Source organism: Lotus japonicus, chromosome 4, assembly GCF_012489685.1.
Source record: "Lotus japonicus ecotype B-129 chromosome 4, LjGifu_v1.2".
NCBI classification, from domain to species: domain Eukaryota; kingdom Viridiplantae; phylum Streptophyta; class Magnoliopsida; order Fabales; family Fabaceae; genus Lotus; species Lotus japonicus.
Window position 1 is genome coordinate 41419548 of NC_080044.1, and position 72089 is coordinate 41491636.

A 72089-nucleotide genomic window follows, 5' to 3' on the forward strand; every position below is an offset into this window, starting at 1 on the left:
TCTAGCGCGAAAGACAAGTTTTCGGAAAAAGGAAATTTCTTCCTCCCCCTAAATAGGGCTCGGCCACTTTGGCTAATTATGGGGCTCGATTTTTCTTCGATCAAACTTGGTTCCTATGCTTTCATAAGCCGTAACTAAGGGTATTCTGAACTCGGAAAAATTATCGGGTCGAAAACTGTCGCAGGGGTATTTTGGTCATGATTTTTAACTTAGGATTTTCAAAACTGAAATCCCAAAAATAAAATTTTGCAGGGACGTCACCAACGACGTTTATAACAACTAATCCTACTAGCACTAAGCTAAGGCGATAGTTTACAGCCTAAAGATTGGAACTTTACTCAAAAACTACATAAAATGGGTATTTTAGGTTCAAATTGATTCCGGCGGAATTCCGGCGACATAACGGAAAATCTAATCCGGCAGAAGTGATCTTGGGCATACATAGAAGAGGTTTAGAATCAGAAATGAAAGATTCAGGATAGTTTTGCAAAAACCCATAAACTATCCACTCAGAAAACTCTACAGAAAAGCTATGGAAAAAGCGATCGAAGGTAAGGATTAGCGACTATACCTCGAAGCCTTGAAGTAGCAACTGATTGATCGACGATCAAGCAAACGATGAAGAAAAACTCTTCTTCCTTCTTCCTTGTTCTTGGCCGCGGTTTAGAGGAGAGAAAATGGAGGAAAATTGTGTTTTTTCTTCCTTTGTTTGCTATATATAGAAGGTGGAAATTCGCGGGAAAATGAAAGTTTCGCGAATCCGATTTTTCCGGCGTCATTCACCATGAATTCTAAGATAGGTTTTGGCAAAGGAATTCCTAAGCTAAGAAGATGTCTCCTTGTATTTTTGGCAACTAATGCAAAGTCGGTGTAAAACTATTTTACCCGATAAGTTGCTTTTTGCCTCGAATGTCGGAATAGAAAACTTCCTTCGGAAGAAAGATTGAAATCATCAAGAGAAATGGGTGTACGCGTGTGGAATATTCATTTGAAGCTCTGAATAGATAAAGTCCTCAAAGTCGGGAAATTCTAGGGTTTTGAAATACCAGGGTTTCGGTTTCGGCAAACTTCCGATGATTGGAATCGGACGTTCGTAGATCCTAGAGTTTCGCCTCGAAACGATTGTGATATATGGAAAAAGAGAAGTTCTAACATTTCTCTGAAGATTTTTGGAATTAACTGCCAACGTGCCTAAAAGTGAAAATTAGCTATATACTAGGGTTTCCGACCTAGGTTTAAGCGTACAACGTTCGTGTTATAACTTTTATCGATCATAATGCAATCCTTGAACTTTTCCTGAACTTCCTCCTTCATAAATATATTTCATTTAATAAACTTTCGTTCAGGTTTCCCTTCACATTACATCGACCCTAATTGTGAATAAAAGTTTATTCACTTAACATAAGCCTAAAAACTCGGGCCTTACATTGCCTAGGGTTGTTCATCCAACCCGAAATGTCAAAGATCACCAGATCAATGAATCTCCACTCCGAAGTCGCGTCAAAACGCTCAATCCAACAGAACATCAACATCATAAGTTATGAAAACATTCATAACAATAAACCATCATCATAATCAATATCATAGCAAAGCATAAGTCGAATTTATCGACGCCTATTATGAAATCATAGCTAATATATATGTAAGTTGCCCTAACCTCGAGCTGTTCCAGCTTCGCAAACAAAGTTCTCCTCAAACAATTGCTCTGAGTCTTCCAAAGTTCCCTCAACTGAACCTCGGAGAAAAACAAAGCAGAATCCAAACAAAATCGATTAGTTCGATCGCAAAACAATACATAAACGATAGACAAAGCATTAAAGCTTCAGAATAGGACAATCAGGTACGAAAAGACAAGTTTTCGAAACCGAAAAACTCCCCCCTAAAGGAAATAGTCCACGGCCTCAAAGGAAAAAGGGCTTCGGCTCTTTTTCTTTGATCAAATCAATTCACAAGGTAGTTTTAGGGTAAAACTAAGGCAAAGAAACTGTCAGAACAATTTTCGGACAATCGGGCCGAAATACGACTACGCAGGGGCATTTTGGTCCAAAATAAAGGCTCAAAACTTCAAAGTTATCCGTTCTGAAAACAGATTTGACAGCAACGATCCTCATGACATTCGTGACAACAAATCCTAAAGGCACGAAGTCAGATTATAGCTTTACGACAATAAAGTTTCGAAATGTGAGACAAAAAGAGTTTTGAGTCAATTTTTCAGATCCTGGACAACTGAATCGTAATCAGAGTTTACTGACAGAGGTTTTAGACTCAGGGGAACATAAGGAACATAACCCAAGCGAGAAATCAGAGAAATCGGACAATTTTAGAAAAAGCTCAAAACTTAGAGCACAGAAACGACTTCAGAAACGCAACAGAAACAACAATCAGAGGTAGGAATCGTGTTAGTTACCTTGATACCTAGAAGTAGGGACGAACTGCACGAAGATTGGTCAAGTTCTCGCGAAAATCTCCTCCCCCCTTGCTCTCCACGAATTTGGGCCTCCAATGGTGAAAATGAGAGGATTTTTGCTTTTTCGCGCTATTTATAGGCGGGTGAAATCGCGGGAAAATGAAAATTTCGCGATTCCGATTTTTGCAGCACGATCACCGAGAAATTCTAAGAGAGATTCTGGCGTCAGAAATCCAGAACTCAAAACAAATATCTATGATATGGGAAAAACGATATCGAAAATCTCAAAAGCGGTGTAAGTTAAATCTGTCCCGAAAAACTACTTTTTGCTGTGATCGCCGGACGACAAAACTTCCTTCTGAAGAAAGATTGGAAACGTCGAAACAAATCTGGCATCGCGGACGGAATCTTCGTTAGAAGTCCCGAATAGAAAAAGTCTTCATCCATTGCTCGAAAATAGGGTTTCGAAGCAAAGAAATTAGCGTCGGCGGACATCCGAAAAGTGAAACCTATCGTGCGTACAGTCCAGAGTTCCGAAATGAAACGCTGGTCGATGGAAAAATAAAGAGAAACTTTAAATTTTCCGAGAGTTCGAAATCTCACTCAAAACGTTGCTTTAAGAGCGAAATAGCCTATTCTGGACACGCTCGCCATAAGGCAGGTGTGCAGACGACTCGCACTAGCTCCGAAAGAAACAACGCCACATTCCTCGAGCAATTCCTGAACTTTCTTTTTCATTAATCTTTCTCAAATATCAAACTCCTGTCACACTTACACTGATTCCACGCGTGAGTCGGAAATTAACTTGTTCCGAAAATCCGGGTCTTACAATACTCCCCTCCAAAAAGGAAGTTTCGTCCTCGAAACTCGGAGTTCTGAGAAAATTCCGGAATACAGTTCCTTGATCTGGTCTTCCAATTCCCATGTAGCATTGCCCGTGTCATTGTTCCTCATAACCTTTACTTAAGCAAGCTGTTTTTCCCTTAACTGTTTCACTCTTCTATCCCCACTGCTAACTGTCGGTGTCTCAAAAGACAAACCATCATTCAACTTCATGTCGTCTGGCTCGATCACTTTGCGTCGGATCTCTGCTTGAAATGATACCGGTTGGCACTCCGTGCAGTCGCACAACCTTAGCCACTTACTTCTTTACTTTCGGTCGTACGAAATCCTTCTTAAACTCGGTGCCTCTCTGTCATCTCAAAGTAGATACTCAACTTGTCCTCGTGATCTTCATCTACAGTCCAAAACTCCACTTGTTCGTTCGATAACTCCTAGACGAAATATTGCGTTGGAATCTAATAGTCCATTAAAACACCTCCAACTTCGTAACTATCTTTACACACACCAAGTAATCAAACTTCTACTTAGTCACTATTCGAATTAAAACTCGACTTATGTCCTTATTTCTTGTCCTTCACTAATCTTATCCCCTTCAACATCAAGTTATCAACAACTTATAAGATAATCCTCTTCTTAATATCTAACAATCCATTATTATCGTCTTCTTCCTCAAAACTTCCCTCACTCAAACCTATTTACACTTACTGAAATTCCTAACACTTCGCACAAATCGAGACTTATCCTCTAGAAGATTAAATCATAACTATACCTCAAGGGACTTAACTAGCCATCTTATCATCCGATCCTTCAACATTCTGAGATTTAACTCTTACCGTAACCGCTAACACCACCAAATCTCTTATGTGTACAGGAATCTCAGCTCTCTAGGACAACCTTAGCCCTAGGATTCTTATTCAACTTTAGCAAAATTCACTTGTTACCCGTAATGTGCACCATCAAAATCCATAACAAAGTTTCATTCCCTCTTAGACTCTGAGGAACTTGTCCAAACATAACAACTTCAAGTATTCATCTTAATACTAACACTTTCCTTTTTGTCACTCCATCACCATCTCGTCACTCAACTTCTTAATCCCTCAATCAAATTCTGACAACCTTCGAGTCTTACACACCTTAGATAGACATTCATAGATTTAAAACCTAAACCTACACCAAGTTTGGTCCTCTAACGACCTTTAATCCTTCAATACTTCTTAAATGAATATCCGTTCCTTAAAACTATAACTCCTTCACTTACCCAAACGACCTGATAAATGTCGTCATGCTTCCACACTCACCACTTGATCCTGCTATCCATAATCATAACTTATTATGCTAACATCATTCAAATTTTATCACATGGTCATTATGTCCGCAACCTCATAATCAACATCAATCGATCACCAACCTTAACACTCCACACAACCCAGAATTCCCTTACTTCAAGATCTCTCTTATACTACACCTCAATGGTCTTAACCCGAAACTCAGCTTCAGGTCTTCAATCTTCTAAGATTCAACTCCTATTGTCACACCTACAACCATAAGATCTCCTACTCGTACGTGATTCTCGGCTCTCAAGATTCAATCTTAACCCTAAGATTTCAATCCAACTTAGTATATCTCACTTAGTAATCTCAGCATATTTCTTTGGAATCCATATCAACAACCTCAAGTATTCAACTTATGCTAAAACTTTCTTTCTCCAACTTAATCATTAATTCAACACTTTTCAAGCGAAAATTCATCTCTTAAGACTATAATGTCTCCACATATTAATCAAACGCTTAGCAAAACTTATTCCTCGAACTCGACTATAACAATCTAGTTCAGAGCTAATTCTTCTCAATCTCGCTACCATCAAGGTATCATCTAAAACATGATTAAATCCAACTTATTTAGTCTCTAACAACTCCCCTCAGCAATCACATAACCTATGACTTCATAACTTCCGAGAAACTACTTAATACTTTTCCGGCATTAAACCTCTTGACTTAGTCTACCTCTACTTGGAGTAATCACACGAACTAACCAATCAATGTCTATACGACACTCATCGACTTCCACAGATTCAAATCTTAATCTTTTACAATCAAATGCTTAACACGAACTTTCCTCCCAAATCCGACTAATCCTCAATCAATTCAAATTCATCTTACCCGTCTATCTATCAAAGTCCATAACCAGCTGTGATTCCGAATATCACCCCCTCAATATTAGGTTGATCAGGCCTAATACATCGAAGGTGGAAATTTAGAAAAACCCACTGGAACAGTCAATGAGTTCCTATCCTCCAGTAGTCACAAATATCCTGATACTAAATCCTTTAATGATCCCGCTACGGAACTACACACCCTCAACATGACACGTATACTACCCATACGGAATCTCCCTAAGATTCGTTCTTCAGCTACTAGCTTCCTCATAATCGCATCGGTGGAAGGCTACTTTCTAGACTTAGTGTGCTATTCCCAACCTCGTGTAACTCCTATAGTTAAAACACGAGCAACTTCGAATAAGGTCCTACTAGGGATAATAATCATAGGATCATAGTCTAAGTAGTAAATACAAGTTAGGCGCGTCACACTCGCTTCGAAGAGAAAAGAGTAAGTTATTCTAGAATAAAAGAACAGTTAAAATATTACCATCGTTCCCACGTTCTTCCTCGTTCAACTCCTCAGCTCTTGCCCCCTCCTTGGTATGAATCCTTTCCTCTGTAGCAAATTGTTTTCCTTTCCCAACATTCCCTGATGATTCGCCCTTGAGTGCCTTACAATCTCTGGAGAAATGTCCCGGTTGGTTGCAATTAAAGCATAGTTTTCCCTTGATCTTGCACTTACTAGCATAGTGCCCTACTTCCCTGCACCTGTAACACGTCACTGCTCTTCCCGAAGTCTTGTTTCATGTCCCTTCGGTAGCATCATTCCCTTTCATCTTACTATCAGACGTTTCCTCCTGGGGTGTCTTGCAGTTCACAGCTAGATGCCCCTCTCGGTTACACTTGAAGCGTCTCCATCCAGTCACTGAGCACTTGTTAGCAAAATGCCCAAACTTTCCACAACGAGTACATGTCACACCTTTGTCACCAACTGGCTCCCCTCCAGTATCAGCAGTCGTTGGTTTGTAGACTCTTGAGATAAGATCTCTTCCCTTGAAACGCTGATACGGTCCCCACTGATGGTAGCTCTCCCTTCTGTTGTAGCCTTGAGATCCTGACCTTATTGGTCCCCCAGCTCCTGTTCGGTTCATTCCTCTTTGTTGATACATTGCTGTCGCCATCAGTCGTTGATGATGCTCACGTGTAGCCTCCGCCATCCGGTTAAGATCCACCATCCTATATCCCATCGAACGTCCGATTAGTACTAACCATACGGTAGAGCTAGACAAACCACTCAATCCGATTGAGTAGTAACGCAAGCAATTAGAGCGAAAATCGCTCTGCAGACAATCAATTTTCACTCTTTGCAGAGTCACACAACCTAGCACAGAAGACCTATTCCCCAAAGACTCCCAAAAGACTCGACTAAGCTCTGATACCACAATGTAACACCCCGATTTCCAGGTGTCACTTTAGTAACCAAAAATAATCTTTACGCGGAAAACAGGTAATTTTTTTCGATTGATTCCTTCTTAAATAAAGCGAAAAGGAAATAAAGACAAAACCCAACTACTAAACTAACCGATATACAACATATATACATGTACAGCCTCAGCTGCACTCCATGTCACGCGCACTCGCAGTGACTCCAAAGCAGTGTGCCCGTAGGCAAATATATACAGACCCAGAAGTGTAAGTGAGAAAATGATAATTACAAACCACTAGGAGAAAGTCGGCCTCAAAATGGCCTAAGCAAAGACCCCTATGGTCCGACTGACTCACTGTGATCCCTCCGTAAGAGAACCACACAAAAAGCCATGCATCGGGAACCTACCCTGTCCCAAAAGCAAAACGAATCAGAGCTATTACAGTAACAACCAACTCCAAAAGACTCTAACCACCCATACCCCACACTACTATCATCGACCCTCCCTCGATCAGGCATGAAGTCCGGGTCCTCGTCGAAAGCTTCAGTAATAGTTGTTCCGCTCCGGGTCTTTCCCGCACAACGAATCATCACGAACCGGCTGACAGACGCCTGGCAGCAGGCCGACCGCCCAAACACAAACATACAAACAAAGCCAAGGCGCTAGGGTCAACTTACAGAATACAATAGATATACAATCAACTTGTGATAAAGGGGATATATACATATGTTGTATATATATACATATAAGTTATGTATTGCCTACTCTAAGGTATATACATAGCATGTTCTCGAATCTCCTACACAGTTCAATCATTAATACCTAACGATGTTCGTCAACATCAAATCATCATAATCTCAACATATGAAGTTAGGTGATAAGGTTAGTCAAACAATGTATCGTCCTCCCAACACACACGTATCCAACTAAACCAATGTTCCCTGTCGTTGCCCTAGGGTAAACGACGATGAAATCTCACGCTTCCATGAAGTCTCACGCTTCAATGGGGTCTTACGCTTTCACGAAGTCTCACGCTTCAGTGAAATCTCACACATTCACGAAGTCTCACGCTTCAGTGAAGTTTCACGCCTTCATGAAGTCTCACGCTTCAGTGAAGTTGCACGCCTCCGCAAAGTCTCCCGCTTCAGCAAAGGTGTACGCCTCCGCAAAGTCTCCCGTTTCAGCGAAGGTTCCCGTCTCCACGAGGTCTCCCGCCTCAGTGAAGTTTCTGCTTTCACGAAGTCTCACGCCTCAGTGAAGCTTACTCACTTTCACGAAGTCTCACGCTTCAGTGAAGTTCCATGCTTTCACGAAGTCTCACGCCTCAGTGAAGCTTCCCGGCTCATCCTTTGGATGGCTAAATAAACTGCTCAACGAGCGAAGGAGTACCAATGTACTTGGAAACTTATAGTTCCCCCGGCTTATCCTTTAGATAGCCAAACAACAAACTGCTCCGACCCAAACTCAAAACAACCCAAGAGTTAGTGTCGGTCAATACAACACAACTCCACCAACAAGATTACACGAGGGTCTAGTGTCGGTCAATACAACACAGCCCAAACAACAAGAGCACTAGGTGTCGGTCAATACAACACGGCTCCATAACACTTCCCCAAGAGTACTAACGTACTCGGTGACTTTCAATCATCACCATAGCTCACCTTAGTGGCTTTCCCAATTCCGATAACTCTCCAAACCCACAACAAAGGTCGACTTTTCCCCCGCCTTTCGTAAATATTTTTCCCCTTCAGTTCTCCTATGCTTATTCGTTTAGTAAAAACGTTTCGAATTGAATTAGTCAAGTTATGAGTTTACTTCTCAAAGTCTAAGTCTCCCAGAGTCTCTAGTTTTCGAAATTCTAATCATTCTAAGTTTTCCAAAAACCCTCCAAAAGAAGTTCCCGGGGAAAGTCTAAGTATTCAAACGAATCCCAACAAATGGCTAAGCCTCAAACCCCTCGTTTGGACTTGCCTAGGGTTGTTCATCCAACCCGAAATGTCAAAGATCACCAGATCAATGAATCTCCACTCCGAAGTCGCGTCAAAACGCTCAATCCAACACAACATCAACATCATAAGTTATGAAAACATTCATAACAATAAACCATCATCATAATCAATATCATAGCAAAGCATAAGTCGAATTTATCGACGCCTATTATGAAATCATAGCTAATATATATGTAAGTTGCCCTAACCTCGAGCTGTTCCAGCTTCGCAAACAAAGTTCTCCTCAAACAATTGCTCTGAGTCTTCCAAAGTTCCCTCAACTGAACCTCGGAGAAAAACAAAGCAGAATCCAAACAAAATCGATTAGTTCGATCGCAAAACAATACATAAACGATAGACAAAGCATTAAAGCTTCAGAATAGGACAATCAGGTACGAAAAGACAAGTTTTCGAAACCGAAAAACTCCCCCCTAAAGGAAATAGTCCACGGCCTCAAAGGAAAAAGGGCTTCGGCTCTTTTTCTTTGATCAAATCAATTCACAAGGTAGTTTTAGGGTAAAACTAAGGCAAAGAAACTGTCAGAACAATTTTCGGACAATCGGGCCGAAATACGACTACGCAGGGGCATTTTGGTCCAAAATAAAGGCTCAAAACTTCAAAGTTATCCGTTCTGAAAACAGATTTGACAGCAACGATCCTCATGACATCCGTGACAACAAATCCTAAAGGCACGAAGTCAGATTATAGCTTTACGACAATAAAGTTTCGAAATGTGAGACAAAAAGAGTTTTGAGTCAATTTTTCAGATCCTGGACAACTGAATCGTAATCAGAGTTTACTGACAGAGGTTTTAGACTCAGGGGAACATAAGGAACATAACCCAAGCGAGAAATCAGAGAAATCGGACAATTTTAGAAAAAGCTCAAAACTTAGAGCACAGAAACGACTTCAGAAACGCAACAGAAACAACAATCAGAGGTAGGAATCGTGTTAGTTACCTTGATACCTAGAAGTAGGGACGAACTGCACGAAGATTGGTCAAGTTTTCGCGAAAATCTCCTCCCCCCTTGCTCTCCACGAATTTGGGCCTCCAATGGTGAAAATGAGAGGATTTTTGCTTTTTCGCGCTATTTATAGGCGGGTGAAATCGCGGGAAAATGAAAATTTCGCGATTCCGATTTTTGCAGCACGATCACCGAGAAATTCTAAGAGAGATTCTGGCGTCAGAAATCCAGAACTCAAAACAAATATCTATGATATGGGAAAAACGATATCGAAAATCTCAAAAGCGGTGTAAGTTAAATCTGTCCCGAAAAACTACTTTTTGCTGTGATCGCCGGACGACAAAACTTCCTTCTGAAGAAAGATTGGAAACGTCGAAACAAATCTGGCAACGCGGACGGAATCTTCGTTAGAAGTCCCGAATAGAAAAAGTCTTCATCCATTGCTCGAAAATAGGGTTTCGAAGCAAAGAAATTAGCGTCGGCGGACATCCGAAAAGTGAAACCTATCGTGCGTACAGTCCAGAGTTCCGAAATGAAACGCTGGTCGATGGAAAAATAAAGAGAAACTTTAAATTTTCCGAGAGTGCGAAATCTCACTCAAAACGTTGCTTTAAGAGCGAAATAGCCTATTCTGGACACGCTCGCCATAAGGCAGGTGTGCAGACGACTCGCACTAGCTCCGAAAGAAACAACGCCACATTCCTCGAGCAATTCCTGAACTTTCTTTTTCATTAATCTTTCTCAAATATCAAACTCCTGTCACACTTACACTGATTCCACGCGTGAGTCGGAAATTAACTTGTTCCGAAAATCCGGGTCTTACACCTACACAGGGATCTTGACCTCCATTGGAGGGGAGGTAGCACATCAGACCTCAGGTACAATGGGCCCTTGGATTTTAATACCTTGGAGCAGGGGATGATAGACTTGAGCTTGATGCATGATGCCGGTGTTCATCCGGATTATGGCGATGGAAGGGGTGACCATGACCCCATGGAGTGACTATGTTGAGGTATCTCTACTCTTAGTTTAGGTCATGCATTTTTAGCATATTTTCAATTTGTAGATTTTGTTTTCTTTTGATCATGCATTGTTTTAGCTGGTTTTGTTTTTATTTTGTGGTCTTTACTTCCCTATACTCACGCGCTTTTAGCTAAAGATTTGCTTCCCTACTTGTGCTGTTTTTGAAAATGCTTTTGTGAATACTTGTTGTTGTTTTTGGGGATGAGTGATTGCATGTTGGGGAAGAGAGGAGGAGACTTCGGTCTTCCGAGTGTCTCTTGAGAAAGGAGTCGGTGTGAGTCCATTAAGGGTCTATCTTTGACCCTTCACCATAAAAATTCTCTGGAGGATCCTGACTCACTTGCAATTCTTGGTTCTGCGTTGATTTCACTCAAAGCATGCTTAGTGATTCTTGCTTTATTCTTGAGACTTGTAGGATTTCTTGAGATTCTGAATTTGTTGTTTGAACATTGTCCTTAGTTGTCCCATTTGAGCCTTATTGGAGAATTTGTTGTAGCCAAGTTTTTGGGACGGATGTTTGGTTGGAATAGTGGGGAGTGATGGTCCTTGTTGTGTTGTATGGAGCTGGAAAAATGAGAAATAGTCTCTTGCCCCAAAAAGAAAAATCAGTGAAAAAAAAAGGGAAAGGAAAAGAACTCCTAACCAAAAGTTGGAGTTGGAAAAAAGAAAAAAAGTTTGTAAAGATGGGTACAAGAGATTTGTAAAAAAAAGTGTGTTGTAAGCTCCGGGGTTATTAGAAGAGGACCACACTCAATGTGCTTGAAAGCCTAGAATTCCCTTAGGGACCAACCACCATCATGTTTCGCCAAGCCAATGTTTCAACCCTTTTAAAAGTCTCTTTGAATATTTGCATGCTTAATCTTTGTTGCTATTGAGTGAATGACATTCAGGACCTATGAACTTGCTTGTGTGCTCAGTGCACTAAATGAACATCTCATCCTAGGATTTGTAGATCTAAATGCTTCTCATGAACGGACTCTACACTCTTCTCTTTTCAAAAGATGCATGAAGTAGGTTGTTGGGTCTTTCTCTTGGAACTAGTTGTGATTACTTTGTCCCCCTGTTTTTGTGAAGTATTCCTTGTTGAGAGAACTCGTGTGGGAGCATTTCTTGCGCTTGATGGCAAGCAAGTGTTATTTACGCTCGAGGGCGAGCTGTCGTTGAGTATAGTGGTGTGATGACCCTGTTTTAGTAGTGTTTTTAGGGTCATTTCTTTGTTTGTTTTGAGTCTTTTTGTTGAGTTTCATGTAGTGTTTCATGCATTCTCATTCATTTTTATTCTTTTCCTTAGTCTTTATTTTGTTTTGGTAATTTAGTAGTTTTATAGGTAGTTTTCTTGCATTTTAAGTAAAGTTTAGGACTTGCATGGTTTTGTTGTGTTTTATGAAGGACCTCTTGTGCTAATGAGCTCTTGGAGCTTCTAGAATCTTCCTTGTCTTGTTGGTTAGGTTTGGAGTGCAGAAACTGAAGGAGAAAGAAGGCCAAGAAGCATGGAATTGATGAAGAACTTAAAGAGGATTGAAAAGAGGAGTTTCAGAAGCCAAAAAGTCCTTTTCAGGCGAGCTTAAGCGCCTAGGCGCTGGGAGTGGGCGCCTAGGCGCCAATAGGGTCCAGAGGCATGTTTTTCAACATGCAATTGGCGCTCAGGCGCTCTGAATTGGCGCCTGAGCGCCCAGCTTCGTGTAATTTGCCTATAAATAAGGCTTAGGCCAATTTCTTTGATACATTTTGACATTTTACTCATTTTTGATCAAGTTTGACAGCTGAGGAGAACTTTGGGGCCAAGGGAGGCTTCCAACTTGTACTTTTTCTCAGGTTTTATTTACATTTTCTTCATGAATTCACTAGCCATGAGTGGCTAGTTCTCTTTTTGCTGTGGGTTAAGAGATTCTATGAAATTTTAGTTTGTTAAATCCTATCTCTATGCATGAGTCTTGATTCAATCTTGTATTTCAATTCCTTATTGCATGTTTAGCTTTGGTGCACCTTTGCTATAGGCTAGATTATAATCAAATGTAAATTTGTTATGATTTAGGGACATGAATTGGAATAGGTCCTTCTATACTTGTGATAAGCGCATAATTGATGCACTTTTCGTGTGTCTTTCTAAGCTTCATTATATACATTTTTGTGCTTAATTGTTATGACTTAGCCATGTTTCGACCATTAGTGTTTATTTGGATTATTTATCGAAAAGAGCTTAATTCTACACTTTTAGTTTCTATGACTGTTTTGCTAGAACAGATTGAATATGGAGCTAGAAATATTTAAATAAGGCCCATAATATGTAGTTGGAAAGCTAACTCGAAGCCCTACAACATTCATGTTCAGCACAATTGAAGAACAAGCCTCTAACATGGTCAAAATGGCCTTGCAAAGTTGCTGTCGCTAATCCTGCGAGTCTGGAATAGTCTGCACTAAAATGATCATATCTTGGGCTACATAATTCCGAATTAGGATCCGATTGAAGGCCCGCGAAGCTGACTTAAAGAGCTACAACTCTCATGTTTACCTCAATTGAAGATTCAGACTTCTTGTGGGACCCGCGAATGCCTGATTGTTCAGCAGCTTACTCCTTTATGTGGGCCCGATTTTGTGAAGATTTAGAAAAGATTTAGATAGCAAAGATTGTTACTTGATGAACAAGTTTATTTATTAGTATAAATAAGTGAGTTTAGGCTTTTGTTAGACCACCACCACCAAACCACCTCACCACATCTCACCATCACCTCCTCCACCTTCTCCTAATATCTCTCTCCATCTTTTCTACTATGAGTTGCTAAACTCCATAGTTAGTCTTAGGATTTTTAATATTCTTGTGTTTGCAAACTTGAGGTTCTATTCTTAATGCAAATTTCTTCTTTATTAATTCTCTTCATCTCTATTTCTGATCTAGGGTTTGCTTAATTCCGTAGTTTTAGAAATAAGAGTTGATGCATGTTCGCTTAGTTCATGTTAGTTCGTAACTGTTTCTTAATCGCTTTGTTTAGGAAACTGTGAATTGATTTTCGCTTAGTTAATCAACTCTCACGAATTAGGGAAACAATGAGGAAGAATTAATCTTTTGTAACCGATGAAGGTTTGTTGCACTTGAATGTTATAATCCGATGACTAACGCTTTCTCTCTTCTGTCTAGTCTATTTAGTTATTGCTTTGTTACTTTTCAATCCAATCAATCAACCCCCTTTTAGGTTTTTTGTTTTACTCTAATATCAATTAATAATTTATCAAGTCCTTGTGAGAACGATCCTGGTGTTAACACCTTGTACTGCATTCAAAGCAAAAATACTTTGACACGCACCCGCGACAGTGCGTTCGTCAAATTGGCGTCGTTGCCGGGGACTTCGGAGATTAGTAATTGTTTTTAGATTTTTTTTCTATTTATTTTTCGTTTCTATTGTAAACAAAAAAAAAATCAAAAAAATCAAAAAAAAAAAGACCAACGTATACACTATTAGAATAGATTTGATTTGATTTATTTATTAGATTGTAGTTTTATTTTTATTTTGTATCTATATCTTACATATCTATTTTATATCTTCTATCTCAATCTCTTATCTTTTAATTCTCTTTCATATCTTCTATTTTTATATCACTATCATATCTCTTATTTCTCTATCTTTCCTCTCTTTTATTTTAGTTTGCTATCTTTTCTATCTACTTTCCCTTCATTATTATTCTTATTATTATTATTATTACTAGATTTTTTTTGTTACTAACATTTTTTTCCCTGTCAAATCTCGTTTAATTGTTTTTTTTACTAACATTTTTTTTTTCTTCGTTACTTCGTTAATTTTTTTATTTTCATTTTTTTTCCTTCTTTGGTATTATTAGGTTCCTTTTATTCACGTTTTTGTTTTCTTTGTTAAGTTTTTGTTTTTTTTTTCTATCCTTTTGTTTTTTTAGTAACTGAACACAAGTGTTAGTTGTGGAGTTTTTACAGGGATGGAAGCTAAACTTGATAAGCTAGAAGCCAGACTCGACGAGCTAATATTTTCTCTTACACAAATGTTGCTCAAGAACCATCAACAACAGTTTGAGTCACCTCAATGTTATCCACAAGAGAATTTTGAAATTTTTTGGTGTCACCCACCTTGCTATTATCCACAAGGGCAATTCCACCAGTCTATTTATACACCACCATGCTACTATCCGCAAAAGGAATTTCAATATCCTTTTTATGATCCACAATGCTACTATACACAAGAGGAATTCCATCAACAAGCAAACCCTGCACCACCATTTAAAGAGTCATCGTTTGAAGAATTGGTGAAGCAGTTCGCGATCCAGAACATGCAATTCCAGCAAGAAACTAGATCGTCCATTCAAGAAACTAGGTCTTTCATTGAAAGGGAAGAGGTCTCCATTCATAATTTAACCAACCAATTAGGACAGATGGCTACCTCCTTGAACACGCTGCTCGTCGCACGCGCTCACAAATTGCAACATGAAGTTGATGTGGAGATTGATGATGAAGTTAATCCTTGTGTTGATACTCATCTTGATGCTAGCACTGAGGGTTCTGGTGATGTTAACGAGTTTGAAGTCGATGTTGCTTCTGATGCTGATTCTAATGATGAAGCCAACCAACAAGAAATACATCTCCCTCTTCCACAGAGAACTTATGAGAGTGAGAAGATGTATCATGGCGAAGAAGAAAATAAGTTGTTGGATGATTTCAAGAAGTGTTTTGCAGTGGATGAAGTTAAGAAGATGGATGTAGAACGTGGATCTAAATTAACAATTTTTCCACATGAGCCGCTTTTAATTAATCTAGATATTTTTGAAAAAGTCGTGCTTATTGGAGACTCTGTTGATTGCAAGGAGTCAATTTCCATGGAGGAATATGTTTTGAAACCTCTACCAAAGCCTCCAGACAAAGAGTTGATTGTTGAATGTACTGATTTTTCATTTACTCTTATTTCAGGTGGTACACATGCTCGAAAAAAGTTTTCACTCAAATTGAACATTGTCATGAGTCAAGCTGAAGGTGCTAGGAAACAGTTTGGGTTTGTTAAGATTGTTGCAGATGAGATCCCTCCAAAGCCACCTGACTTGTGGATTGTTGCTGTTGTACCTCAAGACTATGAGCTTCCTCTTAATGCAAGGCCACCACCAAACCACTTCACCACATATCACCATCACCTTCTCCACCTTCTCCTAATATCTCTCTCCATCTTTTCTAGTATGAGTTGCTAAACTCCATAGTTAGTCTTAGGATTTTTAATATTCTTGTGTTTGCAAACTTGAGGTTCTGTTCTTAATGCAAATTTATTCTTTATTAATTCTCTTCATCTCTATTTCTAATCTAGGGTTTGCTTAATTCTGTAGTTTTAGAAATAAGAGTTGATGCATGTTCGCTTAGTTCATGTTAGTTCGTAACTGTTTCTTAATCGCTTAGTTTAGGAAACTGTGAATTGATTTTCGCTTAGTTAATCAACTCTCACGAATTAGGGAAACAATAAGGAAGAATTAATCTTTTGTAACCAATGAAGGTTTGTTGCACTTGAATTTTATAATCTGATGACTAACACTTTCTTTTATCTCAATTAAATCTCTTTTAATTTCTGTTTGTTACCTTCTATCAAATCAATCAAAAATCCCCTTTTTAATTGCTTTGTTTTACTCTAATATCAATTAATACTTCACCGAGTACATGTGAGATCGATCCTGGTGTTCAACACCTTGTACTGCATTCAAAGCAGAATACTTTGGCACGCACCCGCGACAGTGCGTTCGTCAAATTCCACCAGATCCAGGTGATAGCATTTTTCAGAGCATTACCAGGTTTCATGTCTCGCCAGCTCCCTTGATCCCTGGTTTTTCCTAACCTTTCTCTTTTATTACACTTGCCTAATTTATTTGATGATTTGTGCCTCACATTGTGGACAATGTGTGATTTAAGTGTGGGGGTGGGAATCTTATTTAGGAGTAGTAGAACCTCAGTTAGGAAATTTCAATTTATTTGCTTTGTTTTTATTGTTTTCAATAAAAGAGTTCACACTTTTTCAATGAGTTTTAGAGATGCTGAGTTTGTGAGCAATGTAACCACTTTTCTGTTAAGTTTCATGTCTCTTTTGGATGAAGTTTCTTGCATTTTGAGTTCATCATGATTTGCATTGAGAACTGATTTGTTGGATTCATTGTGTTATATGCTTGCCATGTGAGACTACCTTGTGATAATTTGGACCTGTAAGGCCCAAGTTTTAACGCTTTGGATAAGTGAATAAAATAAAAGAGTTTATTTGATTAAGATAAATTTGTGAAGGAAAAAGGTTCAGGAAAAGTCCAAGAATTTATCGAAAAACCGATAAGAGTTATAGCACGACTAACATACGCTTAATCCTAGGTCAAAGGTATTAGTGAATAGTTAATTTACGCTTTAGGACACGATGGAAACTAATTCCAAAAAATCCTCAGAGAAATGTTAGAACTTCTCTTTTCCGTCCTTAAACAATTATTTCGATGCGAAATCCTGGAAAGTACGAACGTCAAATTCCAATTCTCGGAAGTTTGCCGAAACGGAATCCCTGATAGTTCGAGAAAACCTAAGATCGACAGACGATGAAGACTTTTTCTATTCGGAGCTGCAAAAGAAGATTCCACCCGCGTTCTCCTATTTCTCTCATCATTCCTAATCTTTCTTCAGAAGGAAGTTTTCTCATCCGACGATCACTGCAAAAAGTAGTTTTTCGGGATAATCCGACTTACACCGACTTATGCCGATTTTGGATCTTTTGGTTTAACTCCAAGAATCCTGTTTTGAGTTCTGGAATTCTGTCGCCATAACCTATCTTAGAATGCGCAGAGGAACGCGCAGAAAAAATCGGAATCGCAAAAAAAATCATTTTTCCGCATTTTCCAAAATCTATAAATAGCTCAAAAATTAGATTTTTGCCAAAAAATCACCCATTCCCTCCCCCAAAAACCGTGAGCAGCTAGAGAGAAAGAGAGGATCCGGATTTTCGCGAATCTTTGCCCGTTTTCTTCACCGATCGTTGCTAATCGAAGACCTTGAGGTAGGTAAACTATATCTCACTTCTGATCGTCAGATCTGTCGACTTTTTCTATGTTTTTCTGAGCTCAAAGTTTGGAGCTTTTTGTAAAATTGTCCAAATAGCTTGATTTCAGTGTCTAAACTTCTTCCCTGCATGCTCCTGAGCGTGTTCTGCGGATTAGATTTTGTCAAATGTCGACGAAATGCCGCCGGGATCAATTTCTACCTTAAATACCCATTTTTCGGTAAAGTTGCAACCTTTAAGCTCTAATCTATCGACATGGCTTAGTGCTAGTAGGATTTGTCGTCATAAACGTCGTTGTGAACGTCTCCATCCAATCTGTTTTTCAAAAATCCAATTTTGAAATTTTGAGCTAAAAATAATGACCAAACTACCCCTATATCAGTTTTCGATCCGAAAATTTTTCCGAGCTTAGAACCGTCTTAGTTACGGCGTATGTTAACCTAGGAACCAAGTTTGATCGAAGAAAAATCGACCCTCCCAATTAAGGAAAGTGGCCGAGATCTATACCAAGGGGGGAGGAAATCCGACTTTTTCGAAAACTTGTCTTAACGCGTTAGATTGTCGTACCACAGAGTTTGTAATGTACCGTGTAACCCTAGGACTTATTGCTTGCTGAGTTTCTGACTCAATGTGTTGATTTCTGTGATTTTGGCTTAAGGTTCTTTTGAGGAGTTTCCTGGAGATCAAGGCGAGGAACGTGAAGGAGGTTGTGAGGAAAACGCTGGAGGAGTTACAAGTGAGGGCTACTCTCTGAATTACTAGATAATGCTTTAGGTGTCGATGAAATTCGACTTGATTTATGTGTTATGCACCTAATTGCTAAATGTCTGAAATGATTTCTGAGGCTTCGGCCGAACTTGTTGAGTACTTGATGCCATGATATTGTGTGCTAAATGATTCACATGCTATGTGCTACATGGTTAACTTAGGATGTGTTGGAATATGCTGTTTATGCCTATTGGTTGAGCTGTTTCATTGATGCTATTCCACTCGTGCCTATGTTTCTGGAAAGTGAGGATTACGGGCAAGTCATGCCGAATTTTTATGAGATTTTGAGAGAGTTTGAAAGGACGAACGAAGTTCGGACCTTGTTATATTTTAATGGATCGAGACCTTCTCAGAAATTAATTGGGATTATGGGATCCCTGAAACTCATAGGAAGTATCATAAGACTAAACGAAATCTATTTTCTCAAAGAAAATTCATAAGACATTAATCAATCTCTAAACCCCTTGAACAATGATAACAACTTTAGATAAGAGCTTAGAGCCTGAATATTAGTCTTGGAGATATGATAAGTGTCGTCGAGTCCAAGTTTTGAGGAACTTACAAGTTTTCGAGTATGTTGATACTCTTTTCGCTCGATGAGTAGTTTATTGTTTGGCTATCTAAAGTTTAGCCGGAGACTATAAGTTTCCAAGTACTTCGGTACCTTTTCGCTCGATGAGCAGTTTATTGATTGGCTATCTAAAGTTTAGCCGGGAACCATGAGTTCCAAAGTATCTTCTTCTTCTTTTGATTAATTCATTTTGTCGCAGAATCGACGTTTGCCTTAGGGTAGGCTTTTTAGAGACAATAAGTTAGCTAGAACATGTGACGACGTGTCGAGTGAGGTCGGAGACGTTGTTTGGCTAATCACTTGCATTCATGCACTCATTTTGAGGTTAATACACGGCGTGATACCGGACCTCGGTGGATTCCAAAATGGTCATAAGACCCGGATTTCCATATTTAGGACACTACGGTGGTCCTTAGTAGCAGACGGAATGGCAGACCTACGGGTTCACTGCTGATCTGACTACTTTTGTGTGGTGTAAGAGGCGCCCGAGCGGAATGGTCCCACTTTGGCCGGTGTTAGGGCTGACTCGATGGTGTCCATCCTTCTTCCGGAATGCATTTTGTTACCCAGCATTGCATTTCATGCAACATACATGCTGACTTAGTTGCTGAGTGTGATTGGTACCTGTTTATCCTATTTGAGGCATGCTAATTGTTATTATGATCTTTATATTCATTGTGATATATGCAACCCTAGGATGTTATCCCTAGACGTATAAGCCTGAGAGGCTAAATAATTATTACCCTATATATCTGGTTTTATTATTTATATTATTCTTTGGAGTTGACCCTCGCGTCTTCTGTGTGTGTTTGGGCGGACTACGCCATTGTCAGTTGAGTACGGCGGATTGGTACGAGACGGTCGTCCCTTCGGGGGGGACCAGGTTTGAGATGTTGGACCAAGACACCCCGGGCTCATGGGTGGTCGACCCCGCTGGCCACCGAGCTATCTATTCGGGGCGAATAATGGAGGATCGCATTGACCGGATACCAAGCCTGACGCACGGAGTTTGGAGGCACTACACTATCAGCTTCAACTTGCCACCGGGTGTACACTGCGGACCTGGACTGGGAGTGCCACCACCACCGTCGCCTTCGGACGACGAGTACCCCTCGGAGGGGGTGCCTGTGGGAGAGACTTCTTCAGGCACTAGTTCACCCACTTTCGCGGCTGCTATAGACTTGGGATCGGGAGCAGAACCCGCTCGACCAGCTGTGGAGACCGATGCAGTCATCGACATAGTCGTCTTGGATTTAGATTCAGACGACGATCTTGGGGATGCATAGTTGGGATTAGGGTAGAAGTAGCGTCTTGGCTCTGATGTTCAATCTTTCGTTTTGGGCAGGGTAGGTCTCCGACCTTTAGCTTTTCTTGTGGTTCTCTTTACGGAAATCACGGAGAGTTGGTTGGACTAAGAGGTCTTGTTTTAGGCCATCTGGGCTAACTCATTCTCATTTTGAGGGATAGTGTTGCGGACACTTGACTTTTCCTTTGGGTTGTACTTTTGCCTACGGGCGTTACTCTCTTTTACTTTCCGTCACTGGAGGTTTACTCGTGACGTGGTTTACAACTTACAGTGGGGGCTGTAATCATATTGTATATTAGTTCTGTTATCTTCGTTTTAGAGTTTCATCTCTTTCTGTCTTTACTTACATTATCGAAAAAAAATAATTCACGTTTTTCCTAAGGTTTTAACTCTGAATATCTTTCATAAATCCTTCCTTGACCTTAGCCTCATTACAACCTTCAAAAGTCCTTTGATCTTTGTATGCATTTGTTCAATTTAATTGGTGTGTTAGAATCTTGTCAAGCCTATGATAGATGCATGTTTTCATGAGATGATGAGAGTTGCTTAAGCATGATTAAACACAAGCCTAAACACTTGAGAGTAGAGAGTATAACACTTGCATCCAACTTCGATGTTCAAATTGCAATTTCTTGTTGGCTTGGAATGTAGGTGATGAAGTTCTTATTTGTCTAATCTTTGTGGAAAATAAAGTGGTTGTTTTCTTGCTCATAAATCTGAATTTCTACCTCTCAAAGATAAGTTTGAGCTGAGTTTTTATGTTTTAGGAAGTACTTGTTATCATAATTGATTTTCTGAATCTTCTTTGAAGTTAAGTTTTGCCAAAGAGTGCAAAAGGTTAAGTGTGGGGGTATTTGATAAGCGCATAATTGATGCACTTTACGTGTGTCTTTCTAAGCTTCATTATATACATTTTTGTGCTTAATTGTTATGACTTAGCCATGTTTCGACCATTAGTGTTTATTTGGATTATTCATGGAAAAGAGCTTAATTCTACACTTTTAGTTTCTATGACTGTTTTGCTAGAACAGATTGAATATGGAGCTAAAAATATTTAAATAAGGCCCATAATATGTAGTTGGAAAGCTAACTCGAAGCCCTACAACTTTCATGTTCAGCACAATTGAAGAACAAGCCTCTAACATGGTCAAAATGGCCTTGCAAAGTTGCTGTCGCTAATCCTGCGAGTCTGGAATAGTCTGCACTAAAATGATCATATCTTGGGCTACATAATTCCGAATCTTCTCCATCTTCTCCTAATATCTCTCTCCATCTTTTCTACTATGAGTTGCTAAACTCCATAGTTAGTCTTAGGATTTTTAATATTCTTGTGTTTGCAAACTTGAGGTTCTATTCTTAATGCAAATTTCTTCTTTATTAATTCTCTTCATCTCTATTTCTGATCTAGGGTTTGCTTAATTCCGTAGTTTTAGAAATAAGAGTTGATGCATGTTCGCTTAGTTCATGTTAGTTCGTAACTGTTTCTTAATCGCTTTGTTTAGGAAACTGTGAATTGATTTTCGCTTAGTTAATCAACTCTCACGAATTAGGGAAACAATGAGGAAGAATTAATCTTTTGTAACCGATGAAGGTTTGTTGCACTTGAATGTTATAATCCGATGACTAACGCTTTCTCTCTTCTGTCTAGTCTATTTAGTTATTGCTTTGTTACTTTTCAATCCAATCAATCAACCCCCTTTTAGGTTTTTTGTTTTACTCTAATATCAATTAATAATTTATCAAGTCCTTGTGAGAACGATCCTGGTGTTAACACCTTGTACTGCATTCAAAGCAAAAATACGTTGACACGCACCCGCGACAGTGCGTTCGTCAACTTGCTTCTAGGCATAGAGTGAGGGTAGGGTTTTGTTGGCCTGATTATACATGATATTATACCTCTTATGAATGTTTAAGTACACAAGGAATTGGGCTTAACTTTCAATTTGAGAGAATTACTTTTGTGAGGAATCAACTAGTAAGTACATAGGCTTTTACAACAAGAGTTGAATCAAGGTTTCACATGCATCGGATAGGTGGACTAAAATGGATTAGATGATCAAAAACCCAAGGCAATTTCCCATCATTTGTTTTTCACAACTTATTCATCATTGCTCTTTTGCAAAACTTTTGTCACAATCAACCAAAACCAATCTTTGAAATTTACTGCTTTAAGAACTTGCAAACTTTAGGCTTAAATCAACAATTCTCACTCACAATCCCTGTGGTTCGATATTTTAAAACCCGGAGGTATTCGTACACTTGCGAATCGACCAACACGCTACAACAAGAAGGTTGTCCCTCGATCTTTCAGTAAGGGCGATCTTGTCCTCAGAAAAACCAGCATTGGGGCAAGGGACACAGAAAGGGGCAAGCTAGCCGCCAACTTGGAGGGACTGTACCGGGTCGTAGAAGCCACCGGCACCAGAGCTTACAAATTAGAAACACTAAGGGGCACGGAGATCCCTCGCACTTGGAACGCAGCCAATTTGGCACGTTACTTTAGTTAATTTCCAAACTACTCCACCCCATCAAACGAGAAGAAGTCGCCCCAACTAGTATCTCCTACTCCTTACTTCATTTTTCCAGTTATTGTTTTCTATGTTTTAGCAAGTTGTGCACTGCCTTTGTAAAGTTCGTCGGCCCTAAAATGCCTGGGCAATCTCTTTTAATGAATGATGACCAGGATTTAGTCTTTTTTTTAGGGTCATTTCTTTATTTCTTTTGAGTCTTTTTGTTGAGTCTCATGTAGTGTTTCATGCATTCTCATGCATTTTTATCTTTATTTGTGTTTTTGCTTCATTTAGGTAATTTCATAGTTTTATGAGGACTTTAGTTGCATTTTAGGTTTGTTTAAGATGTTATTGAAAGTTCCACTTGTTTTGAAGGCCTTTGTGCAAAACTGACCTTTAAGTTTCTAGATATTTTCCAAGCTTGTTCATCAAGGTTTCAGGTTGAATCAGCTGAAGAAAGAAGGTCAAGAAGCTTGGAGAATTGAAAGGAGGCTTAAAGAGGAGTAAAGAGGAAGTTTTAAAGGTTTTCCAGCGTGCATAGAGCACCTAGGCGTGCTCCATTGGCGCCTAGCCGCCTAGGCGCCAATTGTTCTGTTCCAGAGAATTGGAATTGGCGCCCAAGCATGCTTAATTGGCGCGCCTAGGCGCCAATTACCCTCGAGAAGCCACTTTTTCACTTTGAATTGGCGCTCAGGCATGCTTTATTGGCGCCTGAGCGCCCAGACTCGAGTCTTTTGCCTATAAATTGGTTTTTAGTGGTTTTCTTTGGTAATCTTTGATATTCATTCCATTTTTACATAATATAAGTTTAGAAGGAGAGGAACATCTAGGAGAGTGAGAGAAGGCTTCCAAGCTTGTAAATCAGGTTCTTAGCCAAGCATGGCTCTGCCATGCTTTGGTTTTCATGTAAGACTTTTCATGTTTAAGTTATAATCTTAAGTTCTTTCCCACATGATCTTCTTTTTTCCTTGAATCCCATTTTCCGAATATCAATCTTAGCTTGTATGCATGCTTGCTTTATGCTTTTCTATAATCAGAATAGAACTTTGTTATAGATTAGGGAACCGATTTGGGATTGCCCCTTTTATGCTTGCTACTAGGAGTAGAGGAAGGGTTGGGGTTTGTTGGCCTGAACTTTATAATATTTATGCTTCAAAAAAATGTTTAAGTACACAAGGAATTGGGCTTATCTTTTGGTTTTAAAGAATTATCTATGCGAGGCATCGATAGGTAGTTGCTTAGGCTATAGCATCAAGGAAAGATTCATGAGTTCATGTGCTTAGAATGATGTGCTTAAATTGGCTAGTTGAGCAAGGATCTAAAGCATGTTCTTTTCTAAACTTATGTTTATTTTCCCTTTTTACTACTTCGACGTTTCATCATCTCAATAAAAGAAACCTTCATACTCAAGGCTTGGACCAAATTTATTCACTCACAATCCTTGTGGTTCGATATTTAAAACCGGGTGGATTCGTACACTTGCGGATTTACCAACACTGAATCCAAGATTAAAAGCCCGAGGGCACCACAAGACCTCGAAATAGTTGGTAACACCAACAGAGGCACCCAAAATAAGACCCAAAACTGGGCAACAACGAGCTCCAAACAAAGCAAGCCAAAAGCGATAAAATAGTGTAACGACTAAAGAGCAAGCAGTAAAAAATGAAGCGAGTTCAAGCATTAACGTATAAAAAGACGACTACGGAGTAATAACCGTGCCGCGTTAAGTATGAACAATTACAATAATCCGAAAGCAAAAATAAAACACGGAAAAAGTCCCACACTTAGACAAAATTGGGAAAAATAAAAACGACTAGGACATAGCCTAAGAGTACTTCTCAGGAGGGTGCGAAGGAACAAAATCCTTGTCCTTAATGTTAAGTTCAAACGCATCATAACATTTTTAAAATCTTATTTTGACCATAAAAATTTTATAGTAGAAGTTTCATTGAAAATTTATCTACTAATAACGTTCTCAATTTCAGGAGAAACTTGGCTATATGTTGAAGGTATGAAAAACGGTAGAAAGGGGGGGTTTGAATAACGTTTTCAGTATAAAACTTCCACCTTAAAGATTTTTACAAATCTTTCGAGAACTTAAGTGCTAAAGATAAGAGATAGAAAAGCACACAAGGATTTTATCCTGGTTCACTTGATAAATCACTCAAGCTACTCCAGTCCACCCGTTAAGGTGATTTCTTCCTTCTTAGAATGAAGGCAATCCACTAATCAGGTAAGAGTTACAACTGCACTTGAAACCTACAAGTGACTAACAATTACACTGACTTAGCTCACACTAAGATTCACTCTCTTAGTCTTCTCTAGGATCCGATCAACCTTGATCTCCTAAAGGAACTAAACAAACTGTTTATCAAAGAATTGTTTACAAGAGATTTGCTTCTAAAAAGCTAATAGTAAACTCAATGAATTTCAGATGAAAGAAAACTTAGAAGATTTTGAATATGTCTTGCGTATGTGAATGCTTCTTCTTCTAGCCGTTTCTTTCAGTCTTCAGCCTCTTTATATACTCCAAGGATTAGGGTTGAGCGATGCATGGGAAATGCTACCGTTGGAGGGCAGTTCTGGAAAATCCAGCTTCTGCTGTGGCTGAGAACGTTAGGTAGGTCGTCAGGAAGGTACAGTAGCTTTTGTACTTGGATAGCGACGCGACCTTTAAACCTAGGAGACTTCTGATCAGGGGAATGCTTCATATTGGAACTTGTGAAGCCGGTTGATCAGAGTCAGAGGGAAAGCACAGATCCTCTGACCATTGTATCTTCTGATTCTGAACTCAGAGGGAAGAACATGGCCTTCAGAGTTTCTTGCTTCTGGACTTCAGAGTTTCCACTATTCAGCTTCTGGATCTTCAGAGTCTTCTACACCATCAGAACATCTGAGCCTTCAGTGTTTCTTGGTTATCATACTTTCTGGATCTTCAGAACTTCTAGTGACTGAGTCCACATCAGAGTTTGTATAACTTCAGAACTTCTGAAGCTTTTCCACTGTTCTACTGAACATGGTGAATGCGAAAGCGTTGCTTGGGTAGCTCTTTATACACAGTGCTTCTGATTTGTGTGAGATTGAGTTGAGGTCAGAACCTGCAAATAGCACACTCAGAAAAACACGTTAGAGTACCACAATTGTTCATATCAAAAGGTTAACTTGTAATCATCAAAACATAGAGTTGTACTACTAGATCAAAACTTGATCTTACAATCTCCCCCTTTTTGATGATGACAAAACTAAGATCTTTGATGAACAATTCTTAAACATTAAACTGAATTCACTCAGAGTTTAGAGATATAGAATAAGACTTATCCTGATGTGAATAGTTTATCTTGCTCATTCTGAATTCAAGTCACTGCTTGATTCTGAGCTTAGCTCCCCCTGAATCTAATACTTGATGAAAACGCTAGTAAAGTCTAGATTCTGAGCTAAATGATATAAGAGTTCAGAGTGAAAAACTTATGACATAGATGAAAAACGAATAATCAGAGCGCATAAGTAATCAGAGTCACGGACAAGGTATCAGAGTCTTGGGTATCAGAGTCAACTTAGAATCACTTCAGAAGAAGTGAAATGTATTCCTTGTATTTGCCTAGTGACACATCTATGGTCATGAAGGTGGAACTCTTAAAATCTCCAAAAGAAAAATAAATCACACTAACACATCTTACACATCAAAAACTGGGTTTACTCCCCCTTTTTGTCATAAGCAAAAAGCTTCGGTGTGAAAAACTTAGCTTGAAGTACAAGGTACTCCCCCTTAGAGAAGGTCTAAGTTTAAAGGAAATGAAAACGATGCAAGAATCAGAGTTAGGCGAAATAAATAGAAGAGTTAATGCAAGAGAAGAACGTTTACCACCGGTCAAGTGAGTAAAGAGAAGGGTCAGTTACCAAGAACTTAACCTCGAGAAACCGTAGGAGCATTAACTTTCAGAGAGAAAGTGAAGCCTATATAAAGCGTTGGAGAGAAGGTAAGCTTCACACCTTGAACAATTTTCAGTAAGGAAAAAAAATGGCATCATACATCGTAGCACTAGAAGAGCTGAGGAAGAAGGCCTTTGAGGAGGACTTGTTCCTGAACATCAGGCATCCAGAGGGTACAACGACCATCGCAGAGCTGACACGGACACTGCTGGAAAAGGACCTGCGTCCAGAGTTGGAGAGAGACCTGAAGGAATTTCTTGCCTTCGTTGAGGAGGTGCAAGAACTCAGCCGGCTTGAACTCAAGCTGCTGGAAGAAAAAGAAAGTTTGGAAGAGAAGCTCAAGACTGCAGAAGAGATTCTGGAGAGGGATGAGCTAAAGGACAGGCTCAGCAACATCCAGCATGTACTGGAGCGTCTGGAGAAGAATAGGTCAGAGCAGCGCCAGGAGTGCAGAAGAATGAGGAGAGATCCTCCATTCTAGACTTTTAGTGAAGGAATGTATGATGTAAACATAAAAATATTATGAATAAAAGGATTTTTGCAAACATATGTGACATAAATATATATAGATATGCATATATAATCACAAACGAACAAAGTAGAATAAATAAATAAGAAGAAACAGAGTTTTAAAAAAATAAAACAAAGTTAAAGAAAAGGAAAAACGAAGAGATCCTAAAAACTAAGGTTTATCAGTGCGTCGCAGAAGTTCCATCATCATGTGCTTCATCTCAATCAGCATGGATTCATGAGTGTCAAGACGCTGTTCCATGATGTCGAGTCTGGATGAGCTTGACTGAGCAGAACCGGAAGGAACATTCTGAGCAGCTTGAGAATCTGGAATGGAAGCAAAAGCAGCAGGAGTAAACACTACTGGTGCAAGTGCTTGGCATCTAAGAGTCTCAGCCTCAGCCTCAAGTCGTTCAGCCTCAGCCTCAGCTTGAGCTGCTGCTTGACGTGCAGCTTCTTCTGCTTGAGCTTTCTTTCTCTTGGCTTCTTCAATAGCTTCAAGAAGCTTGTGTCTCTGTTCTTGTTCATGAAGAGCCACCCTTCGAGCAAACCTTTGCTTGGCAGCCTCAATCCTCTGACTTCCCTCTGTATGCAGGAGCTGCATCATAATTGGAACTTGAGCCACCAGCCAAGTGCCCAGATTGTTCCACTCATCAGCCACACGTTCAGCATTCTCACTGAGGTCAGTCTGACCGTGCATATTGCGGAGCCTCAAAGAGGCTTCATGATAGAAGATATTGATGCACTCAGAGAGAGATGTGGGTTGGAGGTGAGTATAGGGAATTATGGAGAGGTTGGTTTCAGGAGAGGCTGGGTGATTGCTGCTATGAGCTTCAGAGGCACCTTGTGGAGAACCAATGTTAGTCATTTGAGCATTGGGTTCAGAGGTTCCAAGGTGAGGGTCTGAAGTTTCAACCAGAGGATGGGGTGATCTAACCGAGGATTGGTTAGACACTGAATGTTCGGGTTCAGGTTCTGGTTGAATAGGCTCTTGTTGGTCAGGGACAGGGTGAGCTTGTTGAGCCAAAGGGTCTGCCTCTTGTAAAGGATTGGCCAAGATAGGTTCATCTGGGTCAACTAGACGTTCAGGTCTAGGGCCAGGATATCTCCTAGGGCTTGGACAAGTGAGGTAATATTCCTCTAAGGTAGACACCTTTTCTTTTCTGACCTCCATGAATTTTCTAATGGATTCAGAGTTATTGGAGGGAGAAGAATCAGCAACATGGGTTGGGAAGGATACAGGTGTATAGGCTGTGGAAGAGTCTGTATCCGTGGTTCTGGCAGCAGGACGTGCTGATGCTCTGGGAACAGAGTGATCAGACGTTCTGGGTTGTGGTTCTGTTTGGTTGGGCTCTGGTTGTTCATGGAGGATGGGATGGTAATGGGTCGTACGGGATGGTAATGAGAGAGGTTGGTTCTTCTGACCTAGAGGGTTGGTTCTGAAGCAAATTCCAGAGAGGTGCTTCAGTAGGGGAAGGTTGAAAGAATGAAGATCTTGGGGAATGTGATGGAGAGGTGGTTTGTGCAGCCGGTTGGGATTCAGGAATAGGAGTGAGGGGATTTGAGGAGTGTTTGAGCATGGCAGAAATAGGGAGTGCATCAAATAAATTCAAATCATCATCAGAAGCAAGTGCAGGCTTACTTGAATGTGCTGATGATCTAGTCACTCTGGCAGGAGGTTCAGTCCTTCTGACCACTTCAGCAGCTGGTTCCACCCGAGTAGGCTTCACCACGATTCTGACCTGCTTCTTCTTCTTCTTCTTCTTAGGAGGACCATCCTCATTGTCACTATCATCACCATCATCAGGCTTTCTCTTCCAGAACCATCTTCCTCTGAGCTTTCTTCTTGGGAGGAGAAGGAAACTCTGGAGCTGGCGGTAGTCTGCTGACGAAATCATCAAGATCAATTTCGAATCCTTGAGCCCTGAGGTCTTCAACATAGCACCTGATGGCGTCAGGATTGTCTGCCTGTGTCTACAGAGGGTAGTCAGTGAGAGGCATCCTTCTGCTTCTGATCTCAGAAGATGTGTCTTCATGAGCAGGAGCAATCTTCTTCTGGACCAAACCCATCTTCTTCAGAGAATTTGCAGTGAAGACATCACTGACAATGGTGCTCAGATCCTCTACACATCCAGCATTGACCAGATCTTGCACCAGGTTGCTTTCAATGAGAAAGTCTGAGAGCAGTCTCCCAAAGGGGATATATTTGATTGCTGACTTGATGGAGGCAGTGGTGCGAGACTTCCGGATGCATTCCTTCAAGTAGGAGAACAGGAAGTAGGGAAGGCAGATCTTCTTCTGGTCTTGGATGAAGAACAACATCACCTTCTGGTTGAAGTTGATGTAGTCTGGAGAACTGCCCTTCGGTCTCTGGTTTATGCAGTGGAGCAGGATCTTGTGCCAGATCCTGAGTTTGGGGTGAAGGTCCATCACCTTGTAACTCGTCTTGCCCGGTTTGAAAGTGGTGTACAGGGCCTGGTTGATTGTATCCTTGGTGCTGGGTTTCAGCTTCGATTCCGTGAGTTGGAAACGATACCCAAAAGCAGTATCTGCACCCAGCAGATTCACGAATGACTTCTCAGTGATGATGATCTTTCTTCCAAGAATGTGAGATACCACCTGAGTATCATCGCAGTCGGCGTGCTTCCAGAATTCCTTTACCAGTTTCTCATACACCGGTCCTCGAAGTCTGTTGAAGTAATTTCCCCAACCTTGAGCTTGGACTTCAGGACGAAGATCATACCCATTTGTAGCCAGGTTGTCGAGGTTGAATCTCCATTCTGCCAGGACTTGGAGTTCCTCAGGAGGATATACGCAGTGAACGGCACAGCCCCGTTCTGCAATTGGAACAATCTGCTCTTGAGCCTGACCTTGATCTTGTGTCGGATTCTCAGGGTCCCTTTGACCCGTTGCTAGACCAACTACCATGTGAGGGAACTGGGGTGCATCTGCAGTAGCTCTTCTGGTTTGTCTCACCATTTTTGAGGTGGTTGAAGGTTTGAGGTAGAATATGAAGGTTGGAAGATGAAGAGAGATCGAGAGAGAAATCGAGAATAAGCGGTTTTGAAAAAGCAGAGAGAGCGAGAGTGAAAACCGGAAGTGAAAGAGATCGTGTGTGTATAGTGGGTTTTGGCAAATAACCGTTGTTGATTCAAAAAGCACTTTAAGATCAACGGTTGAAAATTAAAGATAGATAGTAACAGTAAAATACACAAATCACACACAGGAGAGAAGCATATCTACACGCAATCATAACAGACTGTCACACGGGCACAAGGAACTATGCATCAGAAATACTGACACACGTGATGTTGTCTCAGCTTCAGAGTCAGTACCAGTGGGTACACACACTCTGATTGAGTTACCTTCTGGACTAGACATCTTCTGATCAAGAAGTATCGTAGTCAGAGGTTCTGATCCATCTTCACTCTGGACAAGAGTCCATGTTTAGATTTTTCAGAATAAAATTAAATCTATCCTCTGCTAAGGGCTTTGTAAAGATATCTGCCCATTGATGGTCAGTATCAACAAACTTCAGAAGAAGTACGCCCTTCTGTACATAATCTCTAATAAAGTGATACTTTACCTCAATGTGCTTTGCCCTTGAATGCAGGATAGGATTCTTACTCAATGAGATTGCAGCAGTGTTATCACAATAGATTGGGATATTGCTCTCAAGGATCTGATAATCCTCCAGCTGATGTTTCATCCAGAGCATTTGAGTGCTGCATATTGCTGCTGAGATATATTCTGCCTCTGCAGTTGATAGTGCAATGGTTGATTGCCTCTTGCTTGCCCATGAGACTAGATTGCTTCCCATAAATTGACAATTTCCAGAAGTACTTTTTCTCTCTGTTCTATCTCCAGCATAATCAGCATCACAGTAACCTGAAAGCTTATACTCTGATGTTTTCTTATACATCAAGCCAAGGTTAGTGGTGCCTTTCAGATACCTTAGGATCCTCTTAACAGCAGTTAAGTGGGTTTCCCTTGGATCTGATTGGAATCGAGCACATAAATGAACACTAAATAGTATGTCTGGCCTAGATGCAGTTAAGTATAGAAGTGAACCTATCATGCCACGATAGAGCTTCTGACATACTTTACCACTTTTATCTTCTTTCTCCAGAATGCATGTAGGATGCATTGGAGTCTTGGCCACTGTAGATTCCAGCATATTGAACTTCTTCAGAAGTTCTTTAGTGTACTTGCTCTGATGGATATATGTTCCTTCTGGTGTTTGATCAACTTGTATTCCCAGAAAGTACTTTAATTCACCCATCATACTCATCTCAAATTCAGCCTGCATCATCTCAGAAAATTCTTTGCATAGAGATTGATTAGCAGAACCAAATATAATATCATCAACATAAATTTGCACAATTAAGATATCATCTTTATAAGTCTTGCAAAAAAGAGTTGTATCTACTTTACCCCTTACAAACTCATTCTCCAGAAGGAATGAGCTAAGTCTCTCATACCATGCTCTGGGAGCTTGCTTCAGACCGTAGAGTGATTTCTTCAATTTGAACACATGGTCTGGTTTCTTCTCATCTTTAAAACCTGGGGGTTGATGAACATAGACTTCCTCTGAGATATAACCATTTAGGAAGGCACTCTTTACGTCCATCTGATGTAGAACTATGCTGTGATTTACTGAGAAAGAGATCAACAGTCTGATTGCCTCCAGTCTTGCTACTGGAGCAAATGTTTCAGTGTAGTCTATTCCTTCCTGCTGGCTGTAGCCTTGAGCAACTAGCCTTGCCTTGTTTCTGACTACATCTCCTTTCTCATTCAGCTTGTTTCTGAATACCCACTTCGTTCCAATAACATGGACACTCTCAGGCTTCTTCACTAAGCTCCAAACATCGTTCTTGGAAAATTGATTCAGTTCTTCTTCCATGGCCAGAATCCAATCCTTGTCCTGAAGAGCTTCATCTATGGACTTGGGTTCAATTAAGGACACCAATCCTTTCAGACTGAGCAAGGTCTCTTCAGAGGGTCTGAAGGCAGATCTGGTTCTGACTGGTTCGTCTTTGTTGCCCAGAATCAATTCCTTAGGGTGAGCTGCAGTGATTCTGCTCTTCTTCAGAGTTTGTGAGTTAGAGGGACCAGCTTCTTCCTCTGGTTCATCTTCCTCTGGCTCATCTTCCTCTGGAGCTTTGCCTTTGTCAGAAACATTAATGCTTAAATCTGCAAACTTTTCAACTAGCTTTGACTGGTCAGAGTCAAGCTTATCGTCAAATCTAACATGAATAGATTCTTCAATAGTCTTAGCATCAGTATTATAAAATCTAAAACCTTTATATCTCTCAGAGTAACCGAGTAATAGACACTTAGAAGACTTAGCATCAAATTTATGCAATCTATCCTTAGTATTGAGAACATAACAAACACAGCCAAAAGGATGAAAATAAGAAATGTTGGGTTTTATGTTCTTCCACAATTCATAAGGAGTCTTATTCAGAATTGGTCTCACAGAGATTCTGTTCTGAATGTAACATGCTGTATTTACTGTCTCTGCCCAAAAGTGCTTAGCCATGCCAGTTTCTTGGAGCATGGTTCTCGCCATCTCCTGAAGAGTTCTGTTCTTCCTCTCAACAACACCATTTTGTTGAGGAGTTCTGGGACAAGAGAAATCATGTGCAATTCCATAGGAATCAAACAGACTCTCAAACTTGTCATTCTCAAACTCTCCACCATGGTCACTTCTGACACGCACAGTCCTACAAGCCTTCTCGTTTTGCACTTGAGCAATGAAGGTAGAGAACACAGCATGAGACTCATCCTTGCGGGTTAGAAACTTTACCCATGTCCAGCGGCTATAGTCATCAACGATAACCATCCCATATCTCTTGCCACCTATAGACTCAGTTTTCACTGGTCCAAAAAGGTCGATATGCAGAAGTTCCAACGGCCTTGAGGTTGAGACAATATTCTTTGCCTTGAAAGGGACTTTTGTGAATTTGCCTTTCTGACATGCTTCACAAAGAGCGTCTGAAGCGAACTTCAGATTGGGTAAGCCCCTGACAAGGTTTAGCTTGCTCAACTGAGAAATCTTTCTCATACTGGCATGCCCTAACCGTCTATGCCATACCCACTGCTCTTCATTAACAGACAGAAGGCACTTCACATTCTGAGCCTCCAACTCAGATAATCTGATCTTATAAATGTTGTTCTTCCTCTTGCTGTTAAACAGAACAGAGCCATCGATCTGACTTACAGCCCGGCAGGACTTTTGATTGAATATAACATCATAACCCTTGTCAGCTAATTGACTTATAGACAATAAGTTATGTGTTAAGCCGTCTACTAATAACACATTATCAATGCATGGACTACTATCTACACAAATAGTACCAGTACCAACAATTTTACCCTTTTCATTTCCTCCAAAGCCAACTTCGCCTCCAGGCTTAAGTTTCAGCTCTCGGAACATACGCCTTTCTCCCGTCATGTGACGCGAGCATCCATTGTCCAGATACCATGATTGGTGTTTCAGTGGAGCTATCAAGGATATCTGCAACATAGATAATCTTGTCCTTAGGTACCCACTTTCTGGGTCCTCTCTTGTTAGTTACCCCAGAGGTTCTGATCACCTTGGGTGTCTCAACATGATATTTTAAAGGAATATTTGCATGATATTTAGTCATAGAGAAAGATCCCTTTTTAAGAGGGTTTTTAGCAACTTTAGCAGGTACAGGATCAGGCAATATGGTACCAGAGGGAACAAAGCATTCATACAAGGATTTAGCTTTAGACACAGAGGGCTCATTTCTAATTGGTTTAGAATAGCCAATGCCATGCATTCCATTTCTGCTTACGCCATAGATCATTGAAGCCATTAAGCTTCTATCCACGCTTTTAGCTAGGAATCTTTGAAAAGACTTTTCATACTTAGATTCATTTCTACAATCAGAGGCATCACAGGCAACAATTTCTTCTAACTTAGCAATTTGGTTCTTAAGCACAGAGTTAGAATTGATCAAGGCATGATTATCATTTTTCAAATCAGAAATAATTTTCTCATGTTCAGAAGGAGTCTTAGAGACAGCAGATAAGTTCTTTTTCAGCTTCTTATGCTTAGACAATAAGGAGTTATACTTATCCATAATATCAGACAATGCATGTTTCAGTTCAGAGGTAGAGAAAGAAGCGAATACCTCATTTTCATCGTCTGAGTTAGGATCTCCTTCTGATTCTGAGTCAGAGTCAACAGCTTCCTTTGACTCTGCTTCCTTGTCTTTGACAATAGCCATGAGTCCTTGGACTTCACCATCAGAGTCAACATCCTCTGACTCTGATTCATCAAATGTCACCATCAGACTCTTCTTCGTCTTGAAGTGCTTCTTTGGCTTCTTGTCCTTCTTCAATCTTGGACAGTCACTTTTGTAGTGCCCTGATTCTTTGCACTCAAAGCATGTGACTTCCTTAAGCGAGGACTTCTTCTGACCTGAGGATTCAGACTTTCCTCTTGCCTTTCCAGAGCCTTTGTATTTGCTCTGCCTGTGCTTCCAGATGCGATTGAGTCTCTTGGAGATCAGAGTCAGCTCATCTTCATCAGAATCTTCTGACGCTTCTTCAGATTCCTCTTCTTCAGCTTGAAGAGCTTTTGACTTCTCAACCTTAGCCTTTTCAGATTTGGATTTCAAGGCTATGGACTTTTTCCTCAGATCTTGCATCTCTGAGCGCTTCAGCTCATGGCATTTCAAAATGCTGATGAGTTCTTCTAAACTCATATTCTCAACGTCTCTCATGAGCTCTATTGAAGTCACTAGAGGCATCCAACTTTCAGGAAGACACCTGATGACCCTTATGACATGATCTTTTGTTGTGTAGCTCTTGTTGAGAGGTCGTATGCCAGCTACAAGCAACTGAAATCTGGAGAACATTTCTTCAATGGACTCATTTGGCTCCATGATGAAGGATTCATACTTTTGGATCAAGGACAATGCCTTTGATTCTTTGACTTTCTTGTTTCCTTCATGAGACATCTTCAGAGATTCGAAAATGCCTTTTGCAAACTCACGATCTGTAATCTTCTGGTACTCTTCATAGGAAATAGCACTTAGAAGAATTGCTCTTGCTTTGTGATGTTGTGAGTACAGCTTCTTTTGATCTGCAGTCATCTCTGACCTTGGGATCTTCTTGCCATCTGCATCAACTGGACGCTCGTAGCCATCCACGATAATATCCCAGAGATCTGCATCGAAACCCAGAAAGAAACTTTCCAGTCTATCTTTCCAATATTCGAACCTTTGACCGTCGAACATAGGAGGCTTTGCATTGTAACCATCTCTTTGAGTTTCACTGGTGGTGGCAGCCATTGTTTTTCACACCGGCCCGGATCACTGAACACTGTTAGGTGTGGTAATCAGAACTTGCGCTCTGATACCAATTGAAGGTATGAAAAACGGTAGAAAGGGGGGGTTTGAATAACGTTTTCAGTATAAAACTTCCACCTTAAAGATTTTTACAAATCTTTCGAGAACTTAAGTGCTAAAGATAAGAGATAGAAAAGCACACAAGGATTTTATCCTGGTTCACTTGATAAATCACTCAAGCTACTCCAGTCCACCCGTTAAGGTGATTTCTTCCTTCTTAGAATGAAGGCAATCCACTAATCAGGTAAGAGTTACAACTGCACTTGAAACCTACAACTGACTAACAATTACACTGACTTAGCTCACACTAAGATTCACTCTCTTAGTCTTCTCTAGGATCCGATCAACCTTGATCTCCTAAAGGAACTAAACAAACTGTTTATCAAAGAATTGTTTACAAGAGATTTGCTTATAAAAAGCTAATAGTAAACTCAATGAATTTCAGATGAAAGAAAACTTAGAAGATTTTGAATATGTCTTGCGTATGTGAATGCTTCTTCTTCTAGCCGTTTCTTTCAGTCTTCAGCCTCTTTATATACTCCAAGGATTAGGGTTGAGCGATGCATGGGAAATGCTACCTTTGGAGGGCAGTTCTGGAAAATCCAGCTTCTGCTGTGGCTGAGAACGTTAGGTAGGTCGTCAGGAAGGTACAGTAGCTTTTGTACTTGGATAGCGACGCGACCTTTAAACCTAGGAGACTTCTGATCAGGGGAATGCTTCATATTGGAACTTGTGAAGCCGGTTGATCAGAGTCAGAGGGAAAGCACAGATCCTCTGACCATTGTATCTTCTGATTCTGAACTCAGAGGGAAGAACATGGCCTTCAGAGTTTCTTGCTTCTGGACTTCAGAGTTTCCACTATTCAGCTTCTGGATCTTCAGAGTCTTCTACACCATCAGAACATCTGAGCCTTCAGTGTTTCTTGGTTATCAGACTTTCTGGATCTTCAGAACTTCTAGTGACTGAGTCCACATCAGAGTTTGTATAACTTCAGAACTTCTGAAGCTTTTCCACTGTTCATACTGAACATAGTGAATGCGAAAGCGTTGCTTGGGTAGCTCTTTATACACAGTGCTTCTGATTTGTGTGAGATTGAGTTGAGGTCAGAACCTGCAAATAGCACACTCAGAAAAACACGTTAGAGTACCACAATTGTTCATATCAAAAGGTTAACTTGTAATCATCAAAACATAGAGTTGTACTACTAGATCAAAACTTGATCTTACATATGTCACACGCTTCAACGTTCTATCAATTATTAAAAGGATATTTTCCTCGGAAAATAGAAGTAACTCTGCCTCTACTGTACCCCAGTGAAGACTCTGACCGTTCAATGCCACGCCATTAGTCAGATATATCAAGAAGTATTTTGAGCGCCAAAGTCATAGTTTGATTACAACCGGTTGTCCCACATTCAAATCCAATGACAACTATTTGAATCTCATTCAAACTAAAACACATGAAGACAGATTTACTTCAGCAAAAGGCACGCTGACCAACAAGGGAAAGTACAAGCCGTCAACATCAAATTGCCAAATTGTCTCATGTCTGAAAAGTGGCCCAAAGTCTATCACCACCTACCAGCGGACAAACATCACCTTTTGAGCTAAAGGATAGACTTTCTTCAGAAGTAACATTTAATGAAGCTACCAACCAAGCCTTTTGAATCAACGGTCCGATATCAACCTTCAACGGCTATCTCAACGGTTGGATTTTATCTCACAACGGCTACAACACTAGCAAGCAAGTATTTAAGACACACTTGAAGATCTGAAGGAATAAGAATTAACTCTGAGAATTCAAGCATTCAAGCATTCATTTCAAACTTCTTAACAACATTCAAAGCTCAAGCAGATATTCCCAAGTGTCAAACACAAGCCATAAATTCTGCCAAGTGAAAGAGAAAACCTCGTACCTTAAAAGAGTCATATCTCCTTATTCTCTTTACACTTTTTGTTGTAACTCTTAAGTGATTATATATTCAGATCTGATCCCAAACACTTGGAGTTCCTGTGCTTTAAAGTCTCTACCCTTACTCTTGAAAGAAGAGAATCTTCTTAGAGTGATTTAAATCTTTGTAAGATTTTGGAGAAGTCCGGTACAATACTTATAGGAGGAGTCCTGCAGAATACTTGGAGAAGTCTGTGATAATACTTGGAGAAGTCCTGTCTAATACTTGGAGAAGTCCTGTCTAATACTTGTATTGGAGAAGTCCTTGATACTTGCTAGTGAAAATCTTGGTGGTGGCCAAGTACTGGATGTAGCCCAATCGTTTAGGGTGAACCAGTATAAATCTCTGTGTGTTGATCGTTCTGTTCTATTTTTTGTTTTACTTCCGCTGCACTAAACAGTTTGTGAAAAGTCACACTTAAACGTTTTTACTAAAGAACTAATATTCTTTTCATAAAACTAAGTTTTAAAAAGCAATTCTCAAGAACACAATTCAAACCCCCCCCCCCCCTCTTTCTTGTGTTACTTATTTGCAACTCAATTGGCATCAGTGCTTAGTCTCTAGAAACTAACATCTTAAACAGGTGTAGAGTAAAGATTCATGGCAAAAGATCTAGCAATAGCTACGGGCTCATCCACCAACAAGCCTCCGTTCTTTGATGGAACTGAGTATCCTTATTGGAAAACTCACATGCAACTATTCATTGAATCCACAAACTACAGGCTCTGGGACATCATTGAAAATGGCAACATCGTTCACAAAGATGATACTGGAGAACCAATAAAGAAGGATAAACTGACAAAAGCCCAATGCAAGGATTATCAACTTAATGCTAGAGCTAAGTTATTCCTATTGTGTGCTTTAAGAAAATCTCAGTTGGATAAGGTTGATGGCTTAGCAACGGCCAAAGAAGTCTGGGAAGCTCTAGGGTTGGCATATGAAGGTACGGCAAATGTCAGACAAGCCAAAGTAAGTCTACTCGTGGCTGAATATGAAACCTTCAAGATGAAAGAAAATGAAAGCATTGATGACATGTTTAGAAGATTCCAAACCGTTGTTAATGGGCTGAGAAATCTTGATCTCAAATACGAAAATGTTGATCAAATCACAAAGATTCTAAGATGCCTTCCCAGAAAATGGAGACCCAAGGTCACAACCATTCAAGAAGCTAAAGATTTAGCACCTTGAGATTGGAAGACCTCCTTGGATCTCTGAAGGTTCATGAAATAGAGCTGGCTCATGACGAAGGATTAAAGAAGCAGAAAAGCTGATCCTCAAGAGGGAAAATTTTGAGCGTCGCAGACCGTGGCATCAAGTTGATCCTCGCCGGCGAGAGGAGTCAGGTAAGAGTCTTAATGCACACCTGACGGAGTTGCTTCGGGAGGTCAAAGCAACTCATGCGATTGAGGAAGGCGAGAAAGAGGCCGATCCGCCCCGAGTGACGTTGGATAAAACAAAGTGGTGAGAGTACCACCGCTCGGCAGGCCACGACACGGGAGATTTCTTTACCTTGAAGAACGAGATTGAGAGGCTCATTCAAGCGGGACGATCGCAGATGAAAGACCGTGGCGATCGGTGGAATGGAGAGCGGCAGCAAGGGAACCGGTATAAAGGGGGCCGTCAGCAGGATGACCGCAGGCGGGACGACCGCCGACGCACGCCAACTGCTGACAAGAAGGAAACACTGGCAACAAGAAAGAAGGGGGCGGAGGAAACCTTTAATAAAGACCTTGAGTTGCCAGTTGGGACAATAAACACAATCGCGGGTGGCTTTGGCGGGGGCGGGGACACAGCGTCGGCGAGGCGAAGGCACGTGAGAGCAGTGACATCAGTGTAACAGTACGAAACTCCATTCGGTTTCCAGCATCCAGATATTGTGATATCGTCGGCAGATTTCGAAGGAATCAGGACACACAAAGACGATCTTGTGGTTGTGATGATAAGGATCAACAGTTTTAACGTGCGGCGGGTTCTTTTGAACCAAGGGAGCTCCGCTGACATCATCTATGGGGATGCTTTTGATCAATTAGGATTGACGGACAAAGATCTGATGCCCTATACAGGAACGTTAGTAGGCTTCTCAGGTGAGCAATTCTGGGTGCGCGGATATGTAGATCTGGACACAGTCTTTGGTATCGACGATAACACCAAGCTACTCCGTGTAAGGTATCTTGTATTGCAGGTGGTGGCATCCTACAACGTCATCATTGGAAGGAACACACTCAATCGCCTCTGCGCAGTAATTTTGACGGCAGACCTGGTGGTGAAATATCCGCTGATAAGCGGAAAAGTGGGAAATATTGTAGTTGATCAAAGGAGGGCGAGAAAATGTTACAACACTGCCTCAGCCTATATGGAAAGAAAGGAGGTCATCCAAGGTAACCAGGGCAGGCCGGGGGAATCGAAGCAGGAGGTTGACAGGAAGTTAGAAGGATCAAGGAGCAATGCAGGACGGGTCGGGGTAGATGGCAGAACGAGTAAGGATGGACAGTTCACGGACGCTCATGCAGAGGAGCGTTGGGCAAATGTGATCGCAGACTTAGAAGCATATAAATTTAGTAGGGGGGTGTTGGCGATTGAGCCCAAGCTTACGGTTAATTAGGAGAGACGCTTGGGGAAGCTGGTAGAGGACAACTTTGACCTCTTCAGCTGGAGCTCAAAAGACCGAGAATTCTGGGAACTGCCGATGTTCAGAAAACCAAATCTCTTGAGTTCAAGGCGAGAGGAGGAGAAGGGAAAGGGAATTGCAATTCAAGAAATGGGCTAGCGGATCGTCCAACAGGGCAGGGGTGAGAAAAGAGATGATAAGGCGCGCGAGTGGTCAAAGGACAGAAAGAAGGCGAGGAGAGGGAAACCAGTGAGTCGTCGCCCGGGTAAAGAAAAAAGAGAGTCAAAATATTTGAAGCATGTGGGTTCGGTAGATTTTAAGCCAGGGACGTCCAAGTACGACATGCAGAAGGGCAAAATGGGAGAAGTTTCTCACCACCACGGGGCGGGCATGGAAGGAAGCCAGCCCAGAAGTAATGATGAATGGCTAGCGAGCACGTTTAGCTCGAAAGAGGTGGTGATGGGAATGATACTTTGACCCGAGGGGCGGGGAGCGGAAGCATGTGGAAAGCGGAGCCAAGGACGCGGCAAAGGAAGCACTCTTTTTCTTCGCCAAGGGAGTTTTTTAATGAGGCATCCCTCCCATGTAAAATTTTTACAAAGCAACGAAACCAAAAATTAGGACCAAAAATAAAGATGCACTCTTTTTCTTCGCCAAGGGAGTTTTTTAATGAGGCATCCCTCCCATGTAAAATTTTTACAAAGCAACGAAACCAAAAATTAGGACCAAAAATAAAGATGCACTCTTTTTCTTCGCCAAGGGAGTTTTTTAATGAGGCATCCCTCCCATGTAAAATTTTTACAAAGCAAATACAAAAGGATATTCCCAAGTAATACTCCTAGCTGGACTACAAAAGGATATTCTCAAGTAGTACCCCGCATCGCCCATGGGGTCTGGCTTTTCCCGCCCGTCAGATCTTGGCGAGGGGCAGATGTTTCGCCAGCCCTCGGTCTCTTGGTTCTCCTCTTTTTCTTCTTTGACTTTTGGGGCGAGGGGGTCGCGACCCTCGTTTCTTCATTTGTGCTAAGGGCGATCCTTTTGGATTTTCGGGGTTTTCTAGTTGGGGAAGGTTGGACCGCATCGCTGGTGGACGCCGGAGCCGGATCGTCAATCTCCGGCGGAAGGATGGGGTCAGGAATTGGATCGCCAGGCCCCAGGGCAGTGACGTTTGGGGCTACCACGGCCGTTTCAGAAGGGGCAACACCAGATTTCCTGGTCCGTTTCTTTTGAGCGGAGGCGGCGACCTCGACATCAGCATCCGCGACAGCACGTTTCCTCTTGACCCTGTTGGTATTGAAAACGGGAGGTAACTCAAGTGAGTCAGCAGCTAGGGCGCGCTTGAGCGCGACCTCGGTGAAGTTCATTCCTCCTAGAAATGAGCGGAGGGTGTTCTTGCGAGCGGCTTCAAGCAACTGAGAACACTCAAGGATGGGGAGCCGAGCAAAAAAACCAAGGATGGCTTTATCTTCACCACTCAGCGATGTATCAGATGGTTGCGGGACATCGCGAGGACTCTCGGTCCAGTAGAAAGGAAACAAAGCGGTCCCGTCCCGGCGGGTGAAAGCTTCAGGGTAGGTAGGATGTATATGCGGAAGTACCGGCGCCCGGGCCCCTTCTTGATGTTGCTCTTGTAAGGGTAAAGGCGCTGCCGGCCCATACGAGATTTCAGAGAGATCCACCCAGGAGTCGGGGTCTTCAAGGATTTTGGCTCCACGTCGTAGAAGTAGAAAAAATGAGAGACTTTGGCTTCAAGACCAACGGCGTCGCAGAGAATCTCAAAGCACCGGATGAAGGCCCAAGCGTTCAAATGAAGTTGGCGTGGGGTTACATTGATTTTCCTCATAACCTGGCAGGCGAAAGGGGAGAAGGGTAGTTTGATCCCCAGGTCGAGGAAGAGGTACTCGTGAACATAAAAGAAATGGGGTTGCTTCACGCCTTGTTCGATCGTGCAGTGCTGCCAGGGGCGGCGGATTTCCAAACGCCGACCGGTGATGAGGACATCTTCAAGGGATTTCTCGTGGCAGAGTCCGCCGGCCTGGCGGACCGTCTCGGAGATAGACTTGTCAGTGGACTGCTCAGAGGGTTGGCAGATGGCCTCCTGAGTGGGGTCTTGAGTTATAGACTTGGGTAGGTTGGAGAAAATTTTGTGCCAGAAAGCGTTCTTTTCATCTTCAGTAAGAGGTAAGCCCCCGGAGGGAGGAGGGTTAACGGGAGAAGGAGATGCGGGAGCGGCGCTGCGAGATCGAGAAGATCCTTTGGTTCGGCGTTGGGGAGTCATTTTTGCTAAAAGGAAAAGAGTGTTAGTTTCTCTATTTCAGCAGATTGCAGGAATTCTAGAGGTGGTGAATTAGTAAGGGAAGGAGATTTTAAGAGTTGGGGTAAGTAGCGGTTGGGGAATCGTGCCTCATCATGGCAAAAGTGGAATGATCACTCAAGGGAGTGCGACACGATTATCGGGACACGAAGGCAGCGCATTAAATGAAAAGTTACGACAGTTGGAGCTTATTGGTTTAAATTCAAATTGTCAGGATTTACCACGATTCGAAGGGATGTTTCAAAGGTAGTGGTTGAGACTCCCTGGATTTGCTGACCTTTATGTCACTTCAGGACACAACGCGTGGCGCAGGCTCGGCACATGTCAAAAGTTACGGTTCAGGGCACGTGCGCGACTATAGCGAGGTGAGCAAATCCAGCATCACCGCCGCACGCTAGCTTGGGGACTCAAGCCGCCAAGGGAACGTGACGAGGCGTTCAAAATTTTATATTTTTAGGCTTTAGGTTACCAAGCCATGTTGGCAATTGCTCTTTACTTCTGTACCTTATGTTTAGCATTAGTTAGCTTCTTACGTCCATCGCCTTGTCTTTTTTGTTTAAAGACACACTTACCTCTCATGCTTCGAGCTCGGTGTCTTGTGGACTTGTGGACTGGGCGAGACCCTAGGGTCCCTCGCCCAGGGGCGCTGGCCTAGGGCGAGGAGCACATCAGGGACTTGGGCCTTCGTCCCGGAGGCCCAACCGGGCATTAGGATGGTTTAAAGGCGTTAGGCCCAACTCCCCCAACTATAAATAGGGGATGGTGACCAATTGTAAAGGACTCTTAGCTCATTTGAGAAATAACAAGCTCGAAATTCAGTTATTTTCTCTCTCTAAGCGGTTACGCTCTTATTCTCTCTAGGAATCTCACATCACATTCCTTGCACCTTAGGTTCTATACCTCATGTCAATGTTCATGATGGAACATATTAGTATAACTAAAGAGCTTAATAAAACTCCAAATCCCACAATCACTCACTAAACTTCTAAACGAAAAAAAAGGGTACCTTGGCCTTTCTAATGCATCAAATTTCTATTGGAATTTTTATCTCTCTCCAAATAACCCAAAAAAAGGACTTAAGATCATGGGTTTCTTCTTCATGCTTAACAGTTACACAGCTTTCATGAAATATCTCAATGATAAAGCCATTAAAGCATGTGTTACTCAATCACGCAAAACCAATTCCAATTATTATAGAAATGCACTTCAAGCGAAAAAGTTCAATTTGGATGAAAGCATGAATTAGGGGAATCAGTAAGAAATAAAGAGTGATGCCCAGAAACAATGAGAACGAGAGGGAAGAGAGGGAAAGGAGAGAACAGATCGAGAGGGTTAAAATATGTGAAATAGAGAAGGGAAACCTAGGATAACAAATAGGAATTTTTAGATTTATGCAAGATTATTTTTGTCCAAAATTTATTTCCCCTCCTAATTCCCCCACTTTTGGGAGGAACAAAAAATTGAGGTTGGGGGATTTTGCTCCCCTCCATTTCCCTCCCCTCCCCTCCTAAAGTTTGAACCAAACAAAATTAGATTTTAAAAATCCCTCCCCTCCCCTCCTTTCTCCTCCAACCAAACAATGCGTTAAGAATAACTAAAGCAATATTGTTAAGAATAATTTTGAAAATTAATTAAAAAATAAAGAATGGATGATCCCAGTGACGGACCGACGTGTTGAGTGGGTGGGGCATTTGACCCCACGTCTTTGAGAAAAATTCTTCTCAATACCCGTTTATTTTAATATAAAATATTCAATTTCCCCCACCAAAAACTAAATGCCCCCATAGCTACACTCTTTTACTTCCAATGCCACTAAAAGTTAAATATCTTCAACTTTTTTCTCTACTTCTTTATACTTCTTGCATTTGACCCCACGTCCTTGAACAAAGTTTTCTCTAACTTCTTTGTACTTCTTTACTTTTTCAACAAGTCAAATATCTAAAAGATAATCGATTGGAACACATTTATCCAACTTTACTATTTCATTTCTCCAAAACCTCCATACCCACACAGTCACACAAGAAGAAGACGAAGTTGCAGGGCATATTTCCTCTGTTGAAGTCAAAACGGTGTTGCTTCTGAAATCCATTTCTGCATCTTCTAACTCTTGCTGGTAACCATTATACATATTGAATCATGTGTTATTTATTCATTAAAAAAATAAAAATCCACTTGCAATTTAGCCACTTTAGCTTTGTCTTTTGGAATTTCGCTATTAAATTCAATATTGAATCATGCCACTGGTCCCTTAGCTTCTAATTTATTGCTTTAGAATATAGATTTTGTCCTTTTGCTATTGAATCATGCATTTTGTTAAACTTAAATGTGTGTATTTCTTAGTTGGGTTTTGAAGATAGTGAATTGTAAATTTATAACCATGTATGTTTCACTTTTTGTTATTAAGTATTATCAATAACTCACAATCTCACAGTCTAATTTTTTTATTTAAACTTTATAGACACTGTGTGTGATGCCTTTGAAATAATTTTCAGTGTGGTCACATTTAATTATGGTTGTTTGATTTTAATTCTAGACTTTATCAATGGAAAAGTTTTACAAAAGGAAGTCAACTTCAGAGTCAGAGCCTTCAACTTCTCAACCTCAAGCACTTGATAAAACCTTGGGTCCATCCACAAAAAAAAAAAGATTTTTGGATTTTGATTCAGTAAATCTTCCTAATGATCCTGGTTTAAGGCCAAGAATTTCATGTTATCACCCTAATGATAGAGATGAAATTAGAAGATGTTATCTACAAAATGGTCCTTGTCAACCAAAAGAGATTAGTTTTCCACAAGGAGAATTTGGAAATATTCTTCGTAGGTTCAACCCCGATTGGTATTTGAAATATGGCCATTGGTTAGAATATAGTAAAAAAGAAGATGCGGTATTTTGTTTATGTTGTTATCTCATGAGGTCTAACGTTGGAGAACATAGAGGTAGTGGAGATACATTTATAACAAAAGGCTTTACAAATTGGAAGAAAAGTGACAGGTTGCAAACTCATGTTGGTGGTGCAAATAGTCCTCATAATCAAGCTTGGAGAAATTGTGAAGCTCTAATGAAACAATCACAACACATTGAAGTTGCTTTGGGCAAACAATCTCATCAAATTAAATAAGATTACCGAGTTCATTTGACTGCTATAATTGATTGCATTTTGTTTTTATTGCGCCAAGGGTTAGCTTTTCGTGGTAATGATGAGTCAATGTGTTCAAGTAATAAGGGGAATTTCCTGGAGCTTCTAGATTTTCTTTCCAACCACAATGATACTATTCATCAAGTTTTAAAGAATGCTCGTGGAAATCTAAAACTCATAGCTCCTAAAATACAAAAAGATATTATTAGAGTTGCTGCTTGTGAGACTACTAGAGTTATTCTTGATGATTTGGGTGATAATTTATTTGCTATTTTGGTTGATGAATCTCGAGATATCTCAATTAAGGAACAAATGGGTGTGGATTTATGTTATGTGAATGAGAAAGGACAAGTTATAGAGCGTCTTCTTGGTCTTATTCATGTTCCCAATACTAATGTTTTATCACTAAAGTTTGCTTTGGACTCATTGTTTGCAAAACATGGGATAAGCTTGTCAAGATTACGTGGACAAGAATACGATGGAGCAAGTAATATGCAAGGTGAGTTTAATAGGCTCAAAAGCTTGATATTGAAAGAGAATAGTTGTGCATTCTATATTCATTGTTTTGCTCATCAACTTCAATTAGCTCTTGTTACAGTAGCAAAAAGGCATGTTGAAATGGCATTGTTTTTTAATACAGTTGCTAATTTGTGTAATAGTGCTGGAGCTCCATGTAAGCGTCGAGATATTGTTCACGAAAGTCAAATTGCTAGGGTGAAAGAAGCATTGCAAAATGGAGAAATTTCTAGTGGGCGTGGTTTGAATCAAGAAATTGCCATCAAGAAGGCCAGGGATACTTGATGGGGCTCGCATTATGGTTCATTAGTTAATATTGTTTCTTTGTTCTCTTCAATGATTGATGTTCTTGAAATTGTTGAGGAAGATGGCAAAAGTTTGGACCAAAGAGCTGAAGCAGGTGCTTTGTTGGATTCTGTTCAATCTTTCGAATTTGTTTTTATCTTACCCTTGATGAAAAATATTTTGGGGATTACAAGTGAATTATCTCAAGCATTACAAAGAAAAGATCAAGATATTGTGAATGCTATGAAATTGGTGTCAGTATCAAAGCAAAGGTTGCAAGCCATGAGAGATGATGGTTGGCATTCTTTACTCAATGTGGTTTCATTATTCTGTGAAAAACACAATGTTGTCATTCCAAATATGATTGATATCTTTCAAAAACATGGAAGATCAAGGCGCAAAATGGAGAAAGTCTCTAATTTGCATCATTTTCAAGTTGAATTATTCTATCAAGCGATTGACCAACATATTCAAGAGTTGAATAATCGTTTTACAGAAGCTAATACTGAATTACTTCTTTGTGTAGCTTGCTTGAGTCCAAGAGATTCATTTGTTGCATTTGATAAGGAAAAGTTGATTCGTTTGGCTCAATTCTATCCTTCGGAATTTTCTCATGTGGAACTTTTGGTACTAGATAGTCAGCTTTAAACTTATTTTATAGACATTTGCTCTGATAGTGAATTTTCAGAATTGGGTGGAATTAGTGATCTTGCTACAAAGCTTGTGGAGACCAAAAAGCATATTGTATATCCATTAGTGTATTTCCTTTTGAAGTTGGCTTTGATACTCCAGTGGCAACTGCAACAGTTGAAAGAGCTTTCTCTTCAATGAATATTATCAAGAATCGGATGCGAAATCGCATGGGGGATGAGTGGTAGAATGATTGCTTAGTAACTTATATAGAGAGAGAAATATTTGATAGTATTGAGAATGAAATTATTGTGCAATGTTTTCAAAATATGAAAACTCGTAGAGAACAATTATGATGTGTATTGAGAAGTTTAATAGTAATATGTTATGTTTTTAATGTTGTAAATTTTTATGTGTATTTTGCCCTCACAACCTATTAATCCTGGATCCGTCATTGGATGATCCTAGTTTTTTTCTTGGGCAATGCTGTAAGACCCAAGATTTTAAGCTTAGGATCAGTGGAAGAGATTTCCATTTACGATTAGGGTTGATGTATTGTGAAAGGAAACCTGAACAAGAGTTTGTCAAATGAAAAAGATTTATGAAGGAGAAAGTTCAGGAAAAGTCAAAGGATTTTATCGAAGTCGATTTAAGTTATAGCACGATCGTTATACGCTTAAACCTAGGTCAGAAACCCTAGTATATAGCTAATTTTCACTTTTAGGCACGACGGAAGTTAATTCCAAAAATCTTCAGAGAAATGTTAGAACTTCTCTTTTTCCATATATCACAATCGTTTCGAGGCGAAACTCTAGGATCTACGAACGTCCGATTCCAATCATCGGAAGTTTGCCGAAACCGAATCCCTGGTATTTCAAAACCCTAGAATTTCTCGACAATGAAGACTTTATCTATTCAGAGCTTCAAATGAATATTCTACACGCGTACACCCATTTCTCTTGATGATTTCAATCTTTCTTCCGAAGGAAGTTTTCTATTCCGACTTTTGATGCAAAAAGCAACTTATCGGGTAAAATAGTTTTATACCGACTATGCTTTAGTTGCCAAAAATACAAAGAGACCTCATCTTAGTTTTGGAATTCTTTCGCCAAAACATATCTATTAATTCACGGAGAATGACGCCAAAAAAATCAGATTCGCGAAACTTTCATTTTCCCGCGAATTTCCACCTTCTATATATAGCAAAGAAAGGAAGAAAAAAACCAAAAAAACTACCCATTTCCCCACCCAAACCCGCGGCCACAAAGAGGAAGAAGGAGGAGAAGATTTTCTTCATCGTTTGCTTGATCGTCGATCAATCAGTTGCTACTTCAAGGCTTCGAGGTATAGTCGCTAATCCTTACCTCTGATCGCTTTTTCCATAGCTTTTCTGTAGAGTTTTCTGAGTGGATAGTTTATGGGTTTTTGCAAAACTATCCTGAATCTTTCATTTCTGATTCTAAACCTCTTCTATATGTGCCCAAGATCACTTCTGCCGGATTAGATTTTCCGTTATGTCGCCGGAATTCCGCCGGAATCAATTTGAACCTAAAATACCCATTTTTGGAGTTTTTGAGGTAAAGCTTCAACCTTTAGGCTAAAACCTATCGCCTTAGCTTAGTGCTAGTAGGATTAGTTGTCATAAACGTCGTTGGTGACGTCCCTGCAAAATTTTATTTTTGGGATTTCAGTTTTGAAAATCCTAAGTTAAAAATCATGACCAAAATACCCCTGCGACAGTTTTTGATCCGATAATTTTTCCGAGTTCAGAATACCCTTAGTTACGGCTAATGATAGCATAGGAACCAAGTTTGATCGAAGAAAAATCGAGCCCCATAATTACCTAAAGTGGCCGAGCCCTATTAAGGGGGAGGAGGAAAATTTCCTTTTCCGAAAACTTGTCTTTCGCGCTAGATTATCGTACCTTAGAGTATAGATTACTTCGTGTAACCTTAGTAAGTATCGATAGCTTAGTTCTCGATAGATTCTGATAGTATTTCTGTGACTTTGCTTTAAAGGAACTTTTGAGGAATTTCCTGAGGAGCAACGCTTTGCTTGTGAGGAAGAGTTAGAAGATAATCCTGGAGAATCTGCAAGTGAGGGCTTCTCACTGAATCTCTAGTTAATGCTTAGGGTCGATGTTTCGACATTGTTTACTGTTTATGCACTGGAATTGTGTGTGATTGGAAAATGTTTTCTGAGGCTTCGGCTGACAATGTAGATGATTCATCTACTGAATGTTTTTGAGATTGACTTACATGCTATGTGCTATGTGGGTAATCTAGGATGTGTGGTGCATGCTTTATATGCTAAGTGCTAAGTGTTTATGATGCGATTTATTGATATATGACATGTTGTTGATTGTGATGATTTAAATATGCTCTGTACTGGAATCTGAGATTCTGAATGGTGAGAATAGCGGGCAGGTCATGCCGATTTTATTTTGAGAGTTTTGAGAAAGTTTGATAGGACGAACGAGGTTCGGGCCTTAATTTTGTTTAGTGGATCGAGACATCCTCTGGAAGCGACTTGGGATTGGGAGATCCTGCAAATGTATAAGACTTGCGATAAGACGAAATGGAATCTATTTTATAAAGAAAATTCATAAGACCTTAAATAACCTCAAAATCTTTAAGTAATGATAACAACCTCGAAGGAAGGCATTGGAAGTCAAGTCATAGTTTTGGAAAAACGAGGAGTGTCGTCGGATCCAAGTGTTGAGGAGTTTGGTAAGTTCTGAGTATGTTGGTACTCCTTCGCTCGTTGAGCAGTTTGTTAGCCATCCAAGGGATGAGCCGAGAAGCTTTACTGAGGCGTGAGACCTTGTGAATGCGTGATACTCCACTGAGGCGTGAGACCTTGTGGAAAGCATGGACCTTCACTGAGGCGTGAGACCTCGTGAACGGCATGAAGCTTCACTGAGGCGTGAGACCTTGTGAATGCGGGATACTCCACTGAGGCGTGAGACCTTGTGGAAAGCATGGAACTCCACTGAGGCGTGAGACCTTGTGAGAGCATGAAACTTCACTGAAGCGTGAGACTTCGTGAGAGCATTGATGACCCGAAGAGTCATCGTGAGTGGTTGCACTCATTTTATGATTATTGTATTTTGTCGCAGAATCGACTTTACCTTCGGGTAAGCTTTTAGAAACTTTAATTTACCTAGAACACGTGGCGACGTGTCGAGTGAGATCGGAGACGTTGGTTGACTAATCATCCTGCATTCATGCAACATTAATGGGGTATTAACACAGGACGTATTCTGGACCTCGTCGGATTCCAAAATGGTCATAAGACCCGGATTTCCGTGAAAGAGCGTTTGTAAACGTCTCTTGTAGCAGACCGAAATGGCAGACCTACGGGTTACGGCTGATCTGACTACCTTTGTGTGGTGTAAGAGGCACGCGGGCCGAAATGGCACCACCGTGGCTGGTGAAGGGCTGATCCGTTGATGTCCATCCGTTCCGGATTGCATATTGGTTGACTGGGTTAACCTGCATATCATTTCATGCAACATGCATACTGACATAGTTGATGAGTGTGTTTGGTACTTGTTAATTCTATTTGAGGCATGTTAACTGTGATTTACAGTCGTTATATTCTTTGTGGAAATATGCAACCCTAGGATGTTATCCCTAGTTATAAGCCTAAGTGGCTATTATCTTATTTATATTTATTGGTGCTATTATTTACATAATTCTTTGGAGTTGACCCTCGCGTCTTCTGTGTGTGCTTTGGCGAACAAACGCCCTTTGTCAGATGACTTTGGCGGGCTGATTCATGATGGTTCATCCTTCGGGAGGAACTAGGGTTGAGATGCGGGAACTGGAGCGTATCGCGGTAGCGAGAGGAGGACGGATGGTGTGCATAGACTAGGTCGTTCTGGATTCAGATTCGGGCGACGATCATGCTAGCATGTAGGTTTTAGTGCTGGTGTGAGCTCCTCGAGATGGGATTAGTGTAGGAGTAGAGTCTTAGCTTTGAACATCATTTGTTTTCTTTGGGGACAGGGTAGTTTCCCACCTATAGCTTTTTGTGTGGTTCTTTACGAGAATCACAGAGAGTTGGTTGGACTTAGGAGGTCTTGCTTCAGGCCGATGGGCCAGCTTATTCTCAGTTTTGAGGGATGGTGTTGCGGACACTTGACCTTTCTTGTGGATTGTACCTTTTGCCTTCGGGCGTTACACTTTTCTTTCCGTCACTGGAGGTTTACTCGTGACGAGGTTACTACTACAGCGGGGGCTGTTTATATATTGTATATTAGTTCTGATTATTGTTATTGTTGGGTTTTATTTAATTCAGTCTTGTCTTAGTTATTATCGGAAAAAAAAAAATATTCACGTTTTTCCGCATTAAGTTTATTTTGGTTACTAAAGTGACGCCACCGAAATCGGGGTGTTACATTGTGGTATCAGAGCACGGTCGAGTCTTTCGGGAGTTGTTGGGGAATAGGTCTTCTGTGCTAGGTTGTGTGACTCTGCAAAGAGTGAAAATTGATTGTCTGCAAGCGATTTTTCGCTTAAAAATTGATTGAAGTTATTGCTTAATCATATTGTATAGTTATACTAGATGCTATCTTATGATGAGTACTAACTGTTTGTTTAACTTAACAGAACATGGTGAATACTAATCAGCTAGCTGAGATGATGGCCACTATGGCCCAAGCGGTAACAGCGCAGGCAAATGATAATGCGATGAGGCGTGCTGCTGAGGAGGCACGTGATCAGCATCAGCGCCAGAGGGAAGTAACTCTGGACCAAAACAAAGGCCTCAATGACTTCAGGAGGCAAAACCCACCAAAGTTCTCTGGTGGTACTGACCCAGACAAAGCGGATCTCTGGATTCAGGAAATCGAGAAGATATTCGGCGTACTACAAACTGCTGAGGGTGCCAAAGTGGGCATGGCGACTTATCTGCTACTCGGGGATGCTGAGTACTGGTGGAAGGGCACCAGAGGAATTATGGAAGACAATCACGAGGAGATTAGCTGGAACTCATTCCGGACCGCATTCTTGGAAAAGTATTTTCCAACAAGTGCTCGGGATGAGCGGGAGTCACAATTTCTGACACTCCGTCAGGGAGGTATGTCGGTACCGGAATTTGCTTCAAAGCTGGAATCTTGGCGAAGCATTTTCAATTCTTTCATGATCATGTGAATGACCGCTACATGTGCAAGCGCTTTGTAAATGGACTGAGGCCTGATATTGAGGACTCAGTGAGGCCGCTGGGAATCATGCGATTCCAGTCGTTGGTTGAGAAAGCCACGGAAGTGGAACTGATGAAGAACCGGAGAATGAACCGGAATGGAACTGGAGGGCCGATGAGGTCGGGCTCTCAAAATTTTCAGGGCAGAGAGAAATTTCAGAGCAGGGGGCCATATCAGCGTCCTGCTGGAAGAGGATTTACTTCAGGATCTTACATACCCATGACGGGTACTGCTGGAGGTCCCGGAGATCAGACTTTGAAGAAGGAGATGACCTGTTTCAGATGTGGGGAGCCGGGGCATTATGCTAATGCTTGTCCCGACAAGAGGCCCAAATGCTTTAATTGTAACAGAATAGGGCACACTGCCGATCAGTGCAGAGCACCCAAGACGGAGTCAACCGTGACCACTGCTCGTGGAAAGCGTCCTGCTGCTAAAGCAAGAGTTTACACCATGGACGGTGAGAGAGCTGAGGGGTTTGTCAGAGGAGAGCGCAAGAACGATGGTAACTTTCTAACCATTCTTTCTCATTCTAGTATAATATATTCCATTACTCCCGTAGCGTGTGCAAAACACACCTAACTTATTTATACTGTCTAAGCTTCGACCTTATAGTTATTACGCCTATTAATACCTTATTTGACCGTAGCTCGTATTTTAGCTATAGAAGTTATACGAGGTTTAGAATGACACGCTAAGCTTAGAAAGTAGTCTTCTACCGATGCGTTTAAACGGAAGCTAGAAGCTGAAGAATGAATCTCATAGAGATTTCTTATGGATAGTATACGTATGATGTCGAGGGCGTGTAGTTCCGTAGCGGAATCGTTGAGGATGTGAGGTCAGGATAATTGTGACTATTGGATGATAGGAACTCATTGACTGTTCCAGTGGGTTTTTCTAAATTTCACCTTCGATGTATTAGGCTTGATCAACTTAATATTGAGGGGGTGATATTCGGAATCAGAGCTGGCTATGGACTTTGATAGAAGGATTGGTAAGATTAACTTGATTGGATCGAGGATTAGTCGAGCTGGGAGGAAAAAGTTCGCATTAAGTATAAGTTCTCTTGCGAAGGAGATATAGTTTGAAGAAATGGATATTCATTTAGGAAGCATTGAAGAATTAACGGACATTAGAGGTCCAAACTTGGTGAAGGTTCAGGTTTTAAGTCTATGAACTGTTGTCTTAAGTTTCTAGGACTCGAAGTTGTTTAGAATTTGATAGAGAGATTAAGAAGTTGATTGACGAGATGGTGATCAAGTTACAGAAAAGGGAGGTGTTAGTATTAAGATGAACACTTGAGGTTGTCATATTTGGACAAGTTGCTTAAAGTCTAAGAGTGAATGAAACTTGTTATGGATTTTGGTGATACGAGCTAGAGATTATCGAGTGAATTTTGCTAAGTGGAATGAGAATCTTAGGGTAAAGATTGACTTCAGAAGCTGGAGATCATATTCGAGTAAGAGTTTTAGTGGTGTTATCATTGATGATTGTAGTTAAACCTCGGCAAGTTGAAAGATGATATGTCTGTTGAGACGCCGTTGGTCAACATTGGGACTAGAAGAGTGAAACAATCGAAGGGAAAGCAGAGTGTTTTAGTGAAAATTATTTGGAATAAAGACACGGACGGTGTTATGTGAGAGTTAGAGGAAAAGATCAAGGAATAATATCCAGAACTATTACTGACCCTTAAGTTTCGAGGACGAAACTTTCTTTTTGGAGGGTAGTAATGTAAGACCCAAGATTTTAAGCTTAGGATCAGTGGAAGAGATTTCCATTTACGATTAGGGTTGATGTATTGTGAAAGGAAACCTGAACAAGAGTTTGTCAAATGAAAAAGATTTATGAAGGAGAAAGTTCAGGAAAAGTCAAAGGATTTTATCGAAGTCGATTTAAGTTATAGCACGATCGTTATACGCTTAAACCTAGGTCAGAAACCCTAGTATATAGCTAATTTTCACTTTTAGGCACGACGGAAGTTAATTCCAAAAATCTTCAGAGAAATGTTAGAACTTCTCTTTTTCCATATATCACAATCGTTTCGAGGCGAAACTCTAGGATCTACGAACGTCCGATTCCAATCATCGGAAGTTTGCCGAAACCGAATCCCTGGTATTTCAAAACCCTAGAATTTCTCGACAATGAAGACTTTATCTATTCAGAGCTTCAAATGAATATTCTACACGCGTACACCCATTTCTCTTGATGATTTCAATCTTTCTTCCGAAGGAAGTTTTCTATTCCGACTTTCGATGCAAAAAGCAACTTATCGGGTAAAATAGTTTTATACCGACTATGCTTTAGTTGCCAAAAATACAAAGAGACCTCATCTTAGTTTTGGAATTCTTTCGCCAAAACATATCTATTAATTCACGGAGAATGACGCCAAAAAAATCAGATTCGCGAAACTTTCATTTTCCCGCGAATTTCCACCTTCTATATATAGCAAAGAAAGGAAGAAAAAAACCAAAAAAACTACCCATTTCCCCACCCAAACCCGCGGCCACAAAGAGGAAGAAGGAGGAGAAGATTTTCTTCATCGTTTGCTTGATCGTCGATCAATCAGTTGCTACTTCAAGGCTTCGAGGTATAGTCGCTAATCCTTACCTCTGATCGCTTTTTCCATAGCTTTTCTGTAGAGTTTTCTGAGTTGATAGTTTATGGGTTTTTGCAAAACTATCCTGAATCTTTCATTTCTGATTCTAAACCTCTTCTATATGTGCCCAAGATCACTTCTGCCGGATTAGATTTTCCTGTTATGTCGCCGGAATTCCGCCGGAATCAATTTGAACCTAAAATACCCATTTTTGGAGTTTTTGAGGTAAAGCTTCAACCTTTAGGCTAAAAACTATCGCCTTAGCTTAGTGCTAGTAGGATTAGTTGTCATAAACGTCGTTGGTGACGTCCCTGCAAAATTTTATTTTTGGGATTTCAGTTTTGAAAATCCTAAGTTAAAAATCATGACCAAAATACCCCTGCGACAGTTTTTGATCCGATAATTTTTCCGAGTTCAGAATACCCTTAGTTACGGCTAATGATAGCATAGGAACCAAGTTTGATCGAAGAAAAATCGAGCCCCATAATTACCTAAAGTGGCCGAGCCCTATTAAGGGGGAGGAGGAAAATTTCCTTTTCCGAAAACTTGTCTTTCGCGCTAGATTATCGTACCTTAGAGTATAGATTACTTCGTGTAACCTTAGTAAGTATCGATAGCTTAGTTCTCGATAGATTCTGATAGTATTTCTGTGACTTTGCTTTAAAGGAACTTTTGAGGAATTTCCTGAGGAGCAACGCTTTGCTTGTGAGGAAGAGTTAGAAGATAATCCTGGAGAATCTGCAGGTGAGGGCTTCTCACTGAATCTCTAGTTAATGCTTAGGGTCGATGTTTCGACATTGTTTACTGTTTATGCACTGGAATTGTGTGTGATTGGAAAATGTTTTCTGAGGCTTCGGCTGACAATGTAGATGATTCATCTACTGAATGTTTTTGAGATTGACTTACATGCTATGTGCTATGTGGGTAATCTAGGATGTGTGGTGCATGCTTTATATGCTAAGTGCTAAGTGTTTATGATGCGATTTATTGATATATGACATGTTGTTGATTGTGATGATTTAAATATGCTCTGTACTGGAATCTGAGATTCTGGATGGTGAGAATAGCGGGCAGGTCATGCCGATTTTATTTTGAGAGTTTTGAGAAAGTTTGATAGGACGAACGAGGTTCGGGCCTTAATTTTGTTTAGTGGATCGAGACATCCTCTGGAAGCGACTTGGGATTGGGAGATCCTGCAAATGTATAAGACTTGCGATAAGACGAAATGGAATCTATTTTATAAAGAAAATTCATAAGACCTTAAATAACCTCAAAATCTTTAAGTAATGATAACAACCTCGAAGGAAGGCATTGGAAGTCAAGTCATAGTTTTGGAAAAACGAGGAGTGTCGTCGGATCCAAGTGTTGAGGAGTTTGGTAAGTTCTGAGTATGTTGGTACTCCTTCGCTCGTTGAGCAGTTTGATAGCCATCCAAGGGATGAGCCGAGAAGCTTCACTGAGGCGTGAGACCTTGTGAATGCGTGATACTCCACTGAGGCGTGAGACCTTGTGGAAAGCATGGACCTTCACTGAGGCGTGAGACCTCGTGAACGGCATGAAGCTTCACTGAGGCGTGAGACCTTGTGAATGCGGGATACTCCACTGAGGCGTGAGACCTTGTGGAAAGCATGGAACTCCACTGAGGCGTGAGACCTTGTGAGAGCATGAAACTTCACTGAAGCGTGAGACTTCGTGAGAGCATTGATGACCCGAAGAGTCATCGTGAGTGGTTGCACTCATTTTATGATTATTGTATTTTGTCGCAGAATCGACTTTACCTTAGGGTAAGCTTTTAGAAACTTTAATTTACCTAGAACACGTGGCGACGTGTCGAGTGAGATCGGAGACGTTGGTTGACTAATCATCCTGCATTCATGCAACATTAATGGGGTATTAACACAGGACGTACTCTGGACCTCGTCGGATTCCAAAATGGTCATAAGACCCGGATTTCCGTGAAAGAGCGTTTGTAAACGTCTCTTGTAGCAGACCGAAATGGCAGACCTACGGGTTACGGCTGATCTGACTACCTTTGTGTGGTGTAAGAGGCACGCGGGCCGAAATGGCACCACCGTGGCTGGTGAAGGGCTGATCCGTTGATGTCCATCCGTTCCGGATTGCATATTGGTTGACTGGGTTAACCTGCATATCATTTCATGCAACATGCATACTGACATAGTTGATGAGTGTGTTTGGTACTTGTTAATTCTATTTGAGGCATGTTAACTGTGATTTACAGTCGTTATATTCTTTGTGGAAATATGCAACCCTAGGATGTTATCCCTAGTTATAAGCCTAAGTGGCTATTATCTTAGTTATATTTATTGGTGCTATTATTTACATAATTCTTTGGAGTTGACCCTCGCGTCTTCTGTGTGTGCTTTGGCGAACAAACGCCCTTTGTCAGATGACTTTGGCGGGCTGATTCATGATGGTTCATCCTTCGGGAGGAACTAGGGTTGAGATGCGGGAACTGGAGCGTATCGCGGTAGCGAGAGGAGGACGGATGGTGTGCATAGACTAGGTCGTTCTGGATTCAGATTCGGGCGACGATCATGCTAGCATGTAGGTTTTAGTGCTGGTATGAGCTCCTCGAGATGGGATTAGTGTAGGAGTAGAGTCTTAGCTCTGAACATCATTTGTTTTCTTTGGGGACAGGGTAGTTTCCCACCTATAGCTTTTTGTGTGGTTCTTTACGAGAATCACAGAGAGTTGGTTGGACTTAGGAGGTCTTTCTTCAGGCCGATGGGCCAGCTTATTCTCAGTTTTGAGGGATGGTGTTGCGGACACTTGACCTTTCTTGTGGATTGTACCTTTTGCCTTCGGGCGTTACACTTTTCTTTCCGTCACTGGAGGTTTACTCGTGACGAGGTTACTACTACAGCGGGGGCTGTTTATATATTGTATATTAGTTCTGATTATTGTTATTGTTGGGTTTTATTTAATTCAGTCTTGTCTTAGTTATTATCGGAAAAAAAAAATATTCACGTTTTTCCGCATTAAGTTTATTTTGGTTACTAAAGTGACGCCACCGAAATCGGGGTGTTACAAATGCCATCTGAACTTTCTTGCAGTTGATGAAGAAGACTTTAGAGTCGGAGAGAAATAAAGAACATGAGTAAAGAGAAAGATATGAGAAAAAAAGTACATTTTGTAAATCGTTTGATATAATAGAGATAGATGAAACAGAAAAAAGAAAGTATGAGAGGCATAAGAGGTGAAAAAATTTGCGTTAAGACTTTTTTATATACAAAAAAAAACATTTGTAGGGGTCAGGAAAGCTACTTGTGGCGTTTTATAAACCTCACGGTTTAGGACAGAATAAGAGAAAAAGAAAAGCTTGGTTGCACCAGTGACGGATCCAGAAAATAATAGTCGTGAGGGTAATATTCACACAAAATTTTTGTGGGGCAATTAGTACATTTTTCATGTATAATGTTCAATAATATAAAACATCTGTAGGAGATTGGTTCATTTTATACATATGGACATGATGTTAAGTAAATTGAAAATTCATTTGGGGGCACTTGCCCCCAACACCATGTGAATGCACTCGTCACTTGGCTGAACCAGCTTCTTCGCAAATCGTGAAGACCGGAAAAAGTGCTTTGCAACCACCCTCAAACTCTCCCTTCTCTGAATAATGTTGTGTGTACATTCAATTTCCATCTTCACCTTTAGCAAATAATAAAAGAAAAATAGATAAATGAGTAATATGATTTGTTATGTGAAAGAAAATCTAGAGAGAAATATAAAGAAAAATATGTGGAAATAAGATGGTAGAGAAAGTGAAGTGTAAATAAATCGTAAAAAAGAACTAAGTGCATGTGACTTCCACTCTCTCCCCCTAACTCTCCCCATGGTATCTCTCTCTCAAATTTCTTCTGTACCAATCGAACAGGAAGAGTTTCTTTCACATGGCATATGTATTGATTATAGGAGGGGTATTTTGGTTCAAGCTCTTTGGGTTGTTTTCTTGGTCCCATGAAGGTGTTGTTAATGCCAATTAAATTATGTACTCTTTTTACTTCATTAGATTTTTTTTCGAGGGAGTATTTCTAGTAAATTTTTAATGAAGCATTTTTTAATTAGTCTAGCTTCCATTGGGGTTTGTTTAGTGCTTTTTTGAGTTGTAATTTTTAGCTTTTCGTTTCTCTTTTATTTTTTGAACTAGGTTGAAGTATCCCTTGTACTTCTTTTCAATATATTTCTTAGCATATAAAAAAAAACATGACATAGCAAGTGCAGCAATGTCTATTTTCAGAGTACATGCCATTCCAGAATGTGACTTTGCTGATAGACCTTCCAATTAAGCTGCTGAAAACAGTTATCAGCGATTGTGAAGCTGGTGCCACTGATCAAGATTCTGATTCGGATGCACTGCCAGTCTGCCAGAAACAAATTTGCTGCATGCTAACCAAAATTCTCGCCGAGATTCAAGTTTTCAACTTCAATTGATACTTGTTCTGGTCTAAGGTCTAATAAGGTATGTAGAATGTCCTTTATAAACCCTAGCAGAGCTAAAAGAATATATGTGATGTATGGATAAGGGAATTATCTCATTAATGATCAAAAAGGTGTCTAGTACAAGGTGAGGACACCCCTTTTATAGTAGGAGTGGTCCTTATCTAGAATGTTCATGGATTTGTGCCTTACATACAAGGCCCAAATCCCAATGTAGAATAAGACAAATACATATCCTTTAAATATAAACAAGACAAAGTAAATTGGGCCCACGTTTGTAAGCTGGGACCCATGCCTTTATCCATAAGGTTTTAGTCCTATTAGGCGGGTCAACGGGCTTATTGATGACCCTGTTTTAGTAGTGTTTTTAGGGTCATTTCTTTGTGTGTTTTGAGTCTTTTTGTTGAGTCTCATGTAGTGTTTCATGCATTCTCATGCATTTTTTATCTTTTCTTTAGTCTTTATTTTGCTTTGGTAATTTAGTAGTTTTATAGGGAGTTTTCTTGCATTTTAGGTAAAGTTTAGGACTTGCATGGTTTTATTGTGTTAATTGAAGGATCTCTTGTGCTAATAAGCTCTTTGAGTTTCTAGAATTTTCCTTGGCTTGTTGGTTAAGTTTCAGATCAGGAACTGAAGAAGGAAGAAGGCCAATAAGCTTGGAATTGATGGAAAACTTAAAGAGGATTGAAAAGAGGAGTTTCAGAAGCCAAAAAGCCCTTTTCAGGCGAGCTTGAGCGCCTAGGCGCTGGGAATGGGCGCCTAGGCGCCAATTGGGTCCAGAGAGCATGTTTTTACATGCAATTGGCGCTCAGGCGCTCTGAATTGGCGCCTGAGCGCCCAGACTCGACTTGTTTGCCTATAAATAGGCTTTTTGTCATTTCTTTTGTACCTTTTGTCATTTTTATCATATTTTCATAAGTTAGAAGAGAGAGTTTGAGTTCTGGAGCTTGAGGAGCTTTCCCTAAGCCCTTTGTTCCAGGTTTTATCTCTATTTTCTAGCATGGATTTCATAGCCATGTTTGGCTAAAACCCCTTTTGCTTTGGGTTCTGTGTAAGACTTTGAATGTTTTAGCTATCAATCCTTTTCTATTCATGAAGTTCTGAGTAAACCCTTGAATCTCACTTCTATGCTTTATCTTTCAAGCTTGAATGCATGCTAGCTTCTTACTTTTCTATAATCATAACGATAGTTTGTTGTAGAATTGGGACTTGTTGTGAGATTACTCCTTCTCTACTTGCTGCTAGGAATAGAGGAAGGGGTGGGGTTTGTTGGCCTGATTTGTATGCTTAGTGCTTCTAGCAAATGTTTAGGTGATCAAGGAATTGAACCTATCTTTTGATTAGGAAGGGTTTTCTTTGCGAGGCATCGAAAGACAACTAACTAGACTAGAACATCAAGGAGAGACTCGGGATTAATTGAATAGGAAGGTTTGCTAAAACTGAAATAGTTGAACAAGAACCCAAGGCAATCTCATCTCTGTTTTTCAATCGCTTTATTACTTGATTACTTGTCTTTTTATAAACTCAAGAAACAACCAATTATTAAAACTGAATTTTTCTTGCTTTTCAACCTTAAACTGGAATCTTAAACTGAATTTGCAATCTAATTCCCTGTGGTTCGATAATTTAAAACCCGGAGGTATTCGTACACTTGCGAATTGACCAACAAGTTTTTGGCGCCGTTGCCGGGGAATTGTTTTGCGATTTTTGGTTTTAAGTTTTAAGTTTTAACTTGTCTAGAATTGGTGCTACTAATCTTTTTTTTGTTGTGTGTCATACGTAGGTTGCTTTCAAGAGAGGCACCACCATGGGTGGCCGCATGACAGAGGAGGAGATGCAAGCCCACATTGAGGCAAGGATCCAAGAGGGTATGACCCTCCGTTTGCGAGAACAAGAAGTTGAGAATGCCAACCGAACTCTTCGGGAACTAACTTCGGGGTCCATGAGCTTTGTCTATCCCGGAAGTATTGTCATTCCCGAAGGAGTGGGGAACTTTGAATTAAGACCGGCATTCATCAACATGGTGAGCCAAAGCCAATATGGTAGAGGTTCCTCGGAAGATCCTCATGCTCATATGGAGAAGTTCATCCGGAATTGCAACAATTATAGGGTGGTGAATGTTTCTACAGAAGCAATCCGGTTGAGCCTATTTCCCTTCTCTTTGAAGGACGCAGCAGAGGATTGGCTGAACTCACAACCTCAAGGGAGTCTCACTACTTGGGAAGACCTTGCAGAAAAATTCACAACGAGGTTCTTCCCAAGGTCCCTCTTGAGGAAATTGAAGAATGACATCATGACGTTCACACAATCCTCAGATGAAAATCTTTATGAGGCTTGGGAGCATTTCAAGAAGCTTTTGAGGAAATGTCCTCAACACAATCTCACCCAAGCCGAATGTGTGGCGAAGTTCTATGATGGGTTACTATATTCATCACGGTTTGGCTTGGACGCGGCTTCAAGTGGGGAGTTCGATGCCCTTCCCCCACAAGCGGGGTATGATTTGATAGAGAAAATGGCGATGAGAGCCATGAACTCCGAGAATGAACGCCAAATCCGAAGAAGTTCTCTTGAAGTGGAATCTTATGATAAGCTCATAGCCTCCAACAAGCAACTCTCCGAGGAAGTGGCGGAAATGCGGAAACATATTCAGGATACCAAGTCAATTGGAGCGAGAGTAACTAGTTTGGAGTGCAAATTTTGTGGTGAATCTCATGATAGTAACCAGTGTACTGTCAATGATGATGTTAGCAAGGTCAGAACATTGACTCAAGGAGTAAAAGCTCCAACCTTAGAACAAGGCCCTCTTGACCAGCCGCAAATTGTTGTAAAGACGGTTGGCAAGAAGAGTCTTGAGGAGCTGATTGAGAGATTCATTGATCATACATCGAGCAATTACAAGAGCCATGACATGGCTATAAAGAGCTTGGAGAGTCAATTGGGACAGCTAGCAAAGCAAATGTCCGAGAATCACCAAGGTAAGTTCTCTTCTGAAACTTTAACTTTGACTGAGCAAGAAAATACTGCTGTGGTTTCTACTAGGAGTGGAAGAGTGTTACATGAGTCAGAGGAGAAAGTTGAGGGAGAGAAAAGTGAGGAAGCTGAGGTAGAAAGAGCTGGAGGGCCCACTAGGACTAGAGTTGTGAATACCCATACTCCTGAACTCCGCAAGATTCCATTTCCCAAGGCTTTGGTGAAGAAAAATTTGGATAAACAATTTTCTAAGTTCTTGGAAGTTTTTAAGAAACTTCATATTAATATTCCTTTCTCCGAAGCCTTGGAGCAAATGCCAATCTATGCTAAGTTCATGAAAGATATCCTCAGTAAGAGAAGGAAGTTGAGTGAGGTCGATGAAACTATCTTGATGACCGAAGAGTGTAGTGCCATTTTGCAAAGGAAGATGCCTAAAAAGAGGAGAGATCCCGGGAGTTTTACCATTCCGGTGGAGATAGAGGGGTTAACTATGGTAGAAGCCTTGTGTGATCTAGGAGCGAGTATCAACTTGATGCCGCTTAGTATGTTTAAAAGGTTGAACTTAGGTGAGGTTACCCCAACTATGATTTCTTTGCAAATGGCGGATAGGTCCTTAAAAACACCTTACGGGATCATTGAAGATGTTGTGGTTAAGGTGGATAGGTTTGTCTTCCCAGTGGATTTTGTCATTTTAGACATGGAAGAGGACTCTAAAGTTCCTCTCATACTGGGGAGACCATTCTTAGCCACTGGTGAGGCTGAGATTAAAGTGGCTAAGGGAACTCTAACTTTGAAAGTAGGTGAAGATGAGGTCCTCTTCAATATTTTTGACTCTTTGAAACACCGAGCGGATGAGGAAGTTTTCCGATGTGAAGTAGTGGATGAGCTCGTGTGTGAGGAGTTTGTTAGGATAACTATTAAGGACCCCTTGGAAACAACAATCATGGAGGGGTTAGAGATAGAGGACCAAAATCTTAAGAGAGAACTTGATTCCTTGTACCATGAGGTGAATGCTACTCTATCTCAATTAGAATCTGTCTCATCTCTTGCCACCAAAAACATTTGGAAAGAAGAATTAACTAGGGATGAGGAGATTCTAAATGAGGAGAAGAGTGAGCTCAAGCCACTCCCTTCCTCTCTCAAGTATGCTTATCTTGAGGAAGGTGAGAATAAACTTGTTATTTTGAAAAGTGCTCTCACTCCCTTGGAAGAGGAGAAACACCTCATAGTTTTGAGGGATCACAAGTCAGCTTTGGGTTGGACTATTGATGATATCAAAGGTATTAGTCCTGCGATATGCATGCATAAAATTTTGTTGGAAGAAAATTACAAACCTATAGTTAAACCTCAAAGAAGACTTAAGCCTTCCATGAAGGATGTGGTGAGGAAAGAGATAATTAAATTGCTTGATGCAGGTGTGATTTATCCAATTTCGGATAGTGAATGGGTAAGTCCCGTTCAAGTGGTTCCCAAGAAAGGAGGCATCACTGTGGTTGCCAATGAGAATAATGAGTTGATTCCCACTCGTCAAGTGACGAAGTGGAGGGTTTGTATTGACTATCGAAGGCTGAATTCGGTAACTAGAAAGGATCACTTTCCTTTGCCTTTCATAGATCAAATGCTGGATAAGTTGGCTGGGGATCAATACTACTGTTTTCTTGATGGCTATTCCGGGTACAACCAGATTTGTGTTGCACCGAAAGACCAAGAGAAGACGGCATTCACTTGCCCTTACGGCGTGTTTGCTTATAAGAGAATGCCATTTGGGCTTTGCAATGCCCTAACTACTTTCCAAAGGTGTATGTTTGCTATTTTCTCTGACTTGATAGAGACTTGCATCGAGATTTTTATGGACGACTTCTCTGTTTTTGGTCCGAATTTTGATGCTTGTCTAGGGAATTTAGCCTTGGTTCTGAAAAGATGTCAAGAGACCAACTTGGTCTTGAATTGGGAGAAATGCCATTTCATGGTTAGGGATGGCATAGTTCTTGGACACAAGGTGTCCGAAAAGGGGATTGAGGTTGATAGAGCTAAGATTGAAGTCATTGAAAAGCTCCCTCCCCCGACTAACATCAAGGGTATTAGGAGTTTCCTCGGGCATGCTGGATTTTATAGGCGGTTTATTAAAGACTTTTCCAATTTAGCTAAGCCTATGACCAACTTGCTTGAGAAGGAGGCACCTTTACTTTTGATGAGAAGTGTTTGAAAGCTTTTGAGTCTATTAAAAAGAGTTTGGTGACAGCCCCGGTAATTGTTGCTCCGGATTGGTCTCTACCATTTGAAATCATGTGTGATGCTAGTGATCTAGCTTTAGGGGTTGTCTTGTGTCAAAAGAAAGAAAGAGTGTTGTATGTGATATACTATGCAAGTAGAGTGTTGAATGAGGCCCAAAGGAACTACACTACAACTGAAAAAGAGTTGTTGGGTGTAGTCTTTGCGTGCGAAAAGTTTAGGCCTTACATCTTGGGTTTTAAAGTGATTGTTCATACTGACCATGCTGCTTTGAGGCATTTGTTTGCTAAACAGGACTCTAAGTCAAGGTTGATTCGATGGGTCTTTCTCCTTCAAGAGTTTGACCTTGAGATCATTGACCGGAGAGGCAAGGACAATGGCGTGGCAGAGCATTTGTCAAGATTGGAAGGTAGGGCGTGCAGCCCAATACCTATTCAAGAGGAGTTCCCGGATGAGAAACTCCTAGCTGTTTCCACCGAGGAACCCCTACCCTGGTATGTAAATTTTGCTAATTTTCGTGTTGCTAGACTTATTCCCCATGACTTGACCTGGCAGCAAAAGAAAAAATTTCTGCATGATGCAAAATCTTACCTCTGGGATGACCCTTTCCTTTTCAAAATTTGTTCTGATGGAGTCATTAGAAGGTGTATCCCAGAAGTTGACTTTGAGAAAATTCTTTGGCATTGCCATGGATCAAGTTATGGTGGACATTTTAGTGGGGAGAGGACCACTGCTAAGGTTCTCCAAAGTGGTTTCTATTGGCCTACGCTGCATAGGGATAGTAGAGCATTTGTTGAGAGTTGTGATAGATGTCAACGAACTGGTAACATCTCAAGGAGAAATGAGATGCCCCTAAAAAATATTTTGGAAATTGAGTTGTTTGATGTCTGGGGCATCGATTTCATGGGACCTTTCCCACCTTCTTTTGGTTGCCAGTATATTTTAGTGGTTGTTGATTATGTTTCCAAGTGGGTTGAAGCCGCTGCACTCTCAACAAATGACTCTAAGGTGGTGGTTGCTTTTCTAAAGAAGAACATTTTTACTAGGTTTGGTGTTCCTAGGGCGATTATAAGTGATGGGGGTACCCACTTTTGCAACAGAGCTTTCGAGTCTCTCTTGGAAAAATATGGTGTAAAGCACAAAGTGTCTACCCCCTATCACCCCCAAACTAGTGGGCACGTTGAGATTTCTAATCGGGAGTTAAAACGTATTCTTGTAAAGGTGGTAGATTCTTCCAGAAAGGATTGGTCAAGGAAACTTGACGATGCTTTATGGGCCTACCGAACCGCTTTTAAAACTCCGATTGGTACTTCTCCTTTCCACTTAGTTTTTGGGAAAGCATGTCACTTACCTGTGGAATTAGAACACAAGACCTATTGGGCCATAAGGAAATTGAATTTTGATTGGAAAGTTGCTAGCGAGAAGAGACTCTTGCAATTGAATGAGCTTGATGAGTTTCGACTCCGAGCTTATGAGAGTGCTAGCATCTACAAGGAAAAAACAAAGAAGTGGCATGATAGAAAAATTTTGAATAGGGAATTTGTCTCAGGGCAATTGGTGCTGCTCTTCAATTCTAGATTGAGACTCTTCCCTGGGAAACTTAAGTCTAGATGGTCTGGACCCTTTGTGGTCAGGAGGGTGTTTCCTCATGGTGCTGTTGAAGTTGAAAACCCGGAGACCAAGAATACTTTCACTGTGAATGGGCAGAGATTGAAAGTGTACCTCGGTGGTGAGGTGCTGAAGTTGGAAACCATGTTTTTCAAACCTCCTTGACAAGGGGGATAGTCTACCTAAGACTATAACAATGGGCTGCTTGGGAGACAACCCAAGTTTTGTTTTATTTTGCTTGTTTGGTTGTTGCATTGTGCAGGGATTGAGAGCCTGAATTTTGGAGTAGGAGGTGTATCTAAGTCCTCCATGGTAACTTGTAAAGGAAGTCGACTCTTTCCCTTAGTTTAGCTCATGCATTTTTTCATATTTTTCCTTTGTAGCTTTTATTTTTCTTTTTATCATGCATTGTTTTGTTAGAGTCGTTTTTGGGTCTTTACTTCCCTATACTCACATGTTTTTGCCCGTAGTTATGCTCTCTAACATGTTGCTAGTTTTGAAAATGTTTTTGCAAATGCTTGTGTTGTCTTTTGGGGATGAGTGATTGCATGCTTGGGGAAGAGAGGAGGAGACTTCAGTCTTCCGAGTGTTTCTTAAGAATAGAGTTGGTGTGAGTCCATAAGGGTCTATCTTTGACCCTTTACCATAAAATTTCTCTGGAGGATCCTGACTCACTCGTACTTCTTGGTTCTGTATTGATTTCAATCTTTGCATGCTTTGTGATACTTGTACAATTCTTGAGACTTGTAGGTTTTTGAGCTTCAGAGTTGTTGGTTTGAACATTGTCCTTAGTTGTCCCATTTGAGCCTTATTGGAGAATTTGTTGTAGCCAAGTGATTGGGACGGATGTTTGGTTGGATTTTGGGGAGTGTTGGTCCTTGCATTGTTTTGGAGCTAAGTAAAGTTGAAAGTGTTTCTTGCCCTAAGTGAAAAATATTGAAAAAGAAGAAAAATAAAAAGAAAAGAACTCCTAATCAAAGTTGGAGTGCAAAAAAGAAAAGAAAAGAAAGTTGAGAAAGGGGTCAAGAGACTGGTGCTTGTAAAGTTTGTTGATGAAAGCTCCGGGGTTATGTGATTGGACCACACTCAATAGTTTTGAAGCCTAGTCTTCCTTAGGGACCGACCACCTTGTACTCCACCAAGCCAACATTTCAACCCTTTGAAGTCTCATTGAATTTGTGCATGTTTGATCTCTGTGCTCTTGAGTGAATGATATCCAGAACCTATGAACTACTTGTGTGCTTAGTGCACTAAATCAATATCTCGTCCTAGGATTTTAGTTCTATATGCTTCTCATGAATGGACTCTACACTCTTCTCTTTTCAAAAGATGCATGAAGAAGGTTGTTGGGTCTTTCTCTTGGAACTAGCTGTGATTCCTTTGTCCCCCTGTTTTTTATGAAGTATTCCTTGTTGAGAGCACTTGTTTGGGAGCATTTCTTGCGCTTGAGGGCAAGCGAGTGTTATTTACGCTCGAGGGCGAGCTGTCATTGAGTATAGTGGTGTGATGACCCTGTTTTAGTAGTGTTTTTAGGGTCATTTCTTTGTGTGTTTTGAGTCTTTTTGTTGAGTCTCATGCAGTGTTTCATGCATTCTCATGCATTTTTTATCTTTTCTTTAGTCTTTATTTTGCTTTGGTAATTTAGTAGTTTTATAGGGAGTTTTCTTGCATTTTAGGTAAAGTTTAGGACTTGCATGGTTTTATTGTGTTAATTGAAGGATCTCTTGTGCTAATAAGCTCTTTGAGCTTCTAGAATTTTCCTTGGCTTGTTGGTTAAGTTTCAGATCAGGAACTGAAGAAGGAAGAAGGCCAATAAGCTTGGAATTGATGGAAAACTTAAAGAGGATTGAAAAGAGGAGTTTCAGAAGCCAAAAAGCCCTTTTCAGGCGAGCTTGAGCGCCTAGGCGCTGGGAATGGGCGCCTAGGCGCCAATTGGGTCCAGAGAGCATGTTTTTGCATGCAATTGGCGCTCAGGCGCTCTGAATTGGCGCCTGAGCGCCCAGACTCGACCTGTTTGCCTATAAATAGGCTTTTTGTCATTTCTTTTGTACCTTTTGTCATTTTTATCATATTTTCATAAGTTAGAAGAGAGAGTTTGAGTTCTGGAGCTTGAGGAGCTTTCCCTAAGCCCTTTGTTCCAGGTTTTATCTCTATTTTCTAGCATGGATTTCATAGCCATGTTTGGCTAAAACCCCTTTTGCTTTGGGTTCTGTGTAAGACTTTGAATGTTTTAGCTATCAATCCTTTTCTATTCATGAAGTTCTGAGTAAACCCTTGAATCTCACTTCTATGCTTTATCTTTCAAGCTTGAATGCATGCTAGCTTCTTACTTTTCTATAATCATAACGATAGTTTGTTGTAGAATTGGGACTTGTTGTGAGATTACTCCTTCTTTACTTGCTGCTAGGAATAGAGGACGGGGTGGGGTTTGTTGGCCTGATTTGTATGCTTAGTGCTTCTAGCAAATGTTTAGGTGATCAAGGAATTGAACCTATCTTTTGATTAGGAAGGGTTTTCTTTGCGAGGCATCGAAAGACAACTAACTAGACTAGAACATCAAGGAGAGACTCGGGATTAATTGAATAGGAAGGTTTGCTAAAACTGAAATAGTTGAACAAGAACCCAAGGCAATCTCATCTCTGTTTTTCAATCGCTTTATTACTTGATTACTTGTCTTTTTATAAACTCAAGAAACAACCAATTATTAAAACTGAATTTTTCTTGCTTTTCAACCTTAAACTGGAATCTTAAACTGAATTTGCAATCTAGTTCCCTGTGGTTCGATAATTTAAAACCCGGAGGTATTCGTACACTTGCGAATTGACCAACACTTATGATGACCCGCCCACTCCACAAGCCCACAAGACATGAAGCTTCACCTCTCTCCGAAGCTGAAATGTCTTATTATTGGGGCGAAAGATCCATACTGTCGTCACGCCAACAACCCGCCTTATCTATCCTAGCCCACGAGCCCACAAGACCTGAAGCCTCGCCTCTTTCTGGCGCTGAGATGTCTTGTGGAATTCGAATGAGGCCGCCCATTTAGCCCTGGTCGCCCAAACTGTCTAACTTATCTCGCGCTGTTTCACATAATGTTGCACCGTTATCAAGAAATTGCCATCATTAGCATTCAACTGCCGCTGTCTTTTCACGCGGGATTCGAGGGATTGCCTCGTTTCGTGCAAGCGTTTGAAAACAGTCGCGTCGTTTCCCCTTACTTTCACTTTCTTCATTCAGTTGGCTATAAAATCCCAAATCATAAACTTCATTTGCTTTTACTTTTCTTCACTCTGAACCTCTGCCTTCCTCTGCGTTTCTGAAGTTCTTTCGCTCCGGTGACCCTTGCTACGCCGGTGACCTTTACTACATTCTTCCGGCCACCATAGCTCGCTGCTTTCCAGTTACCTCACTGACCTTCGGTTACTCTTTATCTTTTGTTTTCTGTTCATCATCTCCTTCCCATGAAGCTTCCAAAAATGTCTGCACAAGGTCAATCTTTTTCTTCCATTTCCCTTAACTCTGGGTCCGATGATGATAAAACCACCATTATCCAAGAGGTTATTAAGGTTGATTCTGACTCTGAGTCCAACAACTTCCCCTCCACTTCAAACCTTACCAAAAAAAGAACCGCCTCCATAACTTCTCACATTTCCTCCGATAACCCTTCAACCTCTGAAGATTGGCGCACCAGTGAAAAGTGCATGGATGATAAGTGCCTTTTCCGTTCCGTTTGGAACAACGTTCAATCTTTAAACAATAATCGCCTCACCGCCCAGGGTTTCACCAGAATAAACCCTAACACCGGTCACAACGACAATTTATCTCTGAATGTCTCCCCTTGTGATGATAACGAGGTTGTAACCCTTAAACCTTCAGTGGCCGATGGGGCGCCCGCTTGGTTTTTCCTTCACGGGTATATTTTTACCGAGCTTTTCATGAAGCTCCCTTTCTCTCCCTTTGTCTGCGACGTGCTTACTTTCCTGCATGTCGCCCCGTGTCAGCTTTTACCGAACGCCTGGGGTTTCATTCGCTGCTTTGAATTGTAGTGTGAGCAGCTAAATTTCGCCCCCACTTACCCCTTATTTTTCTATTTTTATAAGACTAGCATAGCCAAGCCTTCCTGTGTATCTTTTGTTCCATTGTCAGCCTGCCCCAACATGTCCATCTTTAAGCCTTTGAAAAGTAATTTCAAACATTGGCAGAAAAAGTTTTTTAAGATTGTCCACTCTCCTGAAATTCTCAATCTCATCCTTGACGCGAAAGATCGCCCTTTGTTTCCCTTGCACTGGACTGTCAACCCTCGCCGCGATATTACTGTTGCGCTCGAGGCGTTGACCGAGGAGGAGCAATAGGTCACCCTATATATTCTTACTCTTCCCCAAATTTCCTGTTGTGACCTTCTCCAAGCCGCCAAGGATGGGAAACTTCAAGAGTTTTTTAGTAAGTTTAGATCTGTTGGATGCTCCTCTTGAAATATTATCTTCTTGAGTCGCCTATAACTCACCTGCACATTCTTTTATTTTGTGTGCAACTGAAATGGGCAAGAACAAAGGCGGCGTCAATGCTGACAGTATGCAAGCCTTCTTTTCAAGCCAAGTCGAAACTATCAAGGGTCAGAGGAAAAATGAGAAGAGGGACCCTAAGGGCGAGAGAAAGAAATCGCCTTTGGTTGATGACCGCGAGCCCAAGCGCCAGAAATCTAACAGCTCTTCCAAAAATGATCCTAAGAAAACAACTCTGCATGAGTCTTCGTCTAAGGCTCAGAAGAAACCTCATGGCAGCGTTCCCCCGCCCAAGCATCAAACTCTTGGGGCCTTTGACAACTTGGTGGCCGCCGCTAGCCCTGTTCCGCAATCATCACGGGATGCAGTGCCCGGCAGCGTCTCCGGCGCTCTTCACACCGTCTATGACTCTAAATTCAATGGTCTCCACTTTATGGAGAGGAATTTCAACTCCCAAATCCCCCCTGAAGTGGCCAGCCAAGGTGTTCGAGGCGCAGTGACCCTCGCCGTGAACCAAGTTCTTGTTGCCGCCAGTTGCACCGCCGGTCTTCTCCATCATTTAAAGAACATAGAATCTGACAAGACCCGTGCCAATCTGAAGCTTGAAGAGGCTAGGGCGGCCTATTTCAAGTTGAAGACTGAGACGGAGACCGCCGCGAAGCGTGCTGAAACTTCTAAGAAGCAAACTGAGGATGCTTCGGTCGGTGTGCGTCGGCAGTTACGGGGGGCGACGAAGGATCTCGCCAAGGAAAGGGCCGCCAAAGCAGGTCTTGAAACCAAACTTAACGCTGCTGAAGAGAAGATCAAGAAGCTTGAGGCCGAGCTGAAGAAATCCGACGAGACTCTTTTAGAAAAGAGCTCCCGTCAGTATGTCTTGGGTCATCTGAGCTTCAAAGATCAACTGTGGATTCTTTATCCTAAACTTGATTTTTCAGAGTTTGGTTTCATGAAGAAGATTAATTGTAGATGGGAAGATCATCGCCCCGCCGATCCTGAAGTGAGCAGTCTGCCTTTCATGCAAGATTCTGATGACGAGGATGAGGACGTGGAGAAAGCTACTTCACATGAAAAGGTTCAGGGTGAGGGCGTGGAGAATGCTGGCCCACTGCCAATGCGGACGATCAAGCAAAGAATAATTAATTAGTATTTTTTCCATGGTTGTAACTTGACTTTATTTTGCTTTTATTTGGATGTTGGGCCTCGCCCTTTTCTGTAATGACTTATAACATTGGGCGTTTGTCCCATTTCCTATTTTTAATCACTTTTTTGCTCGCGATTATTATATTTTTGTTATGGCTGTTTACTGAGGCTTTGCTCGCCAT

The 72089-nt window shown here is 40.9% G+C and overlaps 2 protein-coding genes and 1 non-coding gene across 3 annotated transcripts; 2 read left to right on the forward strand and 1 right to left on the reverse strand.

Moving 5' to 3' along the window:
- Window positions 1-45830: 45830 nt before the first annotated feature.
- Window positions 45831-46562, forward strand: LOC130712757 (uncharacterized). Its single transcript, XM_057562575.1, has one exon. It carries the CDS (start codon window positions 45831-45833, stop codon window positions 46560-46562), a length of 732 nt encoding a protein of 243 aa, XP_057418558.1.
- Window positions 46563-46613: 51 nt separating this feature from the next.
- LOC130712758 (uncharacterized) lies at window positions 46614-47210 on the forward strand. Its single transcript, XM_057562576.1, has one exon. The coding sequence runs from the start codon at window positions 46614-46616 to the stop codon at window positions 47208-47210; it is 597 nt and encodes a 198-aa protein (XP_057418559.1).
- A 14520-nt stretch (window positions 47211-61730) lies between these two features.
- Window positions 61731-61837, reverse strand: LOC130716362 (small nucleolar RNA R71). Its single transcript, XR_009011979.1, has one exon. It is a non-coding gene; the product is annotated as a small nucleolar RNA R71 (small nucleolar RNA).
- Window positions 61838-72089: the final 10252 nt, after the last annotated feature.

Bases quoted from the DNA above. Each gene is read 5' to 3' on its own strand.
- LOC130712757 (XM_057562575.1), top strand. From the start codon at position 45,831: ATGTGTTCAAGTAATAAGGGGAATTTCCTGGAGCTTCTAGATTTTCTT.
- LOC130712758 (XM_057562576.1), top strand. From the start codon at position 46,614: ATGATTGATGTTCTTGAAATTGTTGAGGAAGATGGCAAAAGTTTGGAC.